This window comes from Ranitomeya imitator, chromosome 2 (assembly GCF_032444005.1).
Source record: "Ranitomeya imitator isolate aRanImi1 chromosome 2, aRanImi1.pri, whole genome shotgun sequence".
Lineage (NCBI taxonomy): Eukaryota > Metazoa > Chordata > Amphibia > Anura > Dendrobatidae > Ranitomeya > Ranitomeya imitator.
Genome location: NC_091283.1, coordinates 508,279,379 through 508,342,565, shown reverse-complemented (window position 1 = coordinate 508,342,565; position 63,187 = coordinate 508,279,379). Strand labels below are relative to the sequence as shown.

Sequence of the window (63,187 nt, the reverse complement as noted above, 5' to 3'; positions counted from 1 at the left end):
ATATCCCATATCTATCTATCTATCTATCCCATATCTATCTATCTATCCCATATCTATCTATCTATCTATCTATCTATCCCATATTTATCTATCTATCTATCTATCTATCTATCCCATATCTATCTATCCCATATCTATCTATCTATCTATCTATCTATCTATCTATCTATCTATCTATCCCATATCTATCTATCTATCTATCTATCTATCCCATATCTATCTATCTATCCCATTTCTATCTATCTATCTATCTATCTATCTATCTATCTATCTATCTACCTATCTATCTATCTATCTATCTATCTATCTATCTATCTGTCTATCATCTATCTATGTCCATTCCTCTAATTGCTTTTATATACCCCATAAATATATATTTTTGGACAGATGTGTCTTTCTTCCCAGAGTTCATGATCACTTTGATGCCTGTGCTAATTCCCCACACATATTATCAATGCTGCCCATGATCTGCTGTATCTGTATGATACATAGGAGGTCAGTCAGACAAGTACCAGCAAAACTTGGAATTCCGCATATGGCCATTATTAATATATAAAAAGGCAGTGTATGTTTTTATATGTTAATATTTCTATCAATGTTAATGATTTCCAATTCCAACAAAGAAGCCTATATCCAGGGTCTCCCCAGCCAGGAGCCATCGCCCTTTCTGTGCCCATCCTGGTTTCCCCAGCAGTGTCAGCACCAGCACTGTGGACAGCACCAGGGAGGATTCCCAACACTAGCTGAGAACAGATGTTCAGGTTGTTGCAGGACCCCTCTTATCACAAAGGCTGGCAGTGACCCCTCCAAATCCCATTTTGACCCCATATCAGGAAATCAAAGCCCTCCCATGTAAAGGTGAGGATCCCCCCATGCCTCCCCCTTCTCCAGCCTTAGGGGACTCTCATCCTGAATGTCTGAATTTTCCCAGAAAACAGTTTCCATTTTCTTCCTCCTCATTGTTCCCCACAAAGCCTGGCATCATAAACCAAACGTGACATTTATTTTGTATTTAGCTGAGTATTTACTGGGGCTTCATTATGCCCACCCAAGTCAACCCAGTGCCCATCTGCACCTTGTGAGCTCTATTTGTGGTTTATTGCTTGCAGCCCAGAGGAACAGCCATTTTGTTTATCCCATGACACCCAGCAAATATGACAAATGTTCAATACTTATTAATTGCCCTCTATAAAGCCTTTTAATTACAAGTCAAACTGTGCACAGGAGAATTCCAGATGTCTCTCCAGGACATAGTGGGGGTGAAGATTCCTCCACCCGAATCTGTGGCACCACAGGGCAGGAAAGTTTGGAGTAAGGGTATGTGCTGTGTGCAAATGAAGATTTCCATCAGATTGTCTTTTCTTGTTTTAATATTTATTAATCTGAATTAAAATGGACACATACACAACACTTCTTGTGCCCCACGCACTAATTTACCTTTTTTTTTGTTCTCTACAATTGTCAACATTTACCAGACATAAAAAAAAGTAAAAAAAAAAGTCTAAAATAAATATAATACTCAAAAGGAAAAGAAAAAATGATGTCCAAAATACATAAATGTATAAATAAATAAAATATGTGAATTCCGTTAAATAATAAAAAAATAACAAGAAAATATTGATTAAAATTTCAACATAAATAATTATAAAGCAATAAATTACATAATATATAAATACATAAATAAGTAAAAATGTAATTAAATCATAGAATCAATAGATCAGCTGTATAGAGAAATCAAATGGAAATGCAATGCCATACAATCCCTTATAAATGTAATACGCAGAGCATGGCAGGACACCCATGGGTGACATAAGAAAGGAAACACAGACAGTTACAGAATAGGAAATAAATTAGAAACGCAGGGTAAGTGAAAACCTTATATTTGCATATTTTTTATAACTTAATATTTTTTTTTTGTCTCTTTCTCTTTCCCATGCAAAACATCACAGAGCATTTCTGTATGTAAAACCTTCTCTTCCGATCAGATCGAACAGATATTATATGACACACAGGATCAGAAAAATAACATTTAGTGATTAACACAATAACAACAACAACAACAAGCTTTTGTTGATGCAGGAGACTGAAATGCAGCTCACGTGTCCCTTTAACCAGAGGAGATTAAAGGGCTCGATTTCCTCCTCCTCGGTTCCTTTATCAAAACTGAAAAGAAATTGCACATTAACGTGTTTGTTTGGTCCCCTTTAAAATAAACTTTATATAAATTTCATTTTTTTTTTTATATTTTGCATAGATTCTCCATTTTTTGTTTGTTTTCAACTTCCTCATAGGCTTGCTTTTTTATTGCTTTATAAAAAAAAATCGTCAGCAATTGAATTTCAATTTTACTTGTTTTGTTAATTTAATTTAGCAGTAGGCAAGAAAAGTAGTAGTCTACCAATGGCACGTACAGTGTGTCTATATATGTGTCTATATATATATATATATATATATATATATATATATATATATATATACACATACAGTGTAAAAGTCACATGTTTATATGTGAATATATATATATATACATGCGCACACACAGTACATATATAGGTATATATATGTATGTGTGTATGTGTATATATATATATATACACAGTAAATTATATATATATATATATATATATATACATATATATATATATATATATATATATATATATATATATACAGCATATATCAGATAGATGGATAGTAGAAGATATATAAATGTGAAGATTGGTGAAAAGTTAGGTCCATCTACCTGTGCCCACGTTGAGTTTCTTACACCTCACTAGTTGGCAATACCTTGTGGATTGAGGAAGCTCTGGTCCTCTATTGTATATTGCACCCAGAGGGCATTACCCCATGATCAGAACACTTGGCCATGCTGATCGTATGTACAGATAGCAATATATAGGAATACTGTCAGCAGAGGGGACGAGTCTACAGTCATTATTATACAGAAACAAGTGCCTAAACCCAGTCAGAATAAGTTCCATGTGCAAACATGATGTGGCTGCAGAGTATGTACATGTGAATGCCCTGGGGGAGGGGATGAGGGTGCAGTGATGCCCCACATAGTGCAGGGTGACCCTATGCAGACAATAATGGAACATCAAACAGGTGATGTTTGTAATGGAGTCATGGTAGTCCAGACAGTAGATAAACCCAACATAACTCTCGATTGTGCAGTAGTAGTTACAACCAACATAATTGTATGGAGTGCATCAGGACCACCTTTCAAAACACAATTGTAGGGTGGCTAAGGTTACCCAACTGCAAGCAGGGTCTCCAATACAAATGAAATGGAGGACAGAGGGTTCACCACCATACTAAGACGTGTCTGCACCAAGATCTGGCCACCAGGCCTCGTTCTTCTCCAGTCTTCCATTCAATATTCCCATATTTCGTGGCACACATTGCACAGGTGGAGAAGAAAAGTTGGGGGCTCAGTTATGGAAAAACGCATTGAGTTCCTCATACATGGGGGCCCTATCATGGTGGACGTGCATATCATAAGGCAACAGGTTCTCAGAGTGGACTCCACTTCGCATCCCAGAAGATCCGAAGAGCAAGCTGTGCCCAGCAGCCCTGGATGATGGGAGGGCAGAATAGTGCATAGAGTAGTGGTAATTTTTATCGTTGTCGGGGGATGAGTCCTGTTTAAGGGCGAAGTTGCCATTAACGCACAGTGGTGGACTTAATGGGGCGTCATACTCAGAGCTATTGTAGTCCGGAGACGTGTTACCATACAGTGACTCATAGGTGGCACAGTAGCCATGGCTCCTCAGAGCATGAGTATTGGCCATGGAACTAGACTGGCATTGGGAGCCTGAGAGCCTGGAGCACTGGTAGGTATAGGGGTGCATGGCAAAGGAAGAATTTGGGCCGTGGTACCTCCCAGCTTCTTGACCTTGCTCAGTCAGGAAATTCCTGGAGTTGAGCTGCAAGCAGCCAGCCACCAGGTTGGTTGTGGGTTGGGAGAGGCCCTTGCACAGGGTTTGCACATATGCCACTAAATCAGGTCTCTTCCCAGACCTAAGAATCTCCGAGAGAGCCCATATGTAGTTCTTAGCTAGCCTGAGAGTCTCGATCTTGGACAACTTCTGGGTCTTGGAGTAGCAGGGCACCACCTTCCTGAGATTGTCCAGGGCTGAATTGAGGTCATGCATGCGGTTTCTCTCCCTGGCATTGGCTTTTTGTCTTCTCACCTTGGACCTTTCCATCCTGGCCTTAGTCATTTTTCTCTTTTTAGGGCCACGCTTCTTAGGCCTTTCTCCCTCAGCTTCCTCTGTCCCTTCCTCCTCCTCTTCCTCCTCATCATCTTCCCCACCAATATCCCCATCGTCCTTGCTCTCACTCAGAGAACCCTCGGTGTGAACCTCCTGCAGGCTCTTCTCGCTCGTTTCGTCCTTGTCGCTTAGGTCTTCTTCATCACAGTCATCAGGCCAGGAGGCGAACTTCTGAACCTCGGGAATAAGACTGGTTTCGCTGAATAGCCTGGTCAACATGATGGCTAGGGATAGAAGATAAGACAAGTCAACATTGGAGATCTCTGGAGAGTACAGAGAGTGATGGCCAGAGTGATGTCATTCAAGACCACCTACCTGGCAATATAACACACAATGCACGATAGTAGACTAATACTTCTACAAGATCACACATGCATACATCATTACATAGGACCCTCGTATACCCTGTATAACAGAGGCACAGTACTAAGCAGATTCAGTATCTGGGGTGTGAAAAATCTATCCATCTATCTAATATCTATCCAGCTATCTATTCCATATCTATCTATCTATCTATCTATCTATCTATCTATCTATCTATCTGATATCTATCCCATATCTATCTATCTATCTATCTATCTATCTATCTATCTATCTATCCCATATCTATCTATCTATCTATCTATCTATCTATCTATCTATCTATCTATCTATCTATCTATCTATCTATCTATCTATCCCATATCTATCTATCTAATATCTATCTATCTATCTATCTAATATCTATCTATCTAATATCTATCTATCTATCTATCTTTCTATCTAATATCTATCTATCTATCTAATATCTATCTATCTATCTATCTATCTATCTATCTATCTATCTATCTATCTATCTATCTATCTATCCCATATCTATCTATCTAATATCTATCTATCTATCTATCTATCTATCTAATATCTATCTATCTATCTATCTATCTATCATCTATCTATCTATCCCATATCTATCTATCTATCTATCTACCTATCTATCCCATATCTATCTATCTATCTATCTATCTATCTATCTATCTATCTATCTATCTATCTATCTATCTATCTAATATCTATCTATCTAATATCTATCTATCTATCTATCCCATATCTATCTATCTATCTATCTATCTATCTATCTATCTATCTATCTATCTATCTATCTATCTATCTATCTATCCCATATCTATCTATCTATCTATCTATCTATCTATCTATCTATCTATCTATCTATCTATCTATCTATCTATCTATCTCATATCTATCCATCCAGCTATTTCCATTATATATATAATTGTGTTATCATTTTAATTAAAATTATGTTATACAATATTAATTAGGATTTAGAGAAAAAGATTACAAGTAACAGATAAATAATATCTAGAATGATTCAATTATATTACTACTGTGTGATATGAGCATTATACAAATATAATAATGTTAGGGGCTGGGAAATATAAAAACGATACAGGCGTACAGACAACTTAATTGTCCACCTTTGCCAAACCCAATAACCTAATACACAGTCACCTGACTCCAGGAACCTCAGTGTAGCAATGGACTCAACCCCGAACCCCATTCTGGACATATTTTCTAGAATATCCGGTGTCAGACACAATTGTATTTTAATATAATGTATGTCTGTTGCAGCCCCCTTATTCACCCCCTACTCCAGCAAAACCAGGCGATCTTTCCTGTGCATGATTAGAATTAATTGGCTTTCAATTTAGCCATCACCGCTGCAAATTAAAGCCTGTCAAATAATGTTGATAGATCCAATTATTATTTCATTATAAGATCCCAATTTCCCTGCCCTCTCCGTTTACATGGGGTATATTTATTCTATTAGATAGGTGGATCCCCAATCACAATACAGGCGGAATATGCAGGATAAAGTTCACTACAGCCCACTATTAGGCGGTGGTCCTATGTGAGTTCATCCCTCAACAAGATTATCTAAATTCCACCCCCCCCCAAAAAAAAAGCTAACAAAAAAACAAATATATAAAAATAAATATATATATACATACATGTTGATATTATAAATATATATACATGTATATATATATATATATATATATACATGTATATATATAAAACATTATTTTTTATTTTATATAACAATATATAAAATGTATAAAATATGTAATAATTACATTTAATAAAATGTCTAAAATATTTGCACAAATTTAGACATAAAGATGCAATACAGTAAGATTCTGAAGTATGCCTGCAGGTATAGTAATGAAAATACAGATAATAAAAAATAGATAAAAAATAAATAAAATAGAAAAATAATCACATATTTCTATGTACAACATAATAAAAACACGAATAATCACCATCCGATCTATGTAAAAGAAGAAAAAAAAGATAGTAGCACAGAAGGAAATGCTAAATATTCCAGTTCCTGGCTTATAGACCTAGATATACAGGACGTGTTGGGAAGTCAGACAGGGGGTGAAGGCATCTAGCAGGCAGGATTGGGGTGACACCCGGCATTGTGTTTTCTTTGCCAATTTTCGTCTCTCACGATTTTCTGTATAAATCCACCAGGCTTTCGACTATGCATGAGACAGATCCCCCCAGCCATAGCCCCCTGAGCCCCTACAGAGCCAGTAGATGCCTTCATGGCTTTAAGGGTTAATCCCAGATAGATGATGATGGTCTCCATCAGTCCCGATGTCTGCTCCACAATAAGGTAGATCGCAAATAAAAGAATACGGATGAGGGATTGTCTCATTCCTCTCTCCAAGTTGGAGAAGCCTCCTCTGAACCCAACTTACCTCCAGAGCTAGGCGCTGAAGAAATTTATGACATGGTTCAGATCATCTTCTGGGAGTAGAACAGTCTCCTTGAGGTTCTCAAGCTCCTTCAGAGTGCAATCCAAAAGGAGGAGAGGGTGGCATGTCTACCGAGTCATGGTACCAGCTCTGATGCCAGGCCATATGGTTGGCACGTCATCCGCGGGAGCGATCACACGGGAGCCTCTGATTGACGTGCGGTTGGATTGAGGGAGATTTGGGTCCCTGGGGGGGGAGGACTTACCATCTGTCACTCTCCTAAAAAAAAAAAGAAAGGAAGAAAGAAAAAGGGAAGAGAGAGAGAGAAATAGATTCTCAAAATCTCTCCATCAATATGAGCTCTGCAAAATGGGGCAGAGGTATTCACACCAAGGAAGGGGGGCGACATGCCCACCTAACAGAGAGGGTGTGAGCCCAAATTATTAGACAAGGAAGAGCCGGAAAGTTATAAATAGCCAATATAAGGGTGGGAGTTGGCTTGTGTCTAAATTAGGGTGGGACAGAGGGTCATATTAGAGGGCTTTGCTTTATAGGAGTAAAATATGAAAAATATCGATACCTGCTACACAAATGATCCATGTTCTACACAGCACCATAATGTAAGTGCGTTACATGATAATGAGTGGGATTGCGGATAGATAAATATTACATAAATAGTAGATAGATAGATAGATAGATAGATAGATAGATATGGGATAGATAGATAGATAGATATGGGATAGATAGATATGGGATAGATAGATAGATATGGGATAGATATAATAGATAGATTGATATGAGATAGATATGGGATATATAGATAATAGATAGATATATAGATAGATAGATAGATAGATATGGAATAGATAGATAGATATATGGATAGATAGAAAATTAAAGAAAATTTGGCAGCACTACAAAAAAAAAAGCCGGGTGCAATAAAACCTGTTAAGGTGATGTCCAAACCTCCAAAATAAAAAATCAGAAAAAAACAGGTAGCACTCCAAAAATTAAAGTGAAAAACTGTGGCTTTACTTATCCATTTTAGCAGCAACGTTTCGGCAGATTTCTCTGTCTTTCTCAAGGTTTGAGAAACGCAGAGAAATCTGCCAAAACGTTGCTGCTTATGGATAAGTAAAGTGACGGTTTTCCACTTTAATTTTTGGAGTGCTGCCTGTTTTTTTTTCTGATTATTCTAGATAGATAGATAGATAACCTCATGGGCTATTAAAGGGAACCTGTCACCTCAAATTGGCGGAATATTTAAATGAGTTTTTACCGGTCCGATGGGCGGCGTTTCCTCTTCATTTCTCCACCCCGTCCTTCCCTGTTGTCCGCAATATGTTAGTGAATTAGAGCATGTGAGCGCCATAGTTGGCGCGTGCGCAATGCAATCTTCGGTGGCGCATGCGCAGTATGCTTTGCCCAACTGCGTGCAAAGCCAAAAAGCATTACTGCGCATGCACCCGCACACTATGTCCCGGAAGTATTTCACTGTGTTGCGGGACATAGTGCGCGGGCGCATGCGCAGTATGCTTTGCTCAACTGCGGGCAAAGCCGAAAAGCATGTGGCATGCGCCACCGAAAATTGCATTGCGCACGCACCAACTATGGCGCTCACATACTCTAATTCACTAACATATTGCGGACAACAGGGACGGACGGGGTGGAGAAATGAAGAGGAAACGCCACCCATCGGACTGGTAAAAACTCATTTAAATATCCTGCCAATGTGAGGTGACAGGTTCTCTTTAAATAGCACATTTTTTTCTACACAACAAGGAGTGCTGCTTCCATCTTTTTTGATATATAGATAGATATGAATTAGATTCTATATCTGATGGCAAAAAAATTAGAAAAAACAGAAAATGAGATAATTATAAATTATATATATTATATATATATTATAAAAGACAGAACCATATATAGATAAAAATGAGATAAGTAAATTATAGGTATAGGACAGATATCATAGGTAGATAGCTAGACAGACAGATAGATGGATGATAGTGACAAAACATTAAATAAAAGACACCATTCTTATGTAGGTAGATCATTCCTATTATGAACTTTTTAAACCTTATAAAGTGACACGTGACTCACACAAATAACCTGATACATTCCACATTTATGAGGTTGTATAATGTTATAGAAGCATTTCCAGTAATTTAGCTTTTAAGAAGTACTATACAGCATCTGATAGAACTGACGCTCTGCAGAAAGTGATTTGGGTATCATGAGGGGACCATGTTTATACGGTGGGGTATCATATGCAGTGAAAGAGTTAATGAATCAGGTGCTGTTTCTCCCAGCTGGCAGGGTGGGTTCCGTCCGCAGACTCCCAATGTGTGATCGCCACAAAGAGTGGGAATCTCTGCTGTTCCCCATCACAGAGATGTGTGATAGGTATGAAGAAAAGAGATTTGGAGACTTGCCAAAAATCTGCTACAATAAAATCACCCCCACCCTTCACCCACATCACACACCTCCCCCTCCCTCACACATTCACATATATCACACACATACTCATACACACATACACATGGTGCATCCTCAGCAAACTGACTACAGTGAGCCTGCAGAGCTTGCACTCTAATTATTATATAGCACCAGGATAACATCAGAGGTGTTCATAAGACCTTCCATGTGGATGGAGTTCACTATAACAATATGGATTTGAATAGCAGGATGGGGTAAATGCCAGCACTATAGATACAAATTCTAAATTAACAGTGAAAACTTTATGGCCTTTGTTTGGGAGACTCTTATATGTATGAAAAAATATGGCATTTCTCTATATCTACTACAGGTGCTTCTCACAAAATTGGAATATCATCAAATAGTTAATTTATTTCAGTTCTTCAATACAAAAAGTGAATCTCATATATAATATGTACTCGAGATTTTCAGCACTTTTTTTGTGCTGAAAATGCCCCCTTCGGCTTATACATGAGTCATTGCTCAGAAAGCCATTGGGGGAGGGGCAGCATCAGAAGCCGGCGGCTGTGACATCATGCTCACCCTCCTCGCACAGTCGCTGCACGTCCCTGCATCTCTGTTGTCCCGATGCGGCAGCTCTTCCTGTGCTCAGTGGTCACATGGTACCGCTCATTAAGGTAATGAATATGCATGCATCTCCACTCCCAAAGGTGTGCAGCACATATTCATTACATTAATGAGTGGTACTACGTGATCGCTCAGCACAGGAAGAGCTGCCGCGCCAGGACAACAGAGATGCAGGGACGTGCAGTGACCACGAGAGGAGGGTGAGTATGACGGGGAAGGACGTGAGAGGACGGGGGATGATGGGGTAGGACGGAGGAGTACGCCGAGCCATGCATACAAGGGGGAAGACTGGGGAGGACGCCGAGCCATGCATACAACTAGGAGACTAGGGGGAGCCACACATAGCAGGACAGGGATGAGGGGACAATGTATACTCGGCTTGTACTTGAGTCAATAAGCTTACCCAGTTTTCCGTGGCAAAATTAGGTGCCTCGGCTTATACTTGGGTCGGCTTATACTCGAGTATGTACAGTATTATATAGAGTCATTACAGAGTGATCTATTTCAAGTGTTTATTTCTGTTAATGTTGATGATTATGGCTTACAGCCAATAAATATCCAAAAGTCATTATCTCAGTAAATTAGAATGCTTTATAACACCAGCTTGAAAAATGATTTTAAAATCTGAAATGTCGGCCTACTGAAATGTATGTTCAGTAAATGCACTCAATACTTGGTCGGGGCTCCTTTTGCATTAATTATTGCATCAATACGGCGTGGCATGGAGGCGATCAGCCTGTGGCACTGCAGAGGTGTTATGGAAGCCTGGGTTGCTTTGATGGTAGCATTTAGTTTATCTGCATTGTTGGGTCTGGTGTCTCTCATCTTCCTCTTCACAATACACCATAGATTCTCTATGGGGTTAAAGTCAGGTGAGTTTGCTGGTCAATCAAGCCCAGTGATGCTGTTGTTTTTAAACCAGGTATTGGTACTTTTGGCAGTGTGGACAGGTGCCAAGTCCTGCTGGAGAATGAAATTTCCATCTCCATAAAGCTTGTCGGCAGAGGGAAGCATTAAGTGCACTAAAATTTCCTGGTAGACGGCTGCTCTGACTTTAGTCTTGATAAGACACAGTGGACCTACACCAGCAGATGACATGGCTCACCACACCATCACTGATTGTGGAAACTTCACACTAGACCTCAAGCAGCTTGGATTGTGGCCTCTCCATTCTTCCTCCAGACTCTGGGACCTTGATTTCCAAATGAAATGCAAAATTTACTTTCATCTGAAAACAACACCTTGGACCACTGGCAAGAGTCCAGTTATTTTTCTCCTAGGCCCAGGTAAGATGGTTCTGGCGCTGTCTATTGGTCATGAGTGGCTTGACACAAGGAATGCGACACTTGTAGCCCATGGCCTGGATAAGTCTGTGTGTGGTGGCTCTTGAAGCAATGATTCCAGCAGCAGTCCAGTCCTTATGAATCTCCCCCTTTTTTGAATGGCCTTTTCTTAAAAATCCTTGCAAGGCTGCGGTGATCCCGGTTGCTTGTGCTCCTTTTTCTACCACACTTTTTCCTTCCACTCAACTTTCCATTAATATGCTTGGATACAGCACTCTGTGAACAGCCAGCTTCTTTAGCAATGACCTTTTGTGGCTTACCCTCCTTGTGGAGTGTGTCAATGACTATCTTCTGTACATCTGTCAAGTCAGCAGTCTTCCCCATGATTGTGAATGCAGGGGAATGTACTTAAGTTACCTCAAGTCGCGGTGATGCGCCCTTTGCTGGATGAACTCATATGAACTTGAGCGTGGGAACTTTTCAGAATATTTTCCCAAGCTCGAGTTCATATGAGTTCATCCAGCAGAGGGAGCATCACCGCGACTCGAGGTAACTACAGTACATTCCCCTGCATTCCATTCATTCACCAAGTTTTACAGTCAGGAGCACAGCTGCATTAGCAGAGCTAATAGAAATAGATTCAGCAAAGTGAGGCCCGACTTTCTTAACAGATCGAGGATAGAAAAGGTAACTTTGCGGTCTACACAAAACCCTAAAGAACACCACGCAAAGGGGGCAAAAAGACCCTCTGTACCGAACTAACGGCACGGAGGTACACCCTTTGCGTCCCAGAGCTTCCAGCAACAAATAGACAAGCTGGACAGAAAAAAATAGCAAACAAATAGCAAAGAAGAACTTAGCTATGCAGAGCAGCAGGCCACAGGAATGATCCAGGGAAAAGCAAGTCCAACACTGGAACATTGACAGGAAGCCAGGATCAAAGCATTAGGTGGAGTTAAGTAGAGAAGCACCTAACGACCTCACCAGATCACCTGAGGGAGGAAACTCAGAAGCCGCAGTACCACTTCCCTCCACCAACAGAAGCTCACAGAGAGAATCAGCCGAAGTACAACTTGTGACCACAGGAGGGAGCTCTGCCACAGAATTCACAACAGTACCCCCCCCCTTGAGGAGGGGTCACCGAACCCTCACCAGAGCCCCCAGGCCGACCAGGATGAGCCACATGAAAGGCACGAACAAGATCGGGAGCATGGACATCAGAGGCAAAAACCCAGGAATTATCTTCCTGAGCATAACCCTTCCATTTAACCAGATACTGGAGTTTCCGTCTTGAAACACGAGAATCCAAAATCTTCTCCACAATATACTCCAATTCCCCCTCCACCAAAACCGGGGCAGGAGGCTCAACAGATGGGACCATAGGTGCCACGTATCTCCGCAACAATGACCTATGGAATACGTTATGTATGGAAAAAGAATCTGGAAGGGTCAGACGAAAAGACACAGGATTAAGAACCTCAGAAATCCTATACGGACCAATAAAACGAGGTTTAAACTTAGGAGAGGAAACCTTCATAGGAATATGACGAGAAGATAACCAAACCAGATCCCCAACACGAAGTCGGGGACCCACACGGCGTCTGCGATTAGCGAAAAGTTGAGCCTTCTCCTGGGACAAGGTCAAATTGTCCACTACCTGAGTCCAAATCTGCTGCAACCTGTCCACCACAGTATCCACACCAGGACAGTCCGAAGACTCAACCTGTCCTAAAGAGAAACGAGGATGGAACCCAGAATTGCAGAAAAACGGCGAAACCAAGGTAGCCGAGCTGGCCCGATTATTAAGGGCGAACTCAGCCAAAGGCGAAAAGGACACCCAGTCATCCTGATCAGCAGAAACAAAGCATCTCAGATATGTTTCCAAGGTCTGATTGGTTCGTTCGGTCTGGCCATTAGTCTGAGGATGGAAAGCCGAGGAAAAAGACAAGTCAATGCCCATCCTACCACAAAAGGCTCGCCAAAACCTCGAAACAAACTGGGAACCTCTGTCAGAAACAATATTCTCTGGAATGCCATGCAAACGAACCACATGCTGGAAGAACAAAGGCACCAAATCAGAGGAGGAAGGCAATTTAGACAAGGGTACCAGATGGACCATCTTAGAAAAGCGATCACAGACCACCCAAATGACTGACATCTTTTGAGAAACGGGAAGGTCAGAAATAAAATCCATAGAGATATGTGTCCAAGGCCTCTTCGGGACCGGCAAGGGCAAAAGCAACCCACTGGCACGAGAACAGCAGGGCTTAGCCCGAGCACAAATCCCACAGGACTGCACAAAAGTACGCACATCCCGCGACAGAGAGGACCACCAAAAGGATCTAGCCACTAACTCTCTGGTACCAAAGATTCCAGGATGACCAGCCAACACCGCACAATGAAGTTCAGAGATAACTCTATTCGTCCACCTATCAGGGACAAACAGTTTCTCCGCTGGGCAACGATCAGGTTTATTAGCCTGAAATTTTTGCAGCACCCGCCGCAAATCAGGGGAGATGGCAGACACAATTACTCCTTCCTTTAGGATACCCGCCGGCTCAGATAAACCCGGAGAGTCGGGCACAAAACTCCTAGACAGAGCATCCACCTTCACATTTTTAGAGCCCGGAAGGTACGAAATCACAAAGTCAAAACGGGCAAAAAACAACGACCAACGAGCTTGTCTAGGATTCAAGCGCTTGGCAGACTCGAGATAAGTCAAGTTCTTATGATCAGTCAATACCACCACGCGATGCTTAGCTCCTTCAAGCCAGTGACGCCACTCCTCGAATGCCCACTTCATGGCCAGCAACTCTCGGTTGCCCACATCATAATTTCGCTCAGCAGGCGAAAACTTCCTGGAAAAGAAAGCGCATGGTTTCATCACTGAGCAACCAGAACCTCTCTGTGACAAAACAGCCCCTGCTCCAATCTCAGAAGCATCAACCTCGACCTGGAACGGAAGAGAAACATCTGGTTGACACAACACAGGGGCAGAAGAAAAACGACGCTTCAACTCTTGAAAAGCTTCCACAGCAGCAGAAGACCAATTGACCAAATCAGCACCCTTCTTGGTCAAATCGGTCAATGGTTTGGCAACACTAGAAAAATTGCAGATGAAGCGACAATAAAAATTAGCAAAGCCCAGGAACTTTTGCAGACTTTTCAGAGATGTCGGCTGAGTCCAATCATGGATGGCTTGGACCTTAACCGGATCCATCTCGATAGTAGAAGGGGAAAAGATGAACCCCAAAAATGAAACCTTCTGCACACCAAAGAGACACTTTGATCCCTTCACAAACAAGGAATTAGCACGCAGGACCTGAAAAACCGTTCTGACCTGCTTCACATGAGACTCCCAATCATCCGAGAAGATCAAAATGTCATCCAAGTACACAATCAGGAATTTATCCAGGTACTCACGGAAGATGTCATGCATAAAGGACTGAAACACTGATGGAGCATTGGCAAGTCCGAACGGCATCACTAGATACTCAAAATGACCCTCGGGCGTATTAAATGCAGTTTTCCATTCATCGCCTTGCCTGATTCTCACCAGATTATACGCACCACGAAGATCTATCTTAGTGAACCAACTAGCCCCCTTAATCCGAGCAAACAAATCAGATAACAATGGCAAGGGGTACTGAAATTTAACAGTGATCTTATTAAGAAGGCGGTAATCTATACACGGTCTCAGCGAACCATCCATCTTGGCTACAAAAAAGAACCCTGCTCCTAATGGCGACGAAGACGGGCGAATATGCCCCTTCTCCAGGGATTCCTTCACATAACTACGCATAGCGATGTGCTCAGGCACGGATAAATTAAACAGTCGACCTTTTGGGAATTTACTACCAGGAATCAAATTGATAGCACAATCACAATCCCTATGCGGAGGCAGGGCATCGGACTTGGGCTCATCAAATACATCCCGGTAATCAGACAAGAACTCTGGAACCTCAGAAGGGGTGGATGACGAAATTGACAGAAATGGAACATCACCATGTACCCCCTGACAACCCCAGCTGGACACCAACATGGAATTCCAATCCAATACTGGATTATGGGCTTGTAGCCATGGCAACCCCAACACGACCACATCATGCAGATTATGCAACACCAGAAAGCGAATAACCTCCTGATGTGCAGGAGCCATGCACATGGTCAGTTGGGTCCAGTATTGAGGCTTATTCTTGGCCAAAGGTGTAGCATCAATTCCTCTCAATGGAATAGGACACTGCAAGGGCTCCAATAAAAACCCACAACGTTTAGCATAATCCAAGTCCATCAAATACAGGGCAGCGCCTGAATCCACAAACGCCATGACAGAATACGACGACAAGGAGCATATCAAGGCAACGGACAGAAGAAATTTTGACTGTACAGTACCAATGGCGGCAGACCTAGCGAACCGCTTAGTGCGCTTAGGACAATCAGAGATAGCATGAGTGGAATCACCACAGTAGAAACACAGCCCATTCAGACGTCTGTGTTTTTGCCGTTCAACTCTAGTCATAGTCCTATTGCACTGCATAGGCTCAGGTTTAATCTCAGGTAATACCGCCAAATGGTACACAGATTTACGCTCACGCAAGCGTCGACCGATCTGAATGGCCAAAGACATTGACTCATTCAAACCAGCGGGCATAGGAAATCCCACCATGACATCCTTAATGGCTTCAGAGAGACCCTTTCTGAAAATGGCTGCAAGCGCAGATTCATTCCATTGAGTGAGCACGGACCATTTTCTAAATTTCTGGCAATATAGCTCTATCTCATCCTGAGCCTGACAAAGAGCCAGCAAATTTTTTTCTGCCTGATCTACTGAATTAGGCTCATCGTACAGCAATCCAAGCGCCAGGAAAAACGCATCGATATCACTCAATGCAGGATCTCCTGACGCAAGAGAAAATGCCCAGTCCTGAGGGTCGCCACGCAAAAAAGAAATGACGATCCTAACCTGTTGCGCTGGGTCACCAGAGGAGCGAGGTTTCAAAACCAGAAACAGTTTACAATTATTCTTGAAACTCAGAAATTTAGTTCTATCTCCAAAAAACAAATCTGGAATAGGAATTCTCGGTTCTAACAAAGAATTCTGAACCACAAAATTTTGAATATCTTGAACTCTTGCCGTGATCTGATCTACACATGAAGACAGACCTTTAATGTCCATTGTAACACCTGTGTCCTGAACCACCCAAATGTCTAGGGGGAAAAAAAGACAAATCACAGTGCAAAGGAAAAAAAATGGTCTCAGAACTTCTTTTTTCCCTCTACTGAGAATCATTAGTACTTTTGGCTTCCTGTACTGTTGTGATAGACAATTCAGTAACACAATGTACATAGCGATCAGAGCACATACAGTGATCTGACAATAACCCAAAATAATAGAACGAGCTCTGAGACGTGGAAACTCTGTAGACCGCAATTCCTGATCCTCTCCAAACACAACTAGAGGCAGCTGTGGATTGCGCCTAACGCTCCCTATGCAACTCGGCACAGCCTGAGAAACTAACTAGCCTGAAGATAGAAAAATAAGCCTACCTTGCCTCAGAGAAATACCCCAAAAGGAAAAGGCAGCCCCCCACATATAATGACTGTGAGTAAGATGAAAAGACAAACGTAGGGATGAAATAGATTCAGCAAAGTGAGGCCCGATATTCTAGACAGAACGAGGATAGGAAAGATAACTTTGCGGTCTACACAAAACCCTAAAGAAAACCACGCAAAGGGGGCAAAAAGACCCTCCGTACCGAACTAACGGCACGGAGGTACACCCTTTGCGTCCCAGAGCTTCCAGCAAAACAAATAGACAAGCTGGACAGAAAAAATAGCAACAAATAGCAAAGAAGCACTTAGCTATGCAGAGCAGCAGGCCACAGGAATGATCCAGAGAAACACAAGTCCAGCACTGGAACATTGACAGGAAGCATGGATCAAAGCATCAGGTGGAGTTAAGTAGAGAAGCAGCTAACGACCTCACCAGATCACCTGAGGGAGGAAACTCAGCAGCTGCAGTACCACTTTCCTCCACAAACGGAAGCTCCCAGAGAGAATCAGCCGAAGTACCACTTGTGACCACAGGAGTGAACTCTGCCACAGAATTCACAACAGGAAACCCCCCACAAGTGACACCATTTTGGAAACTAGACCCCTTAAGGAACTTATCTAGATGTGTGGTGAGCACTTTGAACCCCCATGTGCTTCACAGAAGTTTATAACGTAGAGCCGTGAAAAAAAAAAATCGCATTTTTTCTACAAATATGATCTTTTTGCCCACAAATTTTTATTTTCACAAGGGTAACAGGAGAAATTAGACCACTAACGTTGTTGTGCAATTTCTCCTGAGTACGTCGATACCCAATATGTGGGGGTAAACCACTGTTTGGGCGCACCGCAGAGCTTGGAAGAGAAAGAGTGCCGTTTTACTTTTTCAATGTAGAATTGGCTGGAATTAAGATCGGACGCCATGTCGCGTTTGGAGAGCCCCTGATGTGCCTAAACAGTAGAAATCCCCCACAAGTGACCCCATTTTGGAAACTAGACCCCACATGGAACTTATCTAGATGTGTGGTGAGAACTTTGAATGCCCAAGTGCTTCACAGAAGTTTATAATGCAGAGTCGTGAAAATAAAAAATATTTTATTTTTCCACAAAAAAGATTTTTTAGCCCCCAAGTTTTTATTTTCACAAGGGTAACAAGAAAAATTGGACCCCAAAAGTTGTTGTCCAATTTGTCCTGAGTATGCTGGTACCCCATATGTGGGGGTAAACCACTGTTTAGGCGCACGGCAGAGCTCGGAAGGAAGGAGCGCCGTTTTGGAATGCAGACTTTGATAGAATGGTCTGCGAGCATTATGCTGCGTTTGCAGAGCCCCTGATGAACCTAACCAGTAGAAACCCTCCACAAGTGACCCCATTTTGCAAACTAGACCCCCCAAGGAACTTATCTAGATGTGTGGTGAGAACTTTGAATGCCCAAGTGCTTCACAGAAGTTTGGAATGCAGAGTCATGAAAATAAAAAATATTTTTTTTTCCACAAAAAAGATATTGTAGCCCCCAAGTTTTTATTTTCACAAGGGTAACAGGAGAAATTGGACTGCAATAGTTGTTGTCCAATTTATCCCGAGTATGCTGATGCGCCATGTGTGGGGGTAAACCACTGTTTGGGTGCACGGCAGAGCTCGGAAGGGAAGGAGCGCCGTTTTGGAATGCAGACTTTGATAGAATGGTCTGTGGGCATTATGTTGCGATTGCAGAGCCCCTGATGTACCTAAACAGTAGTAGTCCCCCACAAGTGACCCCATTTTGGAAACTAGACCCCCCAAGGAACTTATCTAGATGTGTGGTGAGAACTTTGAATGCCCAAGTGCTTCACAGAAGTTTAGAATGCAGAGTCGTGAAAATAAAAAATATATTTTTTTTCACAAAAAAGATATTGCAGCCCCCAAGTTTTTATTGTCACAAAGGTAACAGGAGAAATTGGACTGCAATAGTTGTTCTCCAATTTATCCCAAGTACGCTGATGCACCATATGTGGGGGTAAACCACTGTTTGGGCGCACGGCAGAGCTCGGAAGGGAAGGAGCGCCGTTTTGGAATGCAGACTTTGATAGAATGGTCTGTGGGCGTTATGTTGCGTTTGCAGAACTCCTGATGTACCTAAACAGTAGTAACCCCCCACAAATGACCCCATTTTGGAAACTAGACCCCCCAAGGAACTTATATAGATGTGTGGTGAGAACTTTGAATCCCCAAGTGCTTCACAGAAGTTTATAATGCAGAGTCATAAAAAAAAAAAAAAATTTCCACAAAAAAGATTGTGTAGCCCCCAAGTTTTTATTTTCACAAGGGTAACAAGAGAAATTGGACCCCAGAAGTTGTTGTCCAATTTATCCCGAGTACGCTGATGCCCCATATGTGGGGGTAACCCATTGTTTGGGCACACGGCAGAGCTCAGAAGGGAGGGAGCACCATTTGACTTTTTGAGCGCAAAATTGGCTGTCGTGTTTGGAGATCCCCTGATGTACCTAAACAGTGGAAACCCCCCAATTCTAGCTCCAACCCAACTCCAACACACCCCTAACCCTAATCCCAACCTGATCCATAATCCTAATCACTAACCCTAACCATAATCACAACCCTTACCCCAAAACAACCCTAATGTCAACCCTAACCATAACCCTAATCAAAACCCTAAATCCAACACACCCCTAATCCTAATCTCAACCCTAACCTCAAACCTAACCCTAATCCCAATACACCCCTAATCACAACCCTAACCTTAACCCTAATCCCAAACCTAACCCTAATCCCAAGCGTAACCCTAATGCCAACCCTAACCCTAATACCAACCCTAATCCAAACCCTAACCCTAATCCCAACTCTAACCCTAACTTTAGCCCCAACCCTAGCCCTAACTTTAGCCCCAACCCTAACCCTAGCCCTAAGGCTACTTTCACACTTGCATCGTTTGGCATCCGTCGCAATCCGTAGTTTTGGACAAGAAACGGATCCTGCAAATGTGCCCGCAGGATGCGTTTTTTGCCCATAGACTTGTATTGCCGACGGATCGTGACAGATGGCCACACGTCGCGTCCGTCGTGCACTGGATCAGTTGTGTTTTGGCGGAGCGTCGGCACAAGAAAACGTTCAATGAAACGTTTTTTTGTACGTCGCATCCGCCATTTCTGACCGCGCACGTGTGGCCGTAACTCCGCCCCCTCCTCCCCAGGACATAGATTGGGCAGCGGATGCGTTGAAAAACTACATCCGCTGCCCACGTTGTTCACAATTTTCACAACGTGCGTCGGTATGTCGGGCCGACACATTGCGACGGCCCCGTACCGACGTAAGTGTGAAAGAAGCCTAACCCTAAAGTTAGCCCCAACCCTAATCCTAAATTTAGCCCTAACCCTAACCCTAGCCCTAACCCTAGCCCTAGCCCTAACCCTATCCCTAACCCTACCCCTAACCCTACCCCTAACCCTACCCCTTACCCTAGCCCTAACCCTACCCCTAACCCTACCCCTAACCCTAACCCTACCCCTAACCCTACCCCTAACCCTACCCCTAGCCCTAACCCTAGCCCTAACCCTACCCCTAACCCTAGCCCTACCCCTAACCCTACCCCTAACCCTACCCCTAACCCTAACCCTACTCCTACCCCTAATTTTAGCCCCAACTGCTGTTCTCCTGCCGGCCAGCAGATGGAGACAGATGGCGGGCGCACTGCGCATGCGCCCGCCATTTTCTTTTCCCCGGCAGCCAGGAGGAGCAGCAAGAGGACCCAGGGACACAGGTGAGTATGCCAGGGTCCCCGAATCCCCCTATTTCTCTGTCCTCTGATGTGCGATCACATCAGAGGACAGAGAATTACACTTTACTTTTTTTTTTTTTTTTTTTTGCGGTCGCCGGTAAACAGTTAATTACCGGTGATCGCAAAACGGGTCGGTAAAACCGACCCCGATCATGTTCTTTGGGGTCTCGGCTACCCCCGGCAGCCGAGACCCCAAAGATTCCCCCGGTGCCAGCCGGCGGGCGCACTGCGCATGCGCTCGCCATTTTGAAGATGGCGGCGCCCACCGGGAGCCACGAGGAGCATCGGGGGAGATAGGTGAGTATCGGGGGGCTATCTGGGACCCCTTTTCTCTGTCCTCCGATGTGCGATTACATCGGAGGACAGAGAAATTAAAAAGAGATCGCGTATTTTTTTTTTTTTGCGATCGCCGGTAAACGGTTAATTACCGGCGATCGCAAATGCGGGGTGGGTAAAAAAAACCCCCGAATCATGTTCTCTGGGGTCTCGGCTACCCCCGGCAGCCGAGACCCCGGAGAAAATCGGACTCTGGGGGGCGTTATTCACTTTTTCCACAGCGCCGTTAATTAACGGCGCTGTGGTTTAAGTACCCTTAGCAGCCGCCGTTAAAAGGCGTATCGGCGGTCGCTAAGGGGTTAATATCTGCCCTCAGTCATTGGCTTTCCCACTCTGGTGGAGAAAATTGCGCGGGAGCCCACGCCAATTTTTTCCAGGATTTAACCCTTAAATTTAATAGCTAGAGCCCCCAAATTTGACACAAAGACACTTCTTACATTAGTAAAAAGGAATATCTAATAAAAAAGGGGATACGAGATGGTTTACTGTATGTAAACCATGTCTCATATCCTGTCGGGTTTGTGAAGGAGATAGGAAAAGCCAGCAATTGCATTACCAGCTTTTCTGCTATCTAGCGCTGAATTAAATATAAATATATATATATACTGTATATAAATATATATATATATGTCTCACTGACATATATATATATATATACTGTATATATGTTTTTAAGAATATTTGAGCCGATGGATCCATGATATGTCCATTTTGCAAGCCTGCGAGAAAAAAATCGCCGTACGGAAGCCATACGGATGCCATATGGCTGACACAGGGATAAATTTGTGCGTAAAAATCGCATCCCCGCATTGAATAAGGAACAGTGTTTTGGCACAATTACTGCGTATTACGGCCATAAAAAACGGACCGTATTTACTTACGCCTAGTGTGACGCCGGCCTTATGGAATATGTGCTTCAAGACTCAACGATCGCATTCTGTCATTTTATGTGGTCTTCCACTTCATGGCTGAATTAATGTGGCTCTTAAACACTTCCATTTTCCTATAATAGCACGGTGGCACAGTGGTTAGCACTGTAGCTTTGCAGTGCTGGAGTTCTGGGTTCAAATCCCACCAAGGACAATATCTGCAAAGAGTTTGTATGTTCTCCCTGTGTGTGTGTTGGTTTCCTCCGACATTCCAAAGACATACTGATAGGTAAGCTAGATTTTGAGCCCCAATGGGAACAGTGCCGATAATGTATGTAAAGCTCTGTGGAATTAATGGCGCTATATAAATGAGTAAAATAAATAAATATCTCTCACAGTTGATCATGAAATATTTAGAATGGAGGGTAGTAGGAGTCACAATGTGACTTGTTACATCAGTGACTCCCATTACAGGACCACGCCGGTATCAGTGATATTCATAGAACTAGCCATTCATTTACACGTCAGTAAAGGCAGGCAGATAGCGAGGGGGTGGATTACATACATTGTGGAAAAGGGACTGAATGGAAGACTGAAATCAATGACTAAAAGGTATTCCACCTTTTTATTCTATACACAGCACTTTGCAAAAGGTTTAGTCAGGTGCGTAAAAATGCTGCAAAGTAAGAATGCTTTAAAACAAAATACAGTGTGTCCATAAAGTCATGACACACTTTTGACCAGTCACTGGAAAGCAACAAAAAATGATAGAAATGTGAGCGTTTAGCCTCATAAATTGGCCAATTCATGTGTACCTGGTAGCCACATTAGGGCATCTCTCGTATACCAGGTCCTACACTTTCCTTTCCTTGCTGAGAATAAACGTCTTCATCTGAATGGGTACCTGTGAAACCTCTTCTGAGACTAAATTTCTCTCTCTCTGTGGAGGGGTAATGGACCTGCTGAGATTAAAACACCTGTGGCTAAGAGGCGGAGTGCTCAGTCAGAAGGCTAGTGAATACAAATTTCAAAAAACTGATCGTCACATCCAAACATATACTATTACCCCTCCACAGAGAGAGAGAAATTTAGTCTCAGAAGAGGTTTCACAGGTACCCATTCAGATATATGGACAATCTTGAGGATCATGGATGGAGTGGTCGGCCAATGAAACTTGGTACAGTAGATTAAAAACACAACATGCTTACTTCACTTTGAAATCGGAAGATGTTCAGCAGTGCCATCAACTCAGAACTGGTAGCAACCTGTAGGAACCAGCTACACCCATCTACTGTTGGAAGTTCCGTGAAAAAATTTAACCAAAAAGCCAAACCTTCAATATGGAAACAAGATCAAGTGACTTAACTTTGCAAGAAAACATAGGAGCTCAGGTGCAGAAAAAATTGCAGCAGGTATGTTGAAATGAGGAGTAAAAATATGAACCATTTAGCTGTAACAGAAGGCAGCATATTCCCACAAGCGCTGGAGAGCGGTACAATAAGGAGTGTCTGCAGGTAGCAGTGAGCCATGGTGGAGGTTCCCTGCAAGTTTGGGCCTTCATTTCAGCAAATAGAATAATGGAACTATTCTGGATTAATGGTGTCCTCAATGCTGAAGAATATAAGCAGATACTTAGGCTGGGTTCACATTGCGCTAGGTGTGTCCGTCTAACGGACTCGTTTTTAAGTAGTAAAAACGCAATGTAACGCACATACTAACGCGCCCATAGACTTGCATTGTCTGACGCATCGTGACGCATCCCTAAATTGGTATGCGTTTGTCACATAACGTTTTTTTTCTGACGGACCTTCAACGCGGCTTGCAGCGTTTTCGGGTCCGGCCAAGCTAACGCACTACTAACGGAAGCGTTCATTCTGCCATAGAAGGCTATGGCAAACGCAGTCAGACGCAAATCATGAAAAATTTCCAAATAGAACCACACGTTTTAATAGCTTTTGAAGGTGGTCACATGTGGTCATGTGACAGGAAATGTGACTTCGGCCATTAAAATATCCCACTCACACAAAGTCTCCTGCACGTGACAGAGTGTTTTGCCGTAGCTAAATTGTAAGTACATTTCTATATATTATATATCTCTGTATACATCATGGGAGTCTGTAATGTCCGTCGGATGTGTGTGTACTAAAAATGTATTGTTTTGTTGCACACAGATGTCGGATACAGATGTCAGCAGCAGCAGCGTGTCTGCGATTTTTTCTTCTGAGTCGGTAGGCTTGCACTTTAAAAAACCATGTTGTGTGAAACTCCATTGTATTGAGCTAGGCATAACAATCCTGTTTATTGTTTTATTGTGAATAGGAGTCTTCTGAGCCCAAGGCTGTTAGACCTCCCCCAAAAAAACACGCAAAAACAACAAAGGTACATAGCACACATGTTGAATTTTTCAGGCATAAATTTATTGATCCAATGAATGTTAACATTATTTAATGTTAAAATATTTTTTTTTACATTTTACATACACAATAGGTTGTGGCACAAGGAGGACAAAAAAGAAAAAAGGTCCCTAGCCGTCTGTCGTCGCCACAACTGCCAGTGGTAAATATAAAATAGAAATATTCTATCCAATATTTACCAACAATCTATCTATTCACTTTCTATCTACTATACCTATAAACTATCTATCAACTATCTATCGCTCCATCTATTTGTCTATCTATATCTATGTATCTATCTATCAATATCTATGTATCTATCTATCTATATCTATCTATCTAAATCTATGTATCTATCTATATATCTATCTATCAATATCTTTGTATCTATCTATCTATCTATCTATATCTATGTATCTATCTATCTATATATCTATCTATCAATATCTATCTATCAATCTATATCTATCTATCTATCTATGTATCTATCTATCTATATATCTATCTATCAATATCTATGTATCTATCTATCTATCTATATATCTATCTATCAATATCTATGTATCTATCTATCTATCTATCAATGTATATCTATCTATCTACATCTATCTATCTATCTATATATCTATATATTGCTATATCTATGTATCTATCTATCTCTGTATATATGAATATGGCCATCCAGTGAAATTGACACTATCAACATAACGTTTTGTGTTTACATAGTCCAAGTCAGCGCCAAAAAAAAAAAGGATTGTCGTTGACGAAGAGCCATTGACTATCCACAATGAGACACTTATTAACCTTGTGGAAGCCAACCCCTCCATATGGGACCAGAGCGACAGCTCCCACCATGACATCGTGAAGAACCGGAAGTTGTGGGATCAAATAATCTGTCACTTTGATCCCCGATACATGGAGAAGTCGACAACCTCAAAGAAAAAAATTGGTAAATATTGGTGACGTAACATCGGAAAATGTTTAAAAAAAAAAAAATTTTCTATCCTATCAACCTATCCACTTGTTGTCTGCTATCTATCTCTCAATTATCAACTATCTGTACACTATATATCTATCTATCTATACACTATTTCTACACTATTTCTTATCTAACAACTATCTATCTACTATTTATATATCAACTATCGTAGCAAACTATGAACAATTTTTCCTATATCTTAACACAATCTACTATTTTTATATATATATTTTTTTTTTTTAAATTTAAAGCCGATGCTGTCCATACCCGTTGGAAGTCCATCCGCGATCGCTTTGTCCGTGACTACCGGAACAGTCAGAATGCACCAAGCGGATCAAGTGGCAAACGGGTGACACCGTATGTGCATTATGACCAACTGCTCTTTCTTCAGAAAACAGTGTCTCAGCGCTCGTAAGTACAAGAAGGTCTGTGTGCGAGACTAAATTGTTTAAAGGAAAATAAGTAATTTTTGTTTTTGGGTTACAGCACGATATGCAGTACCGCTGCTCCTAGACCAGCAGAGGAACTTGAGCCTTCTTCAGTGGAACCAACGCAACCTGAAGATGTGTCTGGCATCACCGAGCCACGATCTGCGGATAGAAGCACTGTTGCTGCAGGTGTGAGTGCCCGGTTGCAATCACAGCGTGGACGCAAGCGAGCATCTCAAAAAGATGAAGCAGATGCAATTATCGTGGATGGACTCCAACGGGTAGAGGACATGTGTCGCAGTGAGCTCAAAGACCTGAGACGAGAAATTACCGAGCTGCAAGCACGCGAGTCTGTCTACTCTGCTAATGAGTGGAAGCTACTTTTATTATCCTATGTGCCTGTAGTACAAAATATCCCGGCACATAGAAACCTTATGTTTCGACAAAGACTTAACGAGCTTGTAGAGGAATTTGTGGGCACCGAGGAACCCGCTCCATCGGGAAGAAGAAGACTGGACATGCCGCCCTACAACCCTCAATATAGAGGCCGGGGTGAAACGAGCGTGGAACCTCAAAGACAATGTAGTAGTCCATCATATAGTTGGGCAGACAATACTCCCGTGCAGTACCAAAGTCTTTAGTACAGTTCACTGTCCACAGCCAGGTGCAATTACCGCGTTGGAATTTTTTTTTTGGGGGGGGGGTTTTGTTGTTAATTTCTATTTTCCTTTTTTTTTTCATCCCTATGGGATATCATATGTTACACCTGTGTACCAACAGTTTGTTGGGAAAATACAAAAACATTTAGTAAACTGTTTCAAATTTCAGATTCTTGTATGACTTTAACTTTAACTTTTTACACGACATAAGGTAACTTTTTACACGACATCAGGTTAAACAACATAACTTTTTACACTACGTAACTTTTTACACGACATCAGGTTAAACAACATAACTTTTTACACTACGTAACTTTTTACACGACATCAGGTTAAACAACATAACTTTTTACACTACGTAACTTTTTACACGACATCAGGTTAAACAACATAACTTTTTACACTACGTAACTTTTTACACGACATCAGGAAGACTTTAAATTATTTTCACACGTGTCTGTCTTGCCATGGAACCTGGCCTTCATGTGTGAAGTAGTGTGCAAATTGATCACGAATCCTCATTATTTGTGATGCAGAACGAACTGTAGTCGATTCAATGCTACTGAGGTTCGACTCACAATCATTGGGGTCTACCAACTGGGGTTCATGTCTCGCCACAAAATTGTGCAGACAGATGCATGCCTTCACAACACGGTCCACATTGTCTGGTTGCAGTTGCATGCAGGTTAGTAAAATCCGCCATTTTAATGTCAAAATCCCAAAGGCACACTCCACATAACGTCTAGCCCGGCTCAAGCGATAATTAAAAATGCGCCTGCTGGAGTCTAGACTACGGCTTGAGTAGGGCTTGAGGAGATTTTGTCCTAGTTGGAAGGCCTCATCACCAACTAAAACATAGGGCAAACTTGGGCCTTCGGTCCCCGGAAGAGGTCGTGATGACGGTATGTTTAAACTTTGGTTGTACAAACATTGGCCCATGTTGGAGTCTCTGAATACTCTGGAATCGTTAGTCCGGCCATAAGCTCCAATATCCACAGCAACAAAACGGTACCTGGCATCCGCAATCGCCATCAATACTATAGAAAAGTATTTCTTATAGTTATAGTAGAGGGAACCACTATGTGCAGGTTTCTGAATCCGAATGTGCTTTCCGTCCACGGCACCAATACAATTGGGGAAATTAGCCACATCCTCGAACTGTTGGGAAATTGCTAGCCACATTTCTGATGTTGGTGTTGGTAGCACAAGTGGTTGCAAGTTGTTCCAAATGGCATCACAAGTTTCCCGAACCAGTTGACAAATTGTTGACTTCCCAAGTCGAAACTGGTAATGCAGTGACGCAAAAGTTTCTCCGGTAGCCAGATATCTGTTGACATTCAAAAACAAAAAAAAAAAAATTAGGATTTTAATGATCATCTAAAGGCTAGTTGACAATATAATATACAATTGCAAAATGAACATTAGGCCACACGATACCGAGATCTAGTCTTTGTCAATAGAATGATAAAAAAAATGTATAATTACCTCACAGTCACTACTAAACGTTGCTCCGCACTGATGCTTTCACGAAAAGTGCTGCGATGATGATGTATCTCATCCTTCACATGTGAGAGCAGAACATCAAAGGTCTCAATGGACATCCGTAGATAGCGTTGGAATTTGAAGGGATGATCCCGAAGCTGCACATACAGGGTGTGAAAGGCACCATATGTACTCCGCAAGAAATTCACTTCGTGGATCCAATATCTCCTTTGCGAACTACGCTTTCTCTGCCGAAGTCGCAACCGCATCAAGCGAAATCTGACGAGCTCAGACACAAACATCTTGCTAGCAGAAGTTCACTCAATGCTTTCAAAATGGAGAATGAGTCTGTGCCCACACCCGACAATGACAAAAGGGAAAAAAAAAAAAAAAAAGAACAACTTTATTGACAGTGACAAACGCAGACAAACGGATACTTCGTAAACGGACATCAAAATGAAAAAACGCGATCACATGCGTTAACGCTAGCGTTACCGTGACGACGAATTTCACATATTTTTGCTCCGTTTCTGTACATGCGTTTAACGCATCCGTTTGACGCCATGTACTTGACGCAATGTGAACCTAGCCTTATACATCATTTTATTCCATCAGGGAGGTGAAGGTGGAAGCAGAACAATGACCCAAAACATACAGCCAATGTCATTAAGAACTATCTTCAGCGTCAAGAACACGGAGTCCTGGAAGTGATGAGATGGCCCCCCAAAGAGCCATGGGTTTGCATGAAGAGACAGAAGACTTTGTGCAAGTCTACTAGCACAGAAGATCTGTGGTTAGTTCTTCAAGATTAGTTAGGAACAACCTTCCTGCTGAACTCATTCCAAAAACAGAGTATAAGTGTACCTAGGAGAATTGATGCTGTGGTGAAGGCAAAAGGCTGTGATTTTGATTTCGTTCACTTTGCATTTTGTTAATTGATAAAAATAAACTATTAACACTTCTATATTTAAAGCATTGTTAAGGTATGTTCATATCTGTTTCCGGTGGTCTAAAATATCCGTTTTTCAAGCAGTAGATGCTTCGGGAATTGCTCCTTTTCTCAGGAGTTTTCTAAACTTAAATTGTAATTTTTTAGTTCTTTTTGGCAGTTTCCTAAAAAAAAAAAAAAATTATTCTTTAAAAGTTTTTTTTATAGCATTTTTATGCTGCCTTTTTGTGCATCTTTAACAACAATTTTTCAACCTTTTTTTTTTTAATCGCATTAAACAAAGAAGAGAACACTAGTGTTTTTGTAGCAAAAACGCTGAAAATGCTTAAAAAAAACCCATGGCATCTTTTTGGGCCTTCCTATTTACATCTATTGAAAAGTAGTGTTTCTTCCTAGCAGAAAACGCCAAAAGAATAGTCATGTTACTTATTCTTAACTTTGTGGATCGCCCCCAGACACAGGGCCACAGGTTACTCGGTACCGGTCCTTTCTGTCTCGGTTCTGGGGTTGTCACGGTGGCTGGACCCGGTCCGTGACCCTGCTAAGGGGCGTCCAATGAAAGGTGATGCGAGTCTGTCAAGGTTTCGTGATGCCACCTGTGGTGTTCGGTCAGGGTGACCGACGCTGCTTGGGGACCGCTGGGGTGATGGAATGGCAGCTCGATGGTATACCTTCCCACAGGTTAAGTATGTCCCCATGGCTTCCCAGTAATGTAGATAGTGATGGTGTGAGGTGCAGACAATAACGAGGACACAAGGTTGCAGTCTCTTTACCTCTTTACTGAAGACTTCAGGATCCACAATCCAGAGCACTGTTAACTGGGCTGTCTGAGACCGGCCGGTCCGATGGCACATCCAGAGTTCCCTTTGCAGGTGGAAATCAGTGTCTACCACTAGCGCCTGTGTGTTGTAGTGCTTCCCTGCTGAGCATTCGGAATAGTCCTCACAACTTCTGTTCTCGTTCGTTCGTTCTTTCTAGTTCTTTCTAATTCTTTCTCTCTCATTCCAGATGTTTCTAGTTTCTCGTTGTTACAGAACCCCAGCACCAAGAATATGTTATGCAGTATATATTATGTATAATAGGTTCCATGTGAAATGCATCAGTCCACAGGCCGCGCCCCTGGTCAGAGGGGACAAGATATTCTCTTTCTGACCTCCCCCACCTTTGTAATTCCCACAGTAAATATCAGCGGCTATTGTAATGTATGTCTGGCCTGCTTTTTCTATTGGCCTGCCCTGTGTATCTGTGTTATATATTCTGTGTGCTGTGAATAAAGTGTGTTCTTTTAGACTGGAAATACGTGGAGTAGCAGTCAGCTTTTATATGCTCTCACACAGGGCTGCCACTAGAAATTTCGGGGCCCCATACTGGCAAAATTTTCGGGGCCCCCTTGAGACTCCGCCCAGGCTCCACCCCAGCCCCGCCTCCAGGCTCCACCCCACAAACTGTCCACAGTCCCACCGCTCTCTCTTGGAAAATCTCCACTTCTCACCTATCACACATTGACAGTTCCCATCACCAGATCACACATATAGCCGGCAGCTTTTGTTTTGGCCAAAAGATTTTTTAAGCCGCCACCATAACACGGTAGACACTTTTGGCCGGGCCCTACTCTACTGTAACCTACTAAATATTTGTTAAAATATGCAATACAATTTAGGTATATTTTTATTTATTTTTCAATTTTTAAAATGACCTATAATACTACATACAAGGAACAAATACCACAGCACTATGACCAGATGACATATTACCACCACAGTGATCGAATAATATCACATACAAGGAACAAATACCGCTACACCATGACCAGACCGCATATAACCAACAATGACTGAATACTACAATACTGATCAGTAATAAAAAAAAAAACCCACAATACTATCACCATCAGTGCCATTATGCACAGGAGATCTGTAATTAGTAAGCAGTGTCTGTGTACAGGTAATACAGTGATCACTGGTGACATTACACACAGGAGCTCTGTATATAATATATAGGTAATACAGTGATCACTGGTGACATTGTACACAGGACCTCTGTATATAGTATACAGTGTATAGTGTCAGTGTATAGGTAACACTGACTCACCAGTGACGTCTCTAGGTGAAGTCCTTCATCTTTCATCCAGCACAGACCGCCATCACTTCATCCAGCCAGGACTCGTCTCTGCAGGAAATAAAACAGTTATCTCGAGTTCCGCTTGTAGAACACATTACGCAATTTTCCCAACTTCTACATTACACCACATGAAGAAGGCAACATAGTATCACTCTACACAGTAACAGGACCGCCCCCCCATTTAAAACAGTATACTCAAAAAATAAAATAAATACATCACTGCAATAATAATATCCCTTAATTAGCCCCTATGGTAATATTCGCCATCCTAGCCCCCATGTGTCTCATTCCAGGCTCCAGCCATATGTTCTCCCATCCTGCCCTCATGAGTATCCATTCTGCCCCATATGATCTCCCCATCTTGCCCCATCTGTCTCCATCGTATCCATCCTGCCCCATCTGTCTCCATTCTGCCCCATCTGTTTCCAATCCTGCCCCATTTATGTCCAGCACTCTGCCCCATCTGTGTACAGCACTCTGCCCAGCACTCTGCCCCATCTCTGTCCAGCACTCTGCCCCATCTCTGTCCAGCACTCTGCCCCATCTCTGTCCAGCACTCTGCCCCATCTCTGTCCAGCACTCTGCCCCATCTCTGTCCAGCACTCTGCCCCATCTCTGTCCAGCACTCTGCCCCATCTCTGTCCAGCACTCTGCCCCATCTCTGTCCAGCACTCTGCCCCGTGTCCAGCTTTCTGCCCCCCATGTGTCCAGCTTTCTGCCCCCCCGTGTCCAGCTTTCTGCCCCCTCTGTGTCCAGCTTTACTGCCCCCTCTGTGTCCAGCCTTCTGCCCCCCGTGTCCAGCTTTACTGCCCCCCTGTGTCCAGCGGCCTTCTGCCCCCCCTGTGTCCAGCTTTACTGCCCCCTCTGTGTCCAGCCTTCTGCCCCCCCGTGTCCAGCTTTACTGCCCCCCTGTGTCCAGCCTTCTGCCCCCCCTGTGTCCAGCTTTACTGCCCCACTGTGTCCAGCGGCCTTCTGCCCCCCCTGTGTCCAGCTTTACTGCCCCCTCTGTGTCCAGCCTTCTGCCCCCCGTGTCCAGCTTTACTGCCCCCCTGTGTCCAGCTTTACTGCCCCCCTGTGTCCTGCGGCCTTCTGCCCCCGTGTCCAGCTTTACTGCCCCCTCTGTGTCCAGCTTTACTGCCCCGTGTCCAGCCTTCTGCCCCCCGTGTCCAGCTTTACTGCCCCCCTGTGTCCAGCGGCCTTCTGCCCCCCCTGTGTCCAGCTTTACTGCCCCCCTGTGTCCAGCGGCCTTCTGCCCCCTCTGTGTCCAGCCTTCTGCCCCCCCTGTGTCCAGCTTTACTGCCCCCCTGTGTCCAGCGGCCTTCTGCCCCCTCTGTGTCCAGCTTTACTGCCCCCCTGTGTCCAGCGGCCTTCTGCCCCCTCTGTGTCCAGCTTTACTGCCCCCCTGTGTCCAGCGGCCTTCTGCCCCCTCTGTGTCCAGCTTTACTGCCCCCCTGTGTCCAGCGGCCTTCTGCCCCCTCTGTGTCCAGCCTTCTGCCCCCCCTGTGTCCAGCTTTACTGCCCCCCTGTGTCCAGCGGCCTTCTGCCCCCCCTGTGTCCAGCTTTACTGCCCCCGTGTCCAGCGGCCTTCTGCCCCCGTGTCCAGCTTTACTGCCCCCTCTGTGTCCAGCTTTACTGCCCCCTGTGTCCAGCTTTACTGCCCCCTCTGTGTCCAGCCTTCTGCCCCCCCCTGTGTCCAGCTTTACTGCCCCCCTGTGTCCAGCGGCCTTCTGCCCCCCCTGTGTCCAGCTTTACTGCCCCCCTGTGTCCAGCGGCCTTCTGCCCCCTCTGTGTCCAGCCTTCTGCCCCCCCTGTGTCCAGCTTTACTGCCCCCCTGTGTCCAGCGGCCTTCTGCCCCCTCTGTGTCCAGCTTTACTGCCCCCCTGTGTCCAGCGGCCTTCTGCCCCCTCTGTGTCCAGCCTTCTGCCCCCCCTGTGTCCAGCTTTACTGCCCCCCTGTGTCCAGCGGCCTTCTGCCCCCTCTGTGTACAGCTTTACTGCCCCCCTGTGTCCAGCGGCCTTCTGCCCCCCCTGTGTCCAGCGGCCTTCTGCCCCCCCCTGTGTCCAGCGGCCTTCTGCCCAAACCCCCCCCCCACCACCCGATCGCCGCTCTCAATAAAAATAAAAAAAAGTTCTACTTACCTGCCGCGCTCCTCTCTCCACGCAGCTGCACCGTGCACTCGCCGGCGACTGACAATGACGTCAGACGCCGGCGAACTGCACGCTGCGGCTGGCGGCTGTTAACTATTGACGTGCGGGCGCGGGCCCGCACGTCAATAGCGTACAGCTGTAGCGCCGGCCGCCGCTAAGGGCCTGGTTCAGCCTGCGGCTGCCGGTAGGGGCCCGGTGAGCAGGTAAGAGGGGGCCCGATGCGGGCCCCCTCTGCTCACCGGGCCCCTTACGCCAGTCACGGCTGTAGTGCCCTGATGGCGGCCCTGCTCTCACATAATCAAGGAATTCCAGCCAGCGTCCTTCATTCAGAATCCAGCAAAAGGAGAGTGGACCTCCTGAAACACGGGGGGTGCTGAAAGAGGTACTACAGCACAGTAGACCCCGTTACACTCGTCCCCCAGGTATGTTATGGCTAGGACGCCTGACAGGGACCCCCCTGAATCTTCTCCCTGCAACACCCCCTGCCACGGGATGTTGCCTGAATCCAACCCAGTCAGCTTCTAACTTCCTATCCTACCCCTAGTTTTACCAGTGTGAGGAGTGGCCCAATAAATAAAGCCTTTTTCTCCCCCTAGTGGCCGGAGTGTGAAGTGTAATGTGTGCTGATGATACCTGGTCAGAAGAACTCCTTTAGTGCCATCAGACGTACCATCACTCCCCTTAGCGGCAGAGTGTCATACTGCAATGACCAGGTCTCTGGGGCGCTGCATTTGCATCTTTGAAAGTCTGTAGGGTTTAAAATAATGCTCAAAAGCCTGAACACATGATCCGCACGTTCTTTTCGGGTACAAATTAATAGGACCATTCCTTTGATCATTTCATTAGTGCTTTTCCTGCCATTTTTGGAGTGGACCAGCTCAAAAAATGTTAGTAAAAGATTTAATGTGAACTGGCTCTTACTTTGCAGCATTTTTTCCCCACATCTGTTTAAATCTTTTGCTCAATATAATAAGTGCATTGTGAATTTTATGTAATCTTTTTGCATGTGTCTTTTCACTTCACATGACCCTATTTTCAGTTTGAGTATTGTCCGTGGAAAAAACATCCCGCACTTGGACCAACGTAATTCAATGAGACAGTGCAGATGTGCGATTTTGTTTTCTGAATCTGCACATGAAATAAATTGCAGCATGCACCAGTTTCTTCCATAAATCGGATGGTGTGTAAAAAAGAAAAAAATTGGATGCCACGATATAAACATCTGATATTTACGGTTACATTACAATTCTGTAACATAAGAAACTGTAAATGATTAATAGCTACTGTAAAAAAAATGGATATTACCAGACAAAAATATCGTCCGGCTTTTCTGGATGAAGCACTGAACAATTTTTTCATGCTTGTGTGAACCTTTCTGTTGTATGATATTACTTTGTGTTTTTGTGTTTTGTTATCTCGCTTTGTCTTCAGTGTTACATATTGTTACTGTGTGTTTCTATGCATGTTACCTTGCAGTGGGAGACTTACTATGTATATCTGCATGTGTGCGACTCTGAGGACACATCTCTGCTGTTCTCCATCTATCCTTACATAAAACGACCATGTAAATGACCTTATTAACGACTACAGCTGATTACATTGAGCCAATAATTCCTCCATCAGAGGCTGTGAATTATATGATAGAGCTGCTGTGTCCTTGCCAGTCCCTGGGCATGCCACCTCGGATGTCGCCTCGTGTCCGACTTGGGCAGTAATAGGAAGAGCGCTGCTACATGGGCTTTAATTCGTTTGTCAGACGCACTTCTTGCCAACTAAATCCCTTGATAGCTCAGTCAGAACTCTGCCCACCTCTTACCCTTCTGGCACACGGTTTTCTTTTTAAATACATCTTAATTTAAATTTGGACTGGCATTATAATGGAGGGTTATTGATTTATAAACATTATTTATAAGGGATCAACATATTTAGCAGCACTGCATGTCCTCACATCAATCTTTGCCCCCTTCTTGCTTTTCACAATGTCTATAAACACATCTTTAAGGGGCTCACTGAATATATTTAGAATAACAAGGCTGGTTTCTTGGACTTGAATTTGCCCCGTACTAGTCCAAGGAATGTGTCCGGTATTGCAGCTCAGCAGAGTAGATTCGGCTGTGCAATATCACACACAAACTACGCACATTTGTGGAGCGTTTTTTGGAAGAAAGTAACATTGTTTTTCTAAGGTTAGGCGCAGACTAGTGTGAATTTTGTCATCAGAGAATATCGGGTCAATTATGCTAACCACACTCTCAGCAATCTCTGATCAGAGTGTGAGCATAGTGTTAACTGAGTCTCTCAAGTGAGAAGATGGAGAGAAATATTTCTCCATCTTCTCCATTGCGTAAGTCCACGATAATTTGACGGCACTCAGATGTCATCCAAGGTCAGTCTGATGTTTCCCACTCACTCACTGACTTGCATGGTCGAGTGCGATCCGAATATTGGATCAAATTCAGGCATGCAGTAATTTTTTCCCCAGATTGACCCTGTCCAAAGAAAAAATTAGACATATGCATGGCCCCATAGCATAACAGTTGTCCTAGTGCAATGCAATGTTTTGTGATATCGCACTTGGAACGATAATATGCTTGTCTGACTTCCACTATGTGCAGCCACTTTAACACTTTAGATGGCGCACATTGCATAATAGTATAATAGTCCCAGTGCTGAAAGTCTATTGGTGCTGAATAAAGGGGTTGTCCACTTTATTTTAATATATGAGCGTCTGCTGCCAGTGATGCACATATACAACAAAGTCTCTGGTTTAGATCATATTTTCATCCAATCTGCTGTGTGCTCAACAAATCCAAAATGAACCAGTGTTTGAGAGCACACTAGTGAGGGAAATGCAGCATGCTCTAGTCTGGGCCCTTTAACTGACCGGACTATTGCAGGCAGATGCCGTATACGTCCGCGTGCTGCACATCTGGCCATTTGAGGGGTAAATGTGCCCTTAAATAGGACCTGTCACCAGGTAAAAAGTGGCCAGATTTCGATCGTATTTTTATTGCTGAGTTTTCCGCTTTCTTCTGTCTTAAAATCCATTATACGGTGTCAGACATACGGACCTTGTTATTTAGTCCTAGTTTTATGGTCTTAATGAGGAGGCATGGCTAACTTCCCCTGACGAAGCTGCGGAGGCAGCGATACGCGTGGGGTGCGCTCCCACCTTATCCTTCTCCTACCTCAGGGCCATTTTGGGGCTGTTATGTTCCCTGGCTCTATGTGGATTTAACCCTTGTGGTGCTCTGTGCCCTTTGACATTGCTGCATCTCCATATACCAGAATTGACGCAGGACAGGTTGTATCCACAGCTGTTATATAGCATGCTATCACATTCCAATCTCAGGACCATGTATTGCATGGATGTTTCATTTTTTGGTTATTAGCAGTGGATACTGACATATTGTGGTCAAGTCCTTTGCGGCCTGTATAGGCACATTTTTGCAGGACAGCATATGTGACTAGGTGCATCTAGGGTAGGATATTACTGTTTTCCTATTGTATTATGGGATTGTCATTTATTATGGGATATGATGGGTATAGGGATATGTACATTTGTTTTTAAATGTTTTTAACATGTTTTTTGAGGTGTTTAATAAAGGTGTTTTGCTTTATAGTACTACCGATTGTCTCTATATTTTGGGTTGTGCATACTATTTTTAGTCTACCCTTTCTCTTTTCGTTTGTCCTGTTCTATTTATAGACTAAGTATTGCACCCCTTGATGGTGACTGTGACATTATATATTGGTGCGCCCCTTTCTATCTTTTCTCTTGTAATTATGCAGAGCAGCTAAACACATGCCCTCAGGGAGACCCGTGAGCCACGCCTTCTTGAGAAATACCATGGAAACTGGCGCTAAGTTTGAAGGCCCTTATCTCTGAGACCATATGGTGTACAAAAAAGAAAAGACGGAATACTCAGGTGAGCAGCAGGAATAAAATAAGAGGACAACTTGGCCCCTTTTGACCTGGTGACAGGTCCTCTATAATGTACATGGACAGTATTCTTCAGCCTATGGCTCTCCAGCTGTTGTGCAACTATAACTCCTAGCATCCAAAATATTAGAGGTGCCCCCTTTCCCCCCCCCCCAAAATAAAAATTTTGGATAAACAACTTTTTTACCTCATAATTCTGCTGCTGAAATGAGTGGAGTTTGGCTATAAATGCCGTATTTACCACTGACTATTCCCCGGTGTGGTAGATGTGTGTGTGGAGCGCAGGTTAATCAGACAGCTGCACACAGACGAGCTGAAATACCAAATGCATAGCAGACTACGATTTGCATATGACGTACTTGTGTTATTAATATTATGCATAGAAAACCCCAGAACACTTTTAGGGTTTCATCTTTATTATGGGCAGTATTGAAAAGGGACTGTATGCATATTAGGCCCCGCGCACATGAGTCCCTGTGGCTCCGTACTATGGAGTATACCATCGTATGGCGGCTCACTATGCACCGCATTACAGATGTTCTCCATCATACGGCACTGGCAGGAACATGGCACCATGGATTTTCTGTTAGATTCATACAGAATCCTATACAAAAAAAATTCTGTCTTCCCCTGTACCAAGTTTTAGCCATAAGGTACCATAGGGCAGCATGGACTTCCAGTGGTGCAGTAATATCTCCCATACTCACAGGTTGTACCTATCTGTAGTACGGCTCCGTGTGTGGATTCATACTGATAAATAAATAAATAGGAACTTGTATGAGAGTTGAAAAACATAACAAAAAACATGTTATATAGTTTTGTCTTTATTTCAAAACGCTACAAAAATGCCAAACATATACGGTAACTTTTCCAGATCATTTACAGCCATGTTGCATGTTGTACACCCTTAAGGCTTTTTCACACGTTGCATTTTCTTCCATATTTTTTTTTCCTTTCATGTTTTCCACAGAAATTAATGCTGCATTTTACAGTACCAGAAAAATGAATGACATTTCTGAAATCTTATGCATATGTTATTTTTTGCTTGCAGACTTCAAAGCGTTTTTTTCCAAATCAGCAGCACATGAAAGCATTGTTTTTGGCAGAGTTTTTCACCAATTCAAATGATTGGGAAAAAAACACAAGTAAAGATGCATAAAAAAAAAAGAATATTTTATGCAGCGTTTTTCCTGCCAAAATCTGCTGCAAATACTAAGGGTATGTGCACACATTGCAGATTCCGTTGCGGATTCCATTGCGGATTTTTCCATGCGGATTCTGCAGAATCTGCAAGTAAAATGTAGGACGGACTTACTGCGGATTTAGCGCAGATTTTGTGCTGATTTCGCCTGCGTTTTTACACCTGCGGATTCCTATTATGGAATAGGTGTAAAACACTGCGGAATCCGCACAAAGAATTGACATGCTGCAGAAAACAAACCACAGCTTTTCCACGCGGAATTTTCTGCAGCATGTGCACTGAGGATTTGGTTTTCCATACGTTTACATGGTACTGTACAACGCATGGAAAACTGATGAAATCCGCAGCCAAATCCGCAACGTGTGCACATACCCTAAATGTGTGCACATTTCCTTTATCCTGTAGCCCTTATTCACACCACTGTATTTAAACACAAACAGCTCTAGCAAAAATTAAGAGACCACTGAAAAATGTTCAGTTTGTCTGATTTTTCTCTTTATAGGTACAGTACAGACCAAAAGTTTGGACACACCTTCTCATTTAAAGATTTTTCTGTAATTTCATGACTATGAAAATTGTACATTCACACTGAAGGCATCAAAACTAAGAATTAACACATGTGGAATTATATACTTAACAAAAAAGTGTGAAACAACTGAAATTATGTCTTATATTCTAGGTTCTTCAAAGTAGCCACCTTTTGCTTTGATGACTGCTTTGCACACTCTTTGCATTCTCTTGATGAGCTTCAAGAGGTAGTCACAGGAAATGGTCTTCCAACAATCTTGAAGGAGTTCCCAGAGATGCTTAGCACTTGTTGGCCCTTTTGCCTTCACTCTGCGGTCCAGCTCACCCCAAACCATCTCGATTGGGTTCAGGTCTGGTGACTGTGGAGGCCAGGTCATCTGGCGTAGCACCCCATCACTCTCCTTCTTGGTCAAATAGCCCTTACACAGCCTGGAGGTGTGTTTGGTGTCATTGTCCTGTAGAAAAATAAATGATGGCCCAACTAAACGCAAACCGGATGGAATAGCATGCCGCTGCAAGATGCTCTGGTAGCCATGCTGGTTCAGTATGCCTTCAATTTTGAATAAATCCCCAACAGTGTCACCAGCAAAGCACCCCCACACCATCACACCTCCTCCTCCATGCTTCACGGAGGGAACCAGGCATGTAGAGTCCATCCGTTCACCTTTTCCTGCGTCACACAAAGACACGGTTGGAACCAAAGATCTCAAATTTGGACTCATCACACCAAAGCACAGATTTCCACTGGTCTATTGTCCATTCCTTCTGTTCTTTAGCCCAAACAAGTCTCTTCTGCTTGTTGCCTGTCTTTAGCAGTGGTTTCCTAGCAGCTATTTTACCATGAAGGCCTGCTGCACAAAGTCTTCTCTTAACAGTTATTGTAGAGATGTGTCTGCTGCTAGAACTCTGTGTGGCATTGACCTGGTCTCTAATCTGAGCTGCTGTTAACCTGCGATTTCTGAGGCTGGTGACTCGGATAAACTTATCCTCAGAAGCAGTGATGACTCTTGGTCTTCCTTTCCTGGGGCGGTCCTCATGTGAGCCAGTTTCTTTGTAGCGCTTGATGGTTTTCGCCACTGCACTTAAGACACTTTCAAAGTTTGCCCAATTTTTCAGACTGACTGACCTTCATTTCTTAAAGTAATGACGGCCACTCGTTTTTCTTTACTTAGCTGCTTTTTTCTTGCCATAAAACAAATTCTAACAGTGTATTCAGTAGGACTATCAGCTGTGTATCCACCAGACTTCTGCACAACACAACTGATGGTCCCAACCCCATTTATAAGGCAAGAAATCCCATTTATTAAACCTGACAAGGCACACCTGTGAATTGAAATCCTTTCCCAGTGACTACCTCTTGAAGCTCATCAAGAGAATGCCAAGAGTGTGCAGAGCAGTCATCAAAGAAAAAGGTGGCTACTTTGAAGAACCTAGAATATAAGACATAATTTCAGTAGTTTCACACTTTTTTGTTAAGTATATAATTCCACATGTTAATTCATAGTTTTGATGCCTTCAGTGTGAATGTACAATTTTCATAGTCATGAAAATACAGAAAAATCTTTAAATGAGAAGCTGTGTCCAGACTTTTGGTCTGTACTGTATATTTTTGAGTAAAATGTAAATTGTTGTTTTAGTCCATAAACTTCTGACAACATGTCTCCGAATTTCCAAGCAATAAATTTTGCATTTTTTTTTTCTGAAAAAGAGAAATGGTCAAAATAAAACCCCCCCAGTGCTTTCAGACCTCAAATCATGCAAAGAAAACAAGTTCATAATCATTTAGGAACAATAATACTAATGTTTTAACTCAGGAAGAGTTCAGAAATCAATATTTTGTGGAATAACCATGATGTTTAATCACAGCTTTCATGTGTCTTGGCATGCTTGCCACCAGTCTTTCACACTGCTTCTGGCGCAAAAATGTAAGCAGTTCCTCTTTGTTTGATGGCTTGTGACTATCCATCGTCCTCTTGATTACATTGCAGAGGTTTTCAATGGGGTACAGGTCTGGAGATTGGGCTGTCCATGACAGGGTTGTATGTGAAAAAATGGTATGAGTGTCTTCAGTGTTTTGGATCCAAGTGCCGTCAGTGTTTGCTCAGTGTGTCATCACTGTTTTTCATATGTTGATAAATAAATTACACAATTCATTGCAATGTTAATCACGGACAGTACACGAGTGACACACTGATGCCATCCATGTCCTGTCTGTGATTCTCAAGCACCCATCGACTTGTATTTATAATTTTCATCTATGCTGGAGGTAAAAAATGGATGTCTTCATGATTTTTGCATGGACGCATTTCTCAAAAAACACAAGTATATAAATAGGAACATACAGTATATTTTAATAGATGCATGTTCTATCCATGAAAAATATACATAGATCATGGGCATGCAACATGGATGTCTGAATGAGGCCTTAAAGGGGTGGTACAAAAGACAACTTAATTTTCATCCTAAATCCTTATCTATTTAATGCCATAATCTAAACTATTTTGTAAAATACTTGAATTAAAAATTCCCTATCCTTCCCTAACTACACTATGCAACTGCTTTTCTTTTTTTTTTTTTTTTTACAGCTTCCTTTTGGATGACGTTATGAGAGTCCCAGAGCATGCTGGGATACTCAAACGAAGCAGCATCATGGGGTATATAATGTGGTCATTGCTGCAGCCCCTGCCCCCTCCCTGAAACGAAGTGTCATCAGTGACATTCATTTCAGGGACTGAGCTAGTCCCTGCACTATCACTGGGTCAGATCAGTAGCAACAAACCGGCACCAGAATGCACTGTTAGTGTGTTGCAGAGACCAGTGCTGTCCCTCCAAGTGACGTCACTGACCTCTGAATGCCGGGTATTCTGACAATTCACTCTGCTGCCAGCTCGTTACTACTGATCTGAGCTATCGGGTGAGCACGCTGTCAATGTGCGCATCGTACAGGGCAGGGCCAGCGTCAGCACCCGGCGCACCGGGGCCCTGGCGAGACAGGGGGGCCCATTCAAGGCCAGCGTTAGGGGCAGGCAGCTGCCAGTACCTAGGACCACCGCTCCCCCAGGGGCCCTCAGCTAGCGGCACATCACAGAGCTGACTCAGCAGGGGAGGGTGTTGTGTTAGGCAATTCAGGAACACAATGTACATAGCGATCAGACCACACACAGTGATCTGACAACAACCCAAAATAACGGAACGAGCTCTGAGACGTGGGAACTCTGTAGACCGCAATTCCTAATCCTCTCCAAACACAACTAGAGGCAGCTGTGGATTGCGCCTAATGCTCCCTATGCAACTCGGCACAGCCTGAGAAACTAACTAGCCTGAAGATAGAAAAATAAGCCTACCTTGCCTCAGAGAAATGCCCCAAAGGAAAAGGCAGCCCCCCACATATAATGACTGTGAGTAAGATGAAAAAACAAACGTAGGGATGAAATAGATTCAGCAAAGTGAGGCCCGATATACTAGACAGAACGAGGATAGGAAAGATAACTTTGCGGTCTACACAAAACCCTGAAGAAAACCACGCAAAGGGGGCAAAAAGACCCTCCGTACCGAACTAACGGCACGGAGGTACACCCCTTGCGTCCCAGAGCTTCCAGCAAAACAAATAGACAAGCTGGACAGAAAAAATAGCAACAAATAGCAAAGAAGCACTTAGCTATGCAGAGCAGCAGGCCACAGGAAAGATCCAGAGAAACACAAGTCCAACACTGGAACATTGACAGGAAGCAAGAATCAAAGCATTAGGTGGAGTTAAGTAGAGAAGCAGCTAACGACCTCACCAGATCACCTGAGGGAGGAAACTCAGAAGCTGCAGTACCACTTTCCTCCATAAACGGAAGCTCCCAGAGAGAATCAGCCGAAGTACCACTTGTGACCACAGGAGTGAACTCTGCCACAGAATTCACAACAGTACCCCCATCTTGAGGAGGGGTCACCGAACCCTCACCAGAGCCCCCAGGCCGACCAGGATGAGCCACATGAAAGGCACGAACAAGATCGGGAGCATGGACATCAGAGGCAAAAACCCAGGAATTATCTTCCTGAGCATAACCCTTCCATTTAACCAGATACTGGAGTTTCCGTCTTGAAACACGAGAATCCAAAATCTTCTCCACAATATACTCCAATTCCCCCTCCACCAAAACCGGGGCAGGAGGGTCAACAGATGGAACCATAGGTGCCACGTATCTCCGCAACAATGACCTATGGAATACGTTATGTATGGAAAAAGAATCTGGGAGGGTCAGACGAAAAGACACAGGATTAAGAACCTCAGAAATCCTATACGGACCAATAAAACGAGGTTTAAACTTAGGAGAGGAAACCTTCATAGGAATATGACGAGAAGATAACCAAACCAGATCCCCAACACGAAGTCGGGGACCCACACGGCGTCTGAGATTAGCGAAAAGTTGAGCCTTCTCCTGGGACAAGGTCAAATTGTCCACTACCTGAGTCCAAATCTGCTGCAACCTGTCCACCACAGTATCCACACCAGGACAGTCCGAAGACTCAACCTGTCCTGAAGAGAAACGAGGATGGAACCCAGAATTGCAGAAAAACGGTGAAACCAGGGTAGCCGAGCTGGCCCGATTATTAAGGGCGAACTCAGCCAAAGGCAAAAAGGACACCCAGTCATCCTGATCAGCAGAAACAAAGCATCTCAGATATGTTTCCAAGGTCTGATTGGTTCGTTCGGTCTGGCCATTAGTCTGAGGATGGAAAGCCGAGGAAAAAGACAAGTCAATGCCCATCCTACCACAAAAGGCTCGCCAAAACCTCGAAACAAACTGGGAACCTCTGTCAGAAACAATATTCTCTGGAATGCCATGCAAACGAACCACATGCTGGAAGAACAAAGGCACCAAATCAGAGGAGGAAGGCAATTTAGACAAGGGTACCAGATGGACCATCTTAGAAAAGCGATCACAGACCACCCAAATGACTGACATCTTTTGAGAAACGGGAAGGTCAGAAATAAAATCCATAGAGATATGTGTTCAAGGCCTCTTCGGGAGCGGCAAGGGCAAAAGCAACCCACTGGCACGAGAACAGCAGGGCTTAGCCCGAGCACAAATCCCACAGGACTGCACAAAAGTACGCACATCCCGCGACAGAGACGGCCACCAAAAGGATCTAGCCACTAACTCTCTGGTACCAAAGATTCCAGGATGACCAGCCAACACCGAACAATGAAGTTCAGAGATAACTCTATTCGTCCACCTATCAGGGACAAACAGTTTGTCCGCTGGGCAACGATCAGGTTTATTAGCCTGAAATCTCTGCAGCACCCGCCGCAAATCAGGGGAGATGGCAGACACAATTACTCCTTCCTTGAGGATACCCGCCGGCTCAGATAAACCCGGAGAGTCGGGCACAAAACTCCTAGACAGAGCATCCGCCTTCACATTTTTAGAGCCCGGAAGGTACGAAATCACAAAGTCAAAACGGGCAAAAAACAACGACCAACGAGCTTGTCTAGGATTCAAGCGCTTGGCAGACTCGAGATAAGTCAAGTTCTTATGATCAGTCAATACCACCACGCGATGCTTAGCTCCTTCAAGCCAATGACGCCACTCCTTGAATGCCCACTTCATGGCCAGCAACTCTCGGTTGCCCACATCATAATTTCGCTCAGCAGGCGAAAACTTCCTGGAAAAGAAAGCGCATGGTTTCATCACTGAGCAATCAGAACCTCTCTGCGACAAAACAGCCCCTGCTCCAATCTCAGAAGCATCAACCTCGACCTGGAACGGAAGAGAAACATCTGGTTGACACAACACAGGGGCAGAAGAAAAACGACGCTTCAACTCTTGAAAAGCTTCCACAGCAGCAGAAGACCAATTGACCAAATCAGCACCCTTCTTGGTCAAATCGGTCAATGGTTTAGCAATACTAGAGAAATTGCAGATGAAGCGACGATAAAAATTAGCAAAGCCCAGGAACTTTTGCAGACTTTTCAGAGATGTCGGCTGAGTCCAATCATGGATGGCCTGGACCCTAACAGGATCCATCTCGATAGTAGAAGGGGAAAAGATGAACCACAAAAATGAAACCTTCTGCACACCAAAGAGACACTTTGATCCCTTCACAAACAAAGAATTAGCACGCAGGACCTGAAAAACCGTTCTGACCTGCTTCACATGAGACTCCCAATCATCCGAGAAGATCAAAATGTCATCCAAATACACAATCAGGAATTTATCCAGGTACTCTCGGAAGATGTCATGCATAAAGGACTGAAACACTGATGGAGCATTGGCAAGTCCGAACGGCATCACTAGATACTCAAAATGTCCCTCGGGCGTATTAAATGCAGTTTTCCATTCATCGCCTTGCTTAATTCGCACCAGATTATACGCACCACGAAGATCTATCTTTGTGAACCAACTAGCCCCCTTAATCCGAGCAAACAGGTCAGATAACAATGGCAAGGGGTACTGAAATTTAACCGTGATCTTATTAAGAAGGCGGTAATCTATACAAGGTCTCAGTGAACCATCCTTCTTGGCTACAAAAAAGAACCCTGCTCCTAATGGCGACGATGACGGGCGAATATGCCCCTTCTCCAGGGATTCCTTCACATAACTGCGCATAGCGGTGTGCTCAGGTACGGATAAATTAAACAATCGACCTTTTGGGAATTTACTACCAGGAATCAAATTGATAGCACAATCACAATCCCTATGCGGAGGTAGGGTATCGGACTTGGGCTCATCAAATACATCCCGGTAATCAGACAAGAACTCTGGGACCTCAGAAGGGGTGGATGACGAAATTGACAGAAATGGAACATCACCATGTACCCCCTGACAACCCCAGCTGGATACCGACATGGATTTCCAATCTAATACTGGATTATGGACTTGTAGCCATGGCAACCCCAACACGACCACATCATGCAGATTATGCAACACCAGAAAGCGAATATCCTCCTGATGTGCAGGAGCCATGCACATGGTCAGCTGGGTCCAGTACTGAGGCTTATTCTTGGCCAAAGGTGTAGCATCAATTCCTCTTAATGGAATAGGACACTGCAAGGGCTCCAAGAAAAACCCACAACGCTTAGCATAATCCAAGTCCATCAAATTCAGGGCAGCGCCCGAATCCACAAACGCCATGACAGAATATGATGACAAAGAGCATATCAAGGTAACGGACAGAAGAAATTTTGACTGTACAGTACCAATGGTGGCAAACCTAGCGAACCGCTTAGTGCGCTTAGGACAATCAGAAATGGCATGAGTGGAATCACCACAGTAGAAACACAGACCATTCAGACGTCTGTGTTCATGCCGTTCAACTCTGGACAAAGTCCTATCGCACTGCATAGGCTTAGGTTTAATCTCAGGTAATACCGCCAAATGGTGCACAGCTTTACGCTCACGCAAGCGTCGACCGATCTGAATGGCCAAAGACATAGATTCATTCAGACCATCAGGCATAGGAAATCCCACCATTACATCTTTAAGGGCTTCAGAGAGACCCTTTCTGAAAATCGCTGCGAGCGCAGCTTCATTCCATTGAGTGAGTACAGACCACTTTCTAAATTTCTGACAGTATACCTCTATCTCATCCTGACCCTGACACAAAGCCAGCAAATTTTTCTCTGCCTGATCCACTGAATTAGGCTCATCGTACAGCAATCCGAGCTCCAGGAAAAACGTATCAATATTACCCAATGCAGGATCTCCCGGCGCAAGGGAAAATGCCCAGTCTTGAGGGTCCCCACGCAAAAAAGAAATAATAATTCTCACTTGTTGAGCTGGGTCACCAGAGGAGTGAGGTTTCAAGGCCAAAAACAGCTTGCAATTATTTTTGAAATTCATAAACTTGACTCTATCCCCAAAAAACAAATCAGGAATAGGAATTTTAGGTTCTAACATAGGCTTCTGAACCACCAAGTCTTGAATCTTTTGTACATTTATAACGAGATTATCCATTGAAGAGCACAGACCCTGAATATCCATGTCCACACCTGTGTCCTGAACCACCCAAATGTCTAGGGGAAAAAAAAGACAAAACACAGTGCAAAGGAAAACAAATGGTCTCAGAACTTCTTTTTTCCCTCTATTGAGAAACATTAGTACTTTTGGCTTCCTGTACTGTTGTGTTAGGCAATTCAGGAACACAATGTACATAGCGATCAGAGCACATACAGTGATCTGACAACAACCCAAAATAACGGAACGAGCTCTGAGACGTGGGAACTCTGCAGACCACAATTCCTAATCCTCTCCAAACACAACTAGAGGCAGCTGTGGATTGCACCTAATGCTCCCTATGCAACTCGGCACAGCCTGAGAAACTAACTAGCCTGAAGATAGAAAAATAAGCCTACCTTGCCTCAGAGAAATACCCCAAAGGAAAAGGCAGCCCCCCACATATAATGACTGTGAGTAAGATGAAAAGACAAACGTAGGGATGAAATAGATTCAGCAAAGTGAGGCCCGATATTCTAGACAGAACGAGGATAGGAAAGATAACTTTGCGGTCTACACAAAACCCTAAAGAAAACCACGCAAAGGGGGCAAAAAGACCCTCCGTACCGAACTAACGGCATGGAGGTACACCCCTTGCGTCCCAGAGCTTCCAGCAAAACAAATAGACAAGCTGGACAGAAAAAATAGCAACAAATAGCAAAGAAGCACTTAGCTATGCAGAGCAGCAGGCCACAGGAAAGATCCAGAGAAACACAAGTCCTACACTGGAACATTGACAGGAAGCAAGAATCAAAGCATTAGGTGGAGTTAAGTAGAGAAGCAGTTAACGACCTCACCAGATCACCTGAGGGAGGAAACTCAGAAGCTGCAGTACCACTTTCCTCCACAAACGGAAGCTCCCAGAGAGAATCAGCCGAAGTACCACTTGTGACCACAGGAGTGAACTCTGCCACAGAATTCACAACAGGAGGGGGGGCGGCCGGGGGCTGTCTAATTATATTCACCTACTCCTGGCGGCTGGCGCGGTCCCTGCAGGTGCCCGGCTCCCCAGCTTCTTCCTGTACTGAGCGGTCACATGGTACCACTCATTACAGTAATGAATATGCGGCTCCACCTCCCATAAAGGTGGAGCCGCATATTCATTACTGTAATGAGCGGTAACGGTGACCGCTCAATACAGGAAGAAGCTGCCAGCGCCGGGAAGCAGGGACTGCACAGCGCAAGGAGCAGGTGAGTATAACGGCGAGGGGTGCGCAGCGCTGTGCGATATTCACCTGTTCCTCGTTCCAGCCGCCGTTCTGTCTGACTCTTCAGTGTCTTCTGCAGTGACATGTGATTTTTTTTTATCGCAGCAACAGCAAATGGGGCAACATATCGAGCATCTTATGGGGCAATAACGTTTGTGCAGCACTATATGGGGCAAGTGTCTGTATGGGGCATAACGTTTGTGCAGCACTATATGGGGCAAGTGTCTCTTTATACTACATGGCTGTTCTATATACTACGTGGGCCGTGTTATATACTACGTGGGCTGTTATATGCTACGTGGGCTGTGCTATATACTAGATGGCTGTTCTATAAACTACGTGGGCCATGTTATATACTATGTGGCTGTGCTATATACTATATGGGCTGTTATATGCTACTTTGGCTGTGCTATATACTATGCGGCTGTGTTATATGCTACGTGGCTGTGCTATATACTACGTGGGTTGTGTTATATACTACATGGCTGTGTTTATATGCGATCATGAATCGTGGTATGTGTTAAAGGGGGGGCCCACTGAGACTCTTTCACCCGGGGCCCTCAAAAACCTGGAGCCGGCCCTGGTGCAGGGACTAGCCCAGCCCCTGAAATAAGCTTCACTTAATAACCTTCACTGATAAGGCTTCATTTTAGGGAGGGGGCAGAGGCTTTGGCAGTGACTGTAGCCTCTGTTTCCTGATGCCTCTTCCCTAGAATATCCCAGCATGCACTGGGATTCTCAAACAAAGCGTCCTCATACAGGAAATTCTAAAAAAGAAAAAAAAAAGAAAAGCTGTTAGATAGTGTAGTTAGGGATTTGTTTTTAGAAAGAAGTTTAGATTATGGCATTAAATAAATAGGGATTTAGGATGAAAATTGAGTTGTACGTATTTCGGACCACCTCTTTAAGGCAATTCCAGAGTCACTAGAGTGGAGTTTAGGAGAACCCTCAACTAGATAGATAACGTGGAGAGAGTCTCCCGCTCTGGAGGTCTTGCTTCGTTTGTGCATTACCTGTGTAAGGTACCAAGGGTGGTAGCCATGGGCGAGCTGCCGCTGTTCCACGCCCTAGCACCCCACAAAAAAACATTGTCCTAGTCCATCAACATTGTGCTGTGTACAATGCAGTGTACTCACTGCATCCACTTCTTTTGGTGTAGCATCAGCCACAGACACATCAGGGGAAACCCGTTTCGTTATAACAAATTCAGCTTTACTGGACAGTTCAGATGCAACAGTCTTTAACACGCAGTTTCGACACAGCACGCTCCAGTTTCATCAATTCAGCACATTTCAAGCCTCTACCTATGTTCAGCTCGGAATATCCCTATGCTTGATCCCCCTGTCAGCCCCAGGGATTTCCTGGCAGGCCCCAGAGCACTCCCAAGATCCTCTTGGTCTCCCTCACGCGTTTCCCTGTCTGGCTTCCTCTGTATGGAAGGGAATAAGGAATAGTTCCCAGTGTCTAACTCAGGTCATAGGCCCCAGACATTACAGGAATGTCCGCAGGAAATTCGGTACAACCTCATGCTGTCAGAACGCTATATGCCTCCAGCCCACTTCCACTTTAACCTGAACTTGTCACCAACCTCAAATACTAACACTGTCTGACTTAAACCAGGAGATGCTTCCCCTTTTTGCTTGACCTACCCCTTCCCATGATGAGCTGGTCCCAAACATTTAACTGTATCCTATTCTGTTCCTCTGATGTACACTAATAAGGTCCACCACTGCATATCTGCCCTAATGTTCCTATCTACCAGTAACTAAACACTATGATATGTTCTAGAATGGCCTTACCCCTGAGCTAAGTGTACCAGGTTATCTTAGGTATTACCAATACAGCACCCACACATCAGCATCAGTACCTATAACATTCTATGCATTTTATATATTACATTATATAATAAAAATACAATACATGCTCATATTTACACTACAATTGTTGTCTTCAGGGGATGGCATGCGACAGGTCCCCTCACGCCTGACAATGAATATGGAACTCTTGCGATGTTATGCTTAATTTCCCCTGAGGAGGCGCTGCAGTGAACACTTGCAGCTGGATTCCCCAACAGATTGCACACACCGATCAGCCTGCACTTAGTATATGCCATCCTAAAAAAAGGATTCTTCAGAAATACAGTTTTAAGTAGCTTTATATAAAGGCGTTGGGTCTGGAATTGTCCAGCATTTTCCATACCATTTCAGTATGTGGCTAGTAACATGCTTGTTTTCTAGCCTGTCAGTCTGCACCTAGAAAAAATAAACTGCACAATTACATAATGAAAACTCCAATGCTCGGGGTCTCCCCGGTCCCCATGTCCTGCGGTCCCTTGTTCCTGCTATAAAGGGAGTGAGTCTATTAGGGAATTGTCATCTAAACATTTTCCTTACATGTTGTTGCAGGTTTATTAGAGAATGAGATAAAAATCAATGATCTGATGGTTGTCATATCTATATTAGTAACACATTCCCATGCAGCACATGCCGGGATCACACTGTTTGTGGAGATTGGGGGTCTGATGGTGAGCGGCAGAGTCTCATGGCACATTCCCAATTAACCTTTCCATATTTAATTTACCATTTGTAAATATGTACAGGTGGGGGACAAATAAACAGCACCTGCGTGTGAGCCTGGCAGGGAGAGAGGAGAGAAGGGCTCCGGCACAGGTGTGGCCCACCCGGACTGCCTCTGATGAATATTACGTCTCGCCCTATGTTGCCGATTTGCAGAGAGATGATCTCTCCTGGCTTATTTGTCCATGCGCCGATGTGGCAGATAAATGTAGAACGCACACGATCTGGAGGATATAATGTCAATTATGATATTTATCTGTTTAAAGCGCACGTCCCTCAAAATTACACACATACCTGAATCGCATAGTGTCAGATATGTTCATAGGCAGGTTCAGAGCACTGACAATGTATATGGCCGCCATATCACCCACCGTCCATGAATGTCGGATCTAAGTGTGATGTGATACCTCCCTGTTCCACCTCTCCTGCATTGCTACATAAATATGTTATTCCAGTCACAAGAAAAGCTGGTCGACATGGTTTTGGTGACTGTTTCAGTTGTCACTCAGCTTTCCAACAACATTTTTTAAAATTTTTCTTTATTGAATGATTTTCTTATTTTACAAAATACTATTTTATTTATAAAGAAAATAGAACAACAGATATTTAAATACAGTACAGACCAAAAGTTTGGACACACCTCATTTAAAGATTTTTCTGTATTTTCATGACTATGAAAATTATACATTCACACTGAAGGCATAAAAACTATGAATTAACACATGTGGAATTATATACTTAACAAAAAAGTGTGAAACAATTGAAAATATGTCTTATATTCTAGGTTCTTCAAACTAGCCACCTTTTGCTTTGATGACTGCTTTGCACACTCTTGGCATTCTCTTGATGACCTTCAAGAGGTAGTCACCAGGAATGGTTTTCACTTCACAGGTGTGCCCTGACAGGTTTAATAAGTGGGATTTCTTACCTTATAAATGGGGTTGGAACCATCAGTTGTGTTGTGCAGGAGTCTGGTGGATACACAGCTGATAGTCCTACTGAATAGACTGTTAGAATTTGTAAGCAAGAATTTGTGGCAAGAAAAAAGCAGTTAAGTAAAGAAAAACAAGTGGCCATCATTACTTTAAGAAATGAAGGTCAGTCAGTCCGAAAAATTGGGAAAACTTTGAAAGTGTCCCCAAGTGCAGTAGCAAAAACCATCAAGCGCTACAATGAAACTGGCTCACATGAGGACAGCCCCAGGAAAGGAAGACCAAGAGTCACCTCTGCTTCTGAGGATAAGTTTATCCAAGTCACCAGCCTCAGAAATCACAGGTTAACAGGAGCTCAGATTAGAGACCAGGTCAATGCCACACAGAGTTCTAGCAGCAGACACATCTCTACAACAACTGTTAAGAGGAGATTTTGTGCAGCAGGCCTTCATAATATAATAGCTGCTAGGAAACCAAGGAGACTTGTTGAGGAAGGGGCGTACAGATGTGTAATTCCAGGGGAAACAGTGGTGTGCGTGTTGGGATATGTAGAGGAGATAGTTGTGGATAACAAGTTAGATTACGCTAGATTACTATACATGGCTCGGAAAGTCATAGCAAGAAACTGGATTAAAGAGGAGCCTCCCTCGAGGGAAGAATACATTAAATATGTGGGACAGGTTATTGCCCTGGAAAGGGGAGTGTATCAGAAAAATGGGAAAATGGTCTTGTTTGACAAATTGTGGACGCCTTGGCTGGAATTGGGTTAGGAGGAGGTTAAGGGAAGATAGGCCTGATGTGGTTTCGCCTATACAATAATGATCTATATGTTCATAATGGAAGGCACTTCATAATGATAATGTACATACTGTTACAAGACATGTTAAGAGAAGAGCGTGAGCTGTCTACATGGGAAGGAGGGGGTAGGGTGGGTAAGGGGGGTTAATGTTAGGGAAAATTGGAAAATTCATGTATTAATGTCCAATGTTTAACTGAAATCTTATACTTAATAAAAAACTATTTGAGTTAAAAAAAGAGACTTGTTTGGGCTAAAGAACACAAGGAATGGACATTAGACCAGTGGAAATCTGTGCTTTGGTCTGATGAGTCCAAATTTGAGATCTTCGGTTGCAACCACCGTGTCTTTGTGCAACGCAGAAAAGGTGAACGGATGGACTCTACATGCCTGGTTCCTTCCGTGAAGCATGGAGGAGGAGGTGTGATGGTGTGGGGGTGCTTTCCTGGTGACACTGTTCAAAATTGAAAGCATACTGAACCAGCATCGCTACCTTAGCATCTTGCAGCGGCATACTATTCCATCTGGTTTGCGTTGAGTTGGACCATCATTTATTTTTCAACAGGACAATGACCCCAAACACACCTCCAGGCTGTGTAAGGGCTATTTGACCAAGAAGGATAGTGATGGGGTACTACATCAGATGACCTGGCCTCCACAGTCACCAGACCTGAACCCAATCGAGATGGTTTGGGGTGAGCTGGACCGCAGAGTGAAGGCAAAAGAGCCAACAAGTGCTAAGCATCTCTGGGAACTCCTTCAAGATTGTTGGAAGACCATTTGCGGTGACTACCTCTTGAAGCTCATCAAGAGAATGCCAAGAGTGTGCAAAGCAGTCATCAAAGCAAAAGGTGGCTACTTTAAAGAACCTAGAATATAAGACATAATTTCAGTTGTTTCACACTTTTTTGTTAAAAAGAAATATGCAGACTAAATGATACATGTGGTAGTGAGAGTATTGCCTGTATAAATAAATTAATGTAATATATAAATGTTACAACCATGTGAAGGACTGATATATTTTACCATGGACAGTCAGATCAAAAACATTAAAAACCAGGAGAAAGCACAACTAACCGACCAAATAGTCCAAAAAAATAATTTTTATTACGTTACAATCATGTTACAATCATGACAATAATACGAGTATATCCAGAGGGTGAGTGCAACAATATATATTTCTTGCTGTGAATATTCACCTACACTTAGACTCTGCGCCCCTTATCTCCTTCCGATATCCTTATGGAATAATCATGCCATTTCTATTACCCTAACTTAGACAGTAGCATTTTTTGATACTTCTGTTGCCTATATCTAGCCGTCTTTTATTAGTGCTCCAATATTTACATATATACTAGTCTCCTGAGTGTGTCGTTTTTTTCAGTATCCGGGTAAAATATACCTGAATTTTATACTCCACATAAATTTTAATTACCTGTAATCTTTTCTCGCTACTATACTCTAATTATTGTCATGATTGTAACATAATAAAAATTATTTTTTTGGTCTATTTGGTCGGTTAGTTGTGCTTTCTCCTACTTTTTTGTTAAAGGGACTCTGTCACCTGAATTTGGAGGGAACAATCTTCAGCCATGGAGGCGGGGTTTTTGGGTTTTTGATTCACCCTTTCCTTACCCGCTGGCTGCATGCTGGCTGCAATATTAGATTGAAGTTCATTCTCTGTCCTCCATAGTACATGCCTGCGCAAGGGAAGATTGCCTTGTGCAGGCATGTACTACGGAGGACAGAGAATGAACTTCAATCTAATATTGCAGCCAGCATGCAGCCAGCGGGTAAGGAAAGGGTGAATCAAAAACCCAAAAACCCCACCTCCATGGCTGAAGATTGTTCCCTCCAAATTCAGGTGACAGAGTCCCTTTAAGTATATAATTCCACATGTGTTAATTCATAGTTTTGATGCCTTCAGCGTGAATGTACAATTTTCATAGTCATGAAAAAACAGAAAAATCTTTAAATGAGAAGGTGTGTCCAAACTTTTGGTCTGTACTGTATATTACAAGATTTCAATGACAACAGGTTAAACTGCATAAGTAATAGATTAGATTATGCTTAAGATGTTATTCAGAAAAATGTTTAACTATTATTATAGTATAAGATTGGTTGTTAACCTATAAATGATAGTGAAAAATCTAAAATATCTGATTATTTTTTCTTTTCTTGTAAAATTTGAAGAAAAAAAATTCAATAAAAATTACAATTAAAAAAAAAAAAAAGAAAAATATTTTTCTGAAAGCTTTCCAACAATTTATAAGGGATTATTCTCATATTCTTAAATGGATAAAATTGCAAAGTGCTTGTAAAAAAATATAAAAACAAGTAACTTTGCAATTTGCTTGTTATTAAAAATCCACCGTTGGTCAATAGGCAGAAACCTAGGAAAGGAGCGCAATGCTTACAAGCTCTTTCCAATAGATCTTGTAAGCTCGGCTGTGAAGCTGGCTGGTTCGCTGCAGTGCAATGCTCTGATGCTAAGGAGGCAACGTTGTCTCTGCCTGCAGCATCGGAGAGAGCAGAGTTCAGGACAGTGCTGCAACAATGTGGCTGGTCCACATGGTCACTCAATCAGGAGCACACCACACCTCGGCAAGCAGGAAGCTACAGATTACAAACCCACAGCTCTTGTCAATTTCCGATGACGTTATTTTTCACAACGTACATGACATTTCTTATGCTAAACTGTAAAATCTGCTGCAAGAACGTAGTCTAAAGGACAATAAAGGTTTTTTTATTCTTCAATTTCAGTTAAATGCTTTAGAATAACCACTATGCTGCCCATAAACAGAAAGATTTGCCCCCAATCCCCTTGATATCCTGATATTCTGCCCTAGTATAATGTGTCCATGAATATTATGTTGGCGGTTGGCAGTGTTCCCTCTTAGCTGAACATTCTGTAATGAAAGGAGTTAGCAATGAGCTCAACACGTCCAGTAACAAGTGCCTATTTAGTCTTTAAAGGGAACCTGTCACCCCGTTTTTTCATATTGAGATAAAAAAAAAAGTTTGCATCTCGGCTTCAGGAAAATGGCCGCCGCGATCTCCATCTGCGCACGCGCGGCATCCCGCGGCCATTTTTCTGAAGCCCCGTGCAGCAGAGCACTCCATCTGCGCACGCGCGGCCTCAGGAAGATGGCCGCCCCCACCGATGACAAGGGTAATAGCGCAGATCGCGTGCTTTTTCTTCACCTGCGTGCAGTGGATTCGGCACTTGGACATGCGCACACCACTACGCCACCAACGGAAAGCTGGGGAAGAAACAGCGATGTCACCACGCCCACCTGACCTGACCAGCCTGATTGACAGGCGAAAACGGCGACTTTGGTAATGTATTTCGCAGCATAGGTGGGGAATCAGGGTACACTACATACACTATTGTAACGCACAGTGCAGGCCCTATTTAACAGTATTTTTATCTCAATCTGAAAAAACGGGGTGACAGGTTCCCTTTAAGGGTTTTTCTCATGTTCTGTCTTCAGGTGTGCACCGCTTATAGGCCACCCAGCTCCCTGCGTGTAGGGGTTGTACTTTCTAAAGATCGACAGTTCAGGCAAGTGACATGGTAATGCTGCTGGTCCGAGTTGGGTGTTTTCTGATGTTGCCAACATAGGTGGCTTTGACTTTGCAGCATTTGATGAGCGCAGAAATATGGAGGCTCGCGGGATCTAGCAAGATTCAGAGCGGCACTTGCTGGCTCTATGTAGCAAAGAGCTTTCAAACACATATCCCTTCCTAGGAAACCAGCCACCTGTAACCGACTGCAGAGGTGGCATGTAACCTAGGCAATGAGCAGTAAACTATAGAATTAAACATCCTTACGTTCTTGAGGACCAAGAGGATTTTTAATTAGGTAAACTGCATATTTGTTGTGAAAATCACTGTGCAATATTATCAATGTATGATCATGGGACAACCCCTGTAACATGCATGCTAGTGTCTGTGTAGAGACATGCCACATACCTCTGCCTTATGTCTCAGTACAGAAATATCACTGCATAGAACAATAGCCCCTACTAAAACACAATATATTTATTAATATCTTATTTAAATACTCAACTACTTGGGCATAGTAATAAGATTTTAATAAGATACTCATAAATATATTGTGTTTTTAGTAGGGGCTATTGTTGCAGGTTTAAGGTGCTGAGGACGGTAGTCATGGTCGAGGGGATGCGTTCCCATACTCTGGAAACCCACAAATAAACAGTGTCCCAGTCCCTTAGTGTCTTGTTGTGTACAATGCAGTGTACTCACATTCAGGCCAGAGGCCTCCGCTGCATCCATGTCCTTTGGTCCAGGAACAGTCACACACAAATCAGGGGACACTCGCTTCATATCAAACAGTCCAACTTTACTTAGCAGTTCAATTGATGTTACAGCACAGTAAGTTTCCATGTCCTCCTTTTGTTCAGTCTAAGCTATCCTTTCACTTAATGGCTCCCTTGGCCCCCAGGATACTGTGTCCGACTTGACAGTTTCTGTAAGACTTTTCCAATCTCCCTCATATGTTTTCCTGTCCAGCTTCTTGTAGGCATAGAATTAGGCATGCCTCCCAGAGACTAGTTTGGGCCGTAGGCCCCGGATGTTACTGGAATGTTAACTAAAGACAGTTGCCAACATTCTCATACTGCCAAACAGTTTATACTTAATGTGCCGTCCTGCTAGAATTTTATCTATCTGAAATCTATTCTCCAACTCCATCTACAAAGGAAGTGCTCCACTTTTTATATGACCCTTACGCCTCCCATGCCGGGCTGGTTTTAATTGTATCTAACCCTGTGTTCCACTTGTTATATCTTAGATGCCCACAATTGAATCTTTCCCATTACTAATCTAAACTATGAGTACTATCCTACACCTGGTGCTCTAAACTTAATCCTGTACTTTCCCTATATGCTACACATGGGTGGACATATCGCATGTGCAGCCTGTGAAGCTGCACCGGGGCTTGGAGGTGGAGGGGGGCCCTTGCAGGGTGGCTAATAATAAGGGCGATCTGGCCTGTTTATCTGGCCCCAAGGCTCTTGGGGGCCCTGGCCAGATTGCTCTCTTGTGCGGCGGACAGGGACAGATCCCTGCAGCTCCGCTGCCTACGAGAGAAAATAGCAGCGGAGCTGCAGCAATCTGTCCTGCTTCCTGCCCGCGCTTCCTCTCACACAGACAGCAGCGCCACTGAATGACGTCATCATTCAGCGGTCGGCTGTGCCAGAGAGAGGTAGGCGATGGTGAAGCTGCAGCAGAGCGAGCAAAGAGGTGAGAGGTGCTGTGTGTGTGTGTGTGTGCGTGTGCGTAGAGCTGCAGGGGAACATGCAGAGGGATGAATGGTGCTGTGTGTGTCTGTGTGTGTGTAGGTGGAGGAGAGGGTAATGATGGGGCTGATGGGGAGAAGGCAATGATGGGTTGATGGAGAGGGCAATGATGGGTATGTGGGGAAGGAAGAAATAATGGAAGTGGTGGAATGGGCAAGGATGGGGGTAGTGGGGGAGGAGGAAATGATGGAGGTGGAGGAAAGGGCAATAATGGGGTTGGAGGGGGGAAGGAAATGATGGAGGTGGTGGAATGGGCAAGGATGGTGGTGGTGGAAAGGATAATGATGGTCGTGGTGTAAAGGGCAATGATGGGGACGTGGAGGAAGAAATGATGGATGTGGTGGAAAGTGCAATGATGGGGATGGTAGGGGAGGAGGAAATGATGGAGGTGGTGGAATGGGCAATGATGGGGTGGTGGAGAAGGCAATGATAGAGGTGGGGAGAAGACAATGATGGTGGTAGTGGAAAAGACAATGATGGGAGTGGTGGGGAAAGAGGCAATGATGGGGTGGTGGAGAAGAAGGCTGCGACGGAGGTGATGGAAAGGGCAATGATGGGGGTGATGAACAGGGCAATGATGGGGTGTTAGGGGAGAAAGCAATGATAGAGGTGGTGGAAAGGGCAATGATGGGGTGGTGGGGGAAAAAGCAATGATGGAGGTGGTGGAAATAACAATGATGGGGTGGGGGGGAGAATGCAATGATGGTGGTAGAAAAGGCAATAATGGGGGTGGTGGGGGAGGAGAAAATGATGGAGGTGGTGGAATGGGCAATGATGGGGTGGTGGGGGGAAAAGACAATGATGGGGTGGTGGGGAGGAGGAAATGATGGAGGTGGTGGAATGGGCAATGATATGGGTTGGTGGGGGAGAAAGCAATGATGGAGGTGGTGAAGAGGGCAATGATGGGATGGGAGAGAGGACAATAATGGGATGCGGGGGAGGAGGACAATGAGGGGTGTGGGGGATTGGGATGGGAGGAAGGGGGACTTATAATGGACTTAGGAACAGGGCGAGGTGGAGGAAGACATTATTATCGCTTATTATGTCTAACACAGTCCCTTAGTAGAGTGTACATACTTATTATGTATAACACAGTCCCTTAGTATATAGGGTATTTACTAATTCTGTATAACACCATGCTTAGTTACATAGTTTCCTCTTTTATTATGTATAACATCATCCCTTATTATGGACCATCGTCTCTAGTTATATATGGTACCATCCCTTATTATATAGCTTCTTTTGCTGCTATGCACAGCACTGTCTCTTACATAGTGTATTCTTGTTCATTTTGTTATTCACAGTGCCCTCTTTTATTACATAGTTCCATCCCTTTTTAGATACTGCTGATGGAGGAGCCAGTGACCCAACGATCAGTCCATCAGCTCCTCCATTAGAAAGAAGCTTTTCCATGCTCCATCAGCCATCATTGCATTATACAGCTAACAAGACAGGACAGTATGTAATAAAAAACAGGACTCTATATAATCCAACATGCAAGGGCAACTGTATTGTACATAGGAGAGGGCACTGTATATTAAGGGACGGCAATATACATAATAAAGGAGACTATGTAATATCTATACATGTGTGTGTGGCTATATATATATATATATATACCTTGTCGCCATAAAAGGAGGGCGGCCCAGACATATTTCATGCACAGGGGCATGTATCACAATACATTACATTAACAGAGTGCATTAGTGCCAACAGAGTACATACAGTCATGGCCAAAAGTATTGACACCCCTGCAATTCTGTCAGATAATACTCAGTTTCTTCCTGAAAATGATTGCAATCACAAATTATTTGGTATTATTATCTTCATTTAATTTGTCTTAAATGAAAAAACACAAAAGAGAATGAAGCAAAAAGCAAAACATTGATCATTTCACACAAAACTCTAAAAATGGGCCAGACAAAAGTATTGGCACCCTCAGCCTAATATTTGGTTGCACAACCTTTAGCCAAAATAACTGTGACCAACCGCTTCCGGTAACCATCAATGAGTTTCTTACAATGCTCTGCTGGAATTTTAGACCATTCTTCCTTGGCAAACTGCTCCAGGTCCCTGATATTTGAAGGGTGCCTTCTCCAAACTGCCATTTTTAGATCTCTCCACAGGTGTTCTATGGGATTCAGGTCTGGACTCATTGCTGGCCACCTTAGAAGTCTCCAGTGCTTTCTCTCAAACCATTCTCTAGTGCTTTTTGAAGTGTGTTTTGGGTCATTCTCCTGCTGGAAGACCCATGACCTCTGAGGGAGACCCAGCTTTCTCATACTGGGCCCTACATTATGCTGCAAAATTTGTTGGTAGTCTTCAGACTTCATAATGCCATGCACACGGTCAAGCAGTCCAGTGCCAGAGGCAGCAAAGCAACCCCAAAACATCAGGGAACCTCCGCCATGTTTGACTGTAGGGACCGTGTTCTTTTCTTTGAATGCCTCTTTTTTTCTCCTGCAAACTCTATGTTGATGCCTTTGCTCAAAAAGCTCTACTTTTGTCTCATCTGACCAGAGAACATTCTTCCAAAACGTTTTAGGCTTTTTCAGGTAAGTTTTGGCAAACTCCAGCCTCGCTTTTTTATGTATCGGGGTAAGAAGTGGGGTCTTCCTGGGTCTGCTACCATACAGTCCCTTTTCATTCAGATGCCGACGGATAGTACGGGTTGACACTGTTGTACCCTCGGACTGCAGGGCAGCTTGAACTTGTTTGGATGTTAGTTGAGGTTCTTTATCCAACATCCGCACAATCTTGCATTGAAATCTCTTGTCAATTTTTCTTTTCCGTCCACATCTAGGGAGGTTAGCCACAGTGCCATGGGCTTTAAACTTCTTGATGGCACTGCGCACGGTAGACACAGGAACATTCAGGTCTTTGGAGATGGACTTGTAGCCTTGAGATTGCTCATGCTTCCTCACAATTTGGTTTCTCAAGTCCTCAGACAGTTCTTTGGTCTTCTTTCTTTTCTCCATGCTCAATGTGGTACACACAAGGACACAGGACAGAGGTTGAGTCAACTTTAATCCATGTCAACTGGCTGCAAGTGTGATTTAGTTATTGCCAACACCTGTTAGGTGCCACATGTAAGTTACATGTGCTGTTAATTACACTAATTAGAGAAGCATCACATGATTTTTCGAACAGTGCCAATACTTTTGTCCACCCCCTTTTTTATGTTTGGTGTGGAATTATATCCCATTTGGCTTTAGGACAATTCTTTTTGTGTTTTTTCATTTAAGACAAATTAAATGAAGATAATAATACCAAATAATTTGTGTTTGCAATCATTTTCAGGAAGAAAATGAGTATTATCTGACAGAATTGCAAGGGTGTCAATACTTTTGGCCATGACTGTAAGTGCCTATAAAACTCTATGCAGTTTCACATATCATAAAAATTCAATAAAATCACACACTTTGTATAAACGCTGTCTTAACAGGAAGAGGCACATGACAGTCTCTGTCATACCCTTACACATGCAGTGATATTGTAGAATAGAAAAAATTTAGAAAAAATTGGATTCTGTCTCTACAGGACTGGATTTTCCTTTTCTTTTTCTTTTTGAAAAGAAAACATAGTGCATACAAAAGAAAAAATTACACGGTCGACATCAGTCTACTCATGAGTAAGACTGCTTAGTGGAGTCGAAACACGTCGACTGGGTCATGTTGACCATGTAAATTTTTCTTTTGCATGCACTATATTTTCTTTTGAAAAAGAAAAGAAAAATCCAGTCCTGTTGAGCCAGATTCCAATGTTTTCTATTTTTCTTGATGTGAGGCCAGGGCGAGGCCGGTGTCTGGCCCCAGGTCGATGAGCATAGAGCTACTAGGTGAGCTGACATCAAGTTTTTATAAGTGATATTGTAGTTTGATCAGCACCCTGAGGCTTTATATAAAATTGAGTCTGTGAACTGTTTCTGCACAGCTCTGATGGCCATTTAGTTATTGTATCCAGGTGAGAAGAGTAGTAGGACACACATTTATAAATCAGTAGCTCTGATGTCTCCATTAAAGACATAGGAACAGATTCATCAAACAGTTTTTAACAATTTTCAGTAGCAAAACGACTTGATATGTCATATGTTGTATGAATGTTAATGCTTTTACACCAGTCATAGACAGAGAGAGACATTCCTGGTTAATTAACCTTTAGACTAGGACTGCACAGTGACTTTGGTGTTGACACAGTCACACAGCCAAAGATCACTGATTGCCGCTGCTCAGGAGCAGACATAAACCACAGATGAAAATGACAAAAACACTTGAAAATGAATTACCAATAATCTCTTATTATATTCATTTTATTTTATTAAATATAGACACCAAACAAGGACAAACTATTAACAAAGGAAGAATGACAGGGCACAATAAAAAAACAAAAAACATATAATAAATCCAAAGAGGAGCAGGTCAGCACACAGCACTGTAACTGACCAGCAAGTACAAAGGATTTTAATTCCATAGAATAGATTACCAGGAGTCCAAGGAAGCAAATCTATAATATAACGCTGGGAGCGTCACTCTGTCTGAAGCCTTTATAGACTGCGCAAGCGCAAGCGCCGGCGCAGTCTGGGCCTCACAGATTGACGCTCCCAGGAGATCACGGTATGCGTAAACACTGAACGCACACCGCGATCTCCAACAGAGAAGCAGGGACCGCCAGGAGGGTAAGTATGTGCTATATTCACCTGGCCCCGTTCCACCGCTGCATGCCGCCATCTTCCCGGTCCTCGGCCTGTGACCTTCAGTTCAGAGGGTGCGATGACGCGCTTAATGCACGCCGGCGCCGCCCTCTGACTGACCAGTCACAGCCAGATGGCGGCGCGCAGCGGTGGAACGGGGCCAGGTGAATATAGTAAGTGCTGGGGGGCCTGAGCTGGCGGCGATACCGGTACCTGACCCCCACAGCGCACCGGTGTCCCCGCCTGCTCAGGCCCCCCAGCACTCGGCGCCCAGCGACCATAGGTGAGTATGGTATTTTTTTTTTTAATATGTTGCAGCAGCATACGGGGCATATACAATGGAGCATCTTATGGGGCCATAAACCATAATGGAGCATCTTATGGGGCCATAAACCATAATGGAGCAGTGTACGGGGGCATATACTATGGAGCATTTTATGGGGGCCATAAACCTTTATGGAGCAGCGTATGGGGCATATGGATGGGAGCAGCAAATTAAAGAACGGTGGCGCAGGATGGGAGCAGCACATGACAGAATAGGGCAGCACATGACAGAACGGGGGCGCAGGATGGGAGCAGCACATGTCAGAATGGGGGCGCAGGATGGGAGCAGCACATGACAGAATGGGGGCGCAGGATGGGAGCAGCACATGACAGGATGGGGACGCAGGATTGGAGCAGCACACGTCAGAATGGAGGCGCAGGATGGGAGCAGCACATGTCAGAATGGGGGCACAGGATGGGAGCAGCACATGACAGAATGGGGGCGCAGGATGGGAGCAGCACATGACAGGATGGGGACGCAGGATTGGAGCAGCACACGTCAGAATGGAGGCGCAGGATGGGAGCAGCACATGTCAGAATGAGGGCACAGGATGGGAGCAGCACATGTCAGAATGGGGGCGCAGGATGGGAGCAGCACATGACAGGATGGGGA

The 63,187-nt window shown here is 43.6% G+C and overlaps 2 protein-coding genes and 1 long non-coding RNA gene across 3 annotated transcripts; 1 reads left to right on the top strand and 2 right to left on the bottom strand.

Annotated features, from left to right (window-relative positions):
• Nucleotides 1–3,329: 3,329 nt before the first annotated feature.
• NEUROD2 (neuronal differentiation 2) lies at nt 3,330–7,133 on the bottom strand. The gene is made up of 2 exons (XM_069751666.1): nt 7,037–7,133; nt 3,330–4,498 (listed from the first exon to the last, which is right to left on the bottom strand). The coding sequence occupies exon 2, from the start codon at nt 4,491–4,493 to the stop codon at nt 3,432–3,434; it is 1,062 nt and encodes a 353-aa protein (XP_069607767.1). The 5' UTR covers nt 4,494–4,498; nt 7,037–7,133; the 3' UTR covers nt 3,330–3,431.
• Nucleotides 7,134–23,808: 16,675 nt separating this feature from the next.
• On the top strand, nt 23,809–25,088 carry LOC138664722 (uncharacterized). The gene is made up of 4 exons (XR_011318380.1): nt 23,809–24,137; nt 24,229–24,288; nt 24,397–24,465; nt 25,029–25,088. It is a non-coding gene; the product is annotated as an uncharacterized lncRNA (long non-coding RNA).
• On the bottom strand, nt 24,305–28,200 carry LOC138664721 (uncharacterized). Its single transcript, XM_069751665.1, has 2 exons — nt 27,854–28,200; nt 24,305–27,695 (listed from the first exon to the last, which is right to left on the bottom strand). Exons 1-2 carry the CDS (start codon nt 28,150–28,152, stop codon nt 26,816–26,818), a joined length of 1,179 nt encoding a protein of 392 aa, XP_069607766.1. The 5' UTR covers nt 28,153–28,200; the 3' UTR covers nt 24,305–26,815.
• Between the last annotated feature and the right edge of the window lie 34,987 nt (nt 28,201–63,187).

Coding starts and splice junctions, on each gene's coding strand:
- NEUROD2 (XM_069751666.1), bottom strand. CDS start 4,493: ATGTTGACCAGGCTATTCAGCGAAACCAGTCTTATTCCCGAGGTTCAG.
- LOC138664721 (XM_069751665.1), bottom strand. CDS start 28,152: ATGTTTGTGTCTGAGCTCGTCAGATTTCGCTTGATGCGGTTGCGACTT. Junction 27,696..27,853: donor CGTTTAGTAGTGACTGTGAG/GTAATTATACAT, acceptor GAATGTCAACAG/ATATCTGGCTACCGGAGAAA.